The following is a 72089-nucleotide window of genomic DNA, read 5'->3' on the forward strand; positions in this document are numbered from 1 at the left end:
TTTTTAGAGTGTATAAGCTATATGGATAAAACGTCAATTAGGAGGGCAGTCTATCTCGACTGCTATAGGTGAGGAAGAGCACAGTCTCATGTGTATCACAACGGAGGAATGGAACGAATGCATAGGGACTCACCTGACTGTCATCAACACGGATGAAACCACATACTAAGGCCCCCTTATAGAGACAGAATATTAGCAGAATGTTTCATGATGGTGAGAAAGTTAACATATGATGTTTTATTCAAGTTTTGAAGGAGCACATACAAATACAAGCACATACAAAGATCTATTCAATCAACACAAGAGAAAGCTTATATACAGTATATTCATAGCTGACACACCTCGACAGTGACACACCCCACCTGTTCCTTGACAATTTTATGAATCCCTCCGCCACCCCGACTCCTCACTATTGGCTGGTTCCTATCCCAGCCAGGGATACAGGGGGAGTACTCTGGGTTCAAGCCAAATTCTGAGCTTGGAACCCTACACTCGGACAGCATGCCAAATATACATACTCTTTTACTCTGATTATTTGTAAGCATTAACACGTGAAATATAAAAAAGGATGTTTTATAAAAAGAAAGTTGTGTGTGTTCAGTGGGCGGTATGTGAGAGGATGTGACATCACCTGTTGTCACTTCTAGAGCTGCACAGCCTCCTGCATGTGCATGTGTGAGGCATATGTGTGTCAGAGCAGGTGTGCACCTATGTGAGTTGTGTGGCTCCTGCCGCTGGAAATGTCAGACAGACTTCAGGCTGAGAGGAGAGCCCAGCAGAGAGATCTCCCTGCCCACTGTCAATGAGGTTACCACACCACACACATACACGGCCAGACAGAAAGTGAGCTTTTGGTTCCTGTGCTGTCATCCACACCGCTGCAGGAAAGAAGAGTGCATGTTAGGACACACACGCACACACAGACGTAATAATATTATCCTCTAGTGTTAAGCTGTGAAAACAAAGTGGATTTTAATTACAGATCATGTATTATCTAACATGGCAAGGTCTGAAAAAGCACAATACGTGGTGATGTGCCTGGTGGTGGTGGGGGGGGGGCTTAGTTACTGATGAATTATTTTGTGTGTGTGTGTGTGTGTGTGTTGAGAGAGGGGGCATTATTTCTAGTAAAGCTACAAGGAGCATTAGCCATCAATCCTGGCCATCAAATCAGGCCATAGTGTGCTGTTGTGCCTATTACTTCTGAATTTATTTCCCTAAATTAAATCGGACTCTGAGATCTCAGCTGCTTCATGTGCGTGTTTTTTTATTTATTTATTTTTTTATCCATTTTCCTACCTATTTGTCAAAATGTAGTGTGTGACAGTGAAGTAATACACATTTATTATGCCAATGTGAAACAACGGGGTGTATATCATTAATTAACGCAATATATGTGAGAGAGAGAGTTGCGCTTGTGTATGTGTAGCATTCTCACATCCATCTATGCATAGGCAAATACTGTATGTATAACTCAATCTAATAAATCCTTTACTTTTTCTCCTCACACCCCTTATTAGAAAATCAGTATCAATTTATTTTAGGGCAAACTTGATGGAGTGATTTTGAATATATTGCCCTTCAGGAGGAATAATGCATAAAGGCCTGTCTCCGACAGTCATATAGGAAGGTTGTTATTTAGTTTTCACAACTAATGTGGTTGTGAAATAAGTTCTGAATGTAGCAGGGTTTTTTTTTTTTTTTTTTTTTTGTTAAACATAATAGGTCATTTGTCAGGTCACATCCTTGTGTTTGGTTTACACTTACACAATGACAGTAAGACACTGCCTATGATGTCATGACGACTGCACTGTGTTAATTCACTTATATCCATAACTGGAGAGCCAAAGTCTCTCTTATCATTAATAATAGAATGAAAATGATCGCTTTTAAAATGATAAGTGGATGAGGGACTACTTAAAATGCAGTGTTTAAATTAATTAACTGTAAACATGATTAAATTGAAGGATATTATCTGAAAGTATAATTGCCCACTGGGAATAAAATGAACTCTGCTGGTCTCTGCATCTCCCCACTGCGTCTCCACGCAGCAAAACCTCACCACTTTTATTCAAGTAAAAAGATTAATATGCATTTAAGAGATGCAGGTCTTAATCTCAATCTAAGGGACATTTAAAGCGCGCTGGGAGTCGCAACTGTGAGCGTGTGCTGATGCCGGCGGTCATGCTCTCTAATGCGGCTCATTTGAAGCTGCGCGCCCGCTGTGCGCATCAAGCGCTCCGGATCACCATCCAGAACCTCAAAAAATATCAAGAAATACCAATTTCACCGCCGGACCTGAACATTCTCTGCTCTGAAATTTCACCACAGGATTAAAGTAGAGCAATTAGAGTGTTATATTAATACGGAGTGGATAAACACCGGAACGGATCGGAAAGTTGGTGTGTTCTGCATCAAATAATGGCATGTTAATATCTCTCCCTCCCGTTGACGTTTATTAGACTATAGCATTGTCAGAAAGGGGATCTTTATAGGCAATTAGGAACGTATACATTTAAAATTTAGGTAAATTAGATGGTCAAGTATGGTCATAGACAAGGTAATTCATTCAGCAGAAATGCCAGAGGTGTGTGTGTGTGTATGTGTGTGTGTGTGTGTGTGTGTGTGTGTGTGTGTGTGTGTGTGTGTGTGTGTGTGAGTGTGAATATTCTAGGTTAAATCTGACAAAACTTTCCTTTGGGAACATTTGGGTATGTCTGCATTTGGAAGAACAATTTATAAAACAGAGACAGAGGGAGAGAGAAAGAGAGAGAGAGAGAGAGAGAGAGAGAGAGATGATGATGATGATGAGTAAGTGAGCAGTATTCACCTCTCTGCTTGTATAAATCAGGCTCTGACTCACAATGATGAAGTGTTTCATGAGAGTTTCAGGGCATAATACGCACACGTCAATAGTCAAGATTAAATGTTTAGTGACAGTGTTGACAGACAGAAAAAAGAAATGACCATTTAGGACAGAATTAAACTGGTATTAAGCTTCAGAGAGAACTTCTGGAGAGATGTCATGTTATGTTAAAAAAGGAAAACCCTAACTTAAGTTTCATTTTCACAACTATAAATGGGATGGATGCATAAATAAATAAATAAATAAATCAGATGCAGTGTAAAGAGTCCTTCAAAATGATGAATACTAAACTTTAATTATTAAACAATTAAAATAAAACTGGCTATTTTGTGTGTGCTCACTTAATCATACTGTGTTGTTAGCATAGCAATATGCTAATATCAAGATTTATTGAAATTGATTGAGTTGACTGATACTGAGTTGATCTCATACTAAGTGCTATCACAATTGCTACCTACAGCGTCCCAAATAATTCATATCAGTTAAAATGCCACCTTAGAAGACAGCTGCCTAAAGCAGGTAGTACGAAGTGAGATTAGGTTTTGGAAGACAGCCATACTAATTCAAACTACACTGCAGAACAGAACTGTTTTGTAGCCATGCAATATTTTACAGTCACAATTATACTGTATACAAGCTGATAAAAGATTAAGTTATTTCTGGTATGATAGATGGTCATTATACCTGTGCTAAAAATCACTATGTTCATGTAATTGTAGCTCTGTGGGTTCAGATCTGACTGCCATTTTTTATTCATTTCTTTATTTATCCTCATTGTTACAGGTCCTATATACCACACAAATGTAAAAATAAGATGAAATGTATTCAACTTGAGCAGTTTCAACCTAAGTGTGACTGTGTGTCCTTTACAGAGCCATCTAACTAGTATCTATCTGAGTGTTGGCTCAGCAGAAAGAAGTGTGATGAATGGAGGAGAGTAGATTTTAATGAACACACCTTCTGAGGGTCACCTTCTGTTCTACATATATGCTGATGGACTAAAACAAACAAATATGATTCTGTAGAATGAGTTCATATCGTCATGTTGCATTCTCTCTTTGTCCTCCATTGATTTCCCACGGCATACTTAAAAAGGGTAAAAGTGGGCATGTATTTGAAAACCCACCAATTAGCTGTAAAATGCAAATTGAGCTGACAGACAGATATCCTCCCCAGTTGAGTTCAGATGTATTCTTGACATCCGGAGGGGTAGAGTCCATATACATTTATATTAAATGTATATTGTTGTGTTCTTCTGGTATTTGATTTTCGATTTAAGGATGATATATTTCAGTGAATTGATTACTTTAATCACAGAAGCGGCTTTAAAAATCTATAATCAAAATATTTTTTTGTTTTATTGTGTATATAAAATATTTTATTGTTTTATTGTGTATATAACCCCGTAATCTATAGATTATATATATATATATATATATATATATATATATATATATATATATATATATATATATATATATATATATATAGATTATGGGGTTATCCAACATATTTTCTTTAATCATATAATCATTTACGCATAAATGATTTATGCATAGGCATTCTAGGCACATGCCTATGCTCGCATCATTTTAATTATTTTTAATTAAAATTATAGATTTTTAATAATTATTATTATTATTTCACTCTGATGATAAAACAATTTAATACAGGTACTATTTAAATTAACAAAATATAAAATATTGTTTAGAAAACTCATATCTCCATATTTTATTCACCTATTGGCCAACCTTTATGTCTGTCTGTGGGTTTTACAAATATTTATCCAATGAAACATATTAAAAAGAGCTTGTGACTAAACCCATAACTGCATTGGATCCTCAAACCTCATAACTCCGCCCCAACACTATCGTGTATGAAGTGCCGCACACAGTCCAAATTTGGACTACCTCAGCTTGTTAGCAACGCAAAGGTAAATAAATAACTATTTGTTTGAATAAGTACAGTTTTCTTTACTGAAGAATAACAATCTATAAAGGCTAATTTTTATGTATGCAAGGAGTGGAGAAGAGTGTCTTAAGGTGATGATACATGGGGCAACTTTTTGAGCAATGTTGCTTGGGCACTTTCCCATTGAGAATGAGCAATCTGGATCTGGATACTCAGTGCCACAGTTTCCTCAAAATTATAATCACGATTATTAATCAAATTCAAAAAATTAATTTATTCTATCAAAAGAGTAATGTAACTATGGCTATTTTGCAAGTTCTTTACCAACCTACACTTCACCCAAAAGGCCTGTAGGTGGCACAAAGACTTAAATTTAACCAACTATGATAACTTCGTTAGATGGTAAATCAATACAAAACATGGTTTTGGTGAGCGCTTTGTAATATGTATTCACATTAGATTTTAAAGCAACACAATTCGTTTGCAATAAGACAAACCAGATTCAAATTGCCCGGCAAATTCGTAAAGCAAAGAAAAATCATTTCTAGCTGATCAACATTATGAAAACTGGTAAAACCTTTAGGAACTTCAAAAGATAAAACAGCGAAATTCATAATATTACTTCCAATATTTCTAAATTATGTTCATTTTCATAGAGCGGGCCAATATCGTGACAATTATTTAAAATCAATCGAGAGAAGCAGATATCGTTATCGTGATAAAATATGATTAATCGTATTTTATTTTAATTTGACTTGACATTTGATATTCAACAGTATCCTTGACATTTATTCAACAGTGCTTTTGATCTGCCTGCATTGACACTATTCTTTAAAAGGAAAAATTATATACCAATTATCAATGTAAAGCTGCTTTGACACAATCTGCATTGTAAAAAGCGCTATATAAATGAAGGTGACTTGACTTGACTTGACTATATAGGTAGTGGGCAATTTTTTGAGATCTTCCAATCAGAATGCTAGCAGCCGATCACATGACCGTCTTGGAGAGTTCAGAAAAAAATACAAACAAGATGGTGGCCTCTCAGCGGCAGTGAAGTGAAGAACAGGAGCGTGAACTTACTTACTTTTTTACTCTGGTAAGTTGTGATGTGTCAACCCAAAACAGCCAATTTACCTAATTTAAAGGTGCCGAAGAACATGTTTTCAAAAGATGTAATATGAGTCTTAAGTGTCCCCTGAATGTGTCTGTGAAGTTTCAGCTCAAAATACCCCATAGTTTGTTTTTTTTTTATTATATTTTTTTTTTAACTGCCTATCATTATAAATGCGCCGATTCAGGGTACGCGGCCCCTTTAAATCTCGTGCTCCACGCCCCAAGAGTGCGCGCTTGCCTTAAACACCATAAACAAAGTTCACACAGCTAATATAACCCTCAAAATGGATCTTTACAAAATCTTTACAAATATCACTAAAAATATCATGATATCAATGATCATGTCAGTTTTTATTGCTCCATCTGCCATTTTTCGCTATTGTTCTTGCTTGCTTACCTAGTCTGTTGATTCAGCTGTGCTGCTCCAGACGTTAATACTGGCTGCCCTTGTGTAATGCCTCGATCATGGGCTGGCATATGCAAATATTGGGGGCGTACATATTAATGATCCCGACTGTTACGTAACAGTCGGTGTTATGTTGAGATTCGCCTGTTCCTCGGAGGTCGTTTAAACAAATGAGATTTATATAAGAAGGAAACAATGGTGTTTGAGACTCACTGTATGTCATTTCCATGTACTGAACTCTTGTTATTCAACTATGCCGAGGTAAATTAAATTTTTGAATCTGCCCTTTAATGCTTAAAATACCAACAGATGTCAAATTTAATGTACCTTTATCAGTGTAGGCCATTGGGAGTATGGCACGTGAAAGTAGCTTTCGACGCTCAACATGGATTCTAGCACATATTTAATAATAAAGTATTTATTGGGTTGGCAATAGATTTGCTTCTTTCTGATTGGTTCCTGCCAAATGTCCATTGCCCTAATTAGTTGCCCTGTGTCTCACCAGGTTGCCCATTGACAGCAACATTTCCCAGCAACATTGTTCAAAAAGTTGCCCCATGTATCATATATGAAAGCCGAGGCGGGAGATTGGGTTCAGCCCCATTCACCAATAACAGCGGATTATCAGTGGATCCCAGTTGTCTCTGATGAAAGTTTGTAAAAGTTTGTATCATCGTTTTTAGGAAATTTAAATAAGGAGCTGTTTTGTATATTATCTCATCCAGGTAATGTGATGTGCATGTGCATAGCTAGCTAGCAAAATAGAGGCCGTAGTAACTAACAGTAATGACAGTAACTCATGATTGAGCAGGCGAGCCACTGATGCTAATATGCTGTAGTTATACAGTGTTAGGGGTGAGGCCATGCTCGTTGGCTCCAGTTCGTCATCGAGCCACTGTTTTAGCCCCACCCAAAATCTCCTGAACACAGAATTGGTGAAAAACTGTTTAACTCCACTATTCAGTACTACATAGCTCATAGTCTTTGTAATGTGTTTCAGCAATACATTTGTAACATTTAAAATGTGTTTAAAAACAATTCTCAGAATTGACTTTACAGGGACTTTAAGCAAAACTGTAAGTGTTTTCTTTTCAACATTAGTGTATCATATTGTGTCTGTAGTGTTCTGGTATGTGTTCTAACCACAAATTACAAAAGACAGATTAAGTTAAAATTAGCAGTAGGCTACCTAAAGCAAACATGAATTGCAAAGTCCTTTATATTTTTATTAACAAGTCTTGTGATCTGTAGTTTAGTATTGTTCATAATCAAATTATTTCTTGTCTGAGTGATTATATATATATATATATATATATATATATATATATATATATATATATGAAGAAAACAAAAAACCAACAAACAAACAAACAAAAAAACAGATACTTTGGCTTGAGTTTGTTGTAAATGATTTTACTGATTTTGCTGATTTTATTTTCTGAGCTCTCTTGCTCTTGCAACTATGGTTGCTTTATGTTCAGGGAACATGCTGGATTTATGACTGATCTGAAATCAACATTTTGCATTGGCCTAGGAATTTTAAAATCACATTGTTTCAAATGTGTGCCTTTTTATATGTAATATAACTTTGAAATTTGCCAATTATCTTCATTTGAGTGGTACCAACCTCACTTACATTTGGATTCAGACTTTGTGAAGATTTTAGATGACCCCGAAACCTGGGAAGAAATGATGACAACCCCTGCAAGGACTTCAGTTGACACCAACTCTGAATCAACATGCAAAATTATCCGGTAACACTTTACAATAAGGTTCATTAGTTAAACATTAGTTAATGTATTAACTAACATGAACTAACCATGAGCAATACATTTGTTACTGTATTTACTAATCTTTGTCAATGAAAACACAGTTATTGTTCATTGTTTGTTCATGTTAGTTCACAGTGCATTATCTAATGTTAACAATATTTTAATAATGTATTAGTAAATGCTGAAATTAACATGAACAAAGATTAATAAATGCTGTAAAAGTGCAGTTCATTATTATTCTATGTTAACTAATGTATACTAATGTTAACTAATGAACCTTACTGTAAGGTGTTACCAGTTATCCTTATATTATAATCATAATGGTCACAATATGTACTAATTGTCTTAACATGTTTCTTCTTAACTTAATGTTAACTAACCGTACTTCTATTATCAAAGAGCCATACATTTCTGCCATATGGACATTTAGGGCTGTCACGATATTATATTTGTCACACCACGGTCATTGTGGCCAAAGAATTCATGATATCGATATATCGCAATATCTATAGAATCCTTTGGGGGAAAAAATGTATCAGTCAAATAAATTTTTACTTTTTTTATTTAATTTTTCTTTTTCAGGGATGCTGCACATTTTTTTTTTTTTTTTTTTTTTTATAAAATGTAAGGCTTTTTAAGATCTTTTTAAGACCTGAAGAAATAAAAATTAATAATAGCCGAGTAGCCTATACATTAGGGCTGTTACCAATCAAATGAAACCATTATCAACAAAATCCATCTTTGCAATACAGAGGTGACACAGAATGAGAAGTGGCATTGATATATTTAGACAGTATTTACAATTTGTCTACATAAATTTAATTCAGTATTTAAATATGGAATTATTTCTAATTTTAACTTTTTAATTAAAATGTACTTTAAAAATTAAATAAAACTGCCAGTAGGTGGCAGCAAGTCTGTTATGGCCTGTTATGGCCACCATGACAAACAAACAGTTGCTCTGACTTACGCCACTGGCTAGTGCGGTGGACATAAGTCTGAAAAGCACGGACTGGACACAGTCTGTGAAGTCTCTCCTGCTCCGGCGTAGTGAATGGTGGAGGGCAGAAGGAGTCAAGAGTGACCGGATGCAAGTTCGAGAAAGGAACCTTAGGCAGATAGTCAGGATGAGGATGCAAAATAGCTTTCACCATTCCTGGGGCAAAGTCTAAGCAGGATGGCACAATGGACAGAGCCTGCAAATCCCCAATTCTTTTGAGAGAAGTTATAGCCATAAGAAAAAACATTTTCAGAGTTAACAGCTTGTCAGAAACTGACTCTAACGGTTCAAAGGGGGTCTCAACCAGGCCCTCTAGGACTATTGCTAGGTCCCATGAAGGGATCCTGGTTCTAGAAGGGGGCTTAAGCCGCCTAGCTCCTCGAACGAAGCGAGAGAGCAGGACATGCTTGCCCAAAGGCACACCGTCGATCAGAGCGTGGCAAGCCGAGAGAGCGGCCACATAAACCCTGAGAGTGGCTGGGCATGTACCTGTCGATAACTTTTCCTGCAGGAAGTCCAGAACTGTAGCAATTTGGCAGTTTACTGGATCTGCATTGTGTGCAGTACACCATCCCACACCCAATTTGTTGGCATAACTTGCTCTAGTAGAGGGAGCTCTAGCATTTAAAATAGTCTCGATAACTTGAGGTGAAAGCCTTGTGTCCCTCAGTTGGTTCCCCTCAGGGGCCAAACATGAAGATTCCACATCTCTGGCCGGGGATGAAATATTGTCCCCTGCGCCTGAGACAGAAGGTCCCTCCTGCTCGGTATCGCCCAGGGCGAGCCGTCGAGGAGAGATATTATCTCCGAGAACCATATTCTGTTCGGCCAACGTGGCGCTATCAGTAAGAGGCGAATCCCTTGTTGGCGAACCCTGGCTAGAACTCCCGGGAGCAGAGCAACTGGAGGAAAGGCATACAGGCGCATCGAAAGCCATGTATGTGCCATCGCATCCAGACCTAGGGGGGCTGAGTGACTCAGAGAGAAGTAAAGGGGACATTGCGCTGTCTGATGGGAGGCGAAGAGGTCCACCTCCGCCTCGTAGAATCTCAGCCATATCTGTTTCACTATGTCAGGGTGAAGTTTCCACTCCCCGCTCAGTAGCTTCTGTCTGGACAGTAAATCTGCTCCCACATTCTGGTACCCAGGAATGTACACTGCCCTCAGTGACAGGAACTTGTTCTGGGCCCAGAGGAAAATCTGTCGTAAAATCTTGTTTAGATGGCGTGAACGCAGACCTCCCTGGCGATTTATATAAGAGACTGCTGTGGTGTTGTCCATCCGCACTAGGACATGGCAGCCTCTCAGCTGCTGGAGAAAGTATTTCAGGGCCAGAAATACAGCCATCAGCTCTAGGCAGTTGATGTGCCAGACGAGCTGATGGCCCTCCCATTCCCCTTGGGCTGGACGGCCATCTAAGACCGCTCCCCAGCCCATCAGGGAGGCATCTGTCGTTAGCAATCTGCGACGACATGATGCCCGTAGTGTGGGACCCAGGGTGAGGAACCGGGGTCTGAGCCACATAGATAGGGTATGAAGCCCGTGGCGCGTAACCCTTATTTGCCTCAGGGGTTTGGCCCTTGGATGAAACCCCCTGGCTTTGAGCCACAACTGAAATGGCCTCATATGCAGCAGGCCCATAGGGATTACCGAGGATGCTGATGCCATGAGACCTAACATTTTTTGATACTGAAGCACAGTGCAATCTTGGCCTAGCCTGACATTGTTCAGGGTGTTCAGAATAGTCTCGACTCGAGCGGGAGACAATTGTGCCCGCATCGTGGTCGAATCCCAAACGATCCCTAAATATGTCGTTCTCTGGGTTGGACAGAGAACGCTTTTCTTCTCATTGAGTCTCAACCCTAGAGAAACCAGATGAGCTAAAACGACATCTCTGTCTTTTAATGCCATCTCTCGCGACTGCGCTAATATTAGCCAGTCATCTATGTAGTTCAAAATGCGAATGCCCTGGAGTCGCAATGGAGCCAGTGCTGCATCCATGCATTTTGTGTATGTGCGGGGTGATAGGGCTAGGCCGAATGGAAGAACCTGATACTGGTAGGCTTCGCCCCCCGAAAGCGAACCTCAGGAACCTCCTGTGTTGTGGCAATATTTCGATGTGAAAATATGCGTCCTTGAGATCGATCGTGATGAACCAATCGCACTGTTGGATTTGCGACACGACCATCTTTACTGTTAACATTTTGAACTTGAGAGCTTTGACTGAACGGTTCAAGCCTCGAAGATCTAAAATTGGACGCAGCCCCCCCGTCCTTCTTGGGAACTAGGAAGTATCTGCTGTAATAACCTAACTCTCTCTCTAGAGGGGGAACACGTTCTATAGCCCCTTTCTCCAGCAGAGATTGCAGCTCTTGTGACAGTGATGCCGCTTGGCCCGGCTTCACGGTAGTGGAGACCACGCCGTTGAAACGCGGAGGACGACGAGCAAATTGGATTCTGTATCCTAATTCTACTGTCTTTAGAACCCACGCAGATACCCCTGGCAGTAGTTTCCACGCTGCCAGGTTTTCTGAAATGGGCACTAATTTTGATACTTCCCTTTGAGGGGATGTTAGGTGTTCCGCGTCCTGATGCGTTACAGGAAACAACCGAACACCTAACATTTCGCTGGAAACCGCTACCCCCCGAAGCACCAGAGGTGGCGGGGAAGGAGGGTTTACGTGGGGATGTCGAGAAGGGGTGGGTTTTAAGTGTAGTACGCGCCCCGTCCCGAGGGGGGCAATCCCCACAGGTGGCCGACGGCCCCTCCCCCTGAGTGCGGCGAGGAAGGAACTGCACGAATGCTTCCTCAGACTTCTTCACCTCCCGAAACCTGTTGACGACTGTGTTGACGGAGTCGCCAAACAGGCCGGAAGGTGTCACTGGCGCATCAAGCATAAAGACGCGGTCTTTGTCTTTAATGCCAGTGAGATTGAGCCACAGGTGCCTCTCCGTGCTGACTAGAGCAGCCATAGAATGGCTGATAGCACGGGCCGTCTGCTTGGTGGCACGGAGAGACAGATCTGTGGCACGACGAAGTTCTGAGAACGCTTCCTCGTCGATGGTGGTACCCGCACTCAAATCCTTTAGCAGGTCAGCCTGATATGCTTGCAACACCGCCATGATGTGCAAAGCAGCACCAGCCCCAGGCATCGTCGTATACCCCCGTTCCTCAGCGCCCACGATAGTCGAATAAATCGACGTCGAGGGCACAAAGATCCGGGAAGTATACAATTTTCTCCATGATTTAGTTAATTCATCATGGAGGTCCTCAAAGAAGGGGAGAGATTGACGTTGAGATCCCTCCCCCTGGCCACCGGACAGAAACCTATCCTCTAACTTTGAGCGTTTGGGGGTCTCTTTTTCCTGTGGCCAGTCTAGCTGTAATCTGGCCACAGCTCGAGTTACTACCTCGAGTAATTCCTTAACAGCTTTATCATCACGTGAGGAACGCTCAGAGGCAGCACACTCGAAAAGAGATTCGTCATCCCCCGCGCGAGCTGAAGAAGCACCGGAGCGCGCTTCAGGATCGCGCAAAGGGACGCGTGGATTAGGTGACAGAGCGGGCGAAAGGGGAGGACCCGTCTCCCGCTCGTCCGCCAAATCCATCTGCGAGCCCCACGAACGTACAGTGGGTGCTGACTCTTGGAAGTAAGCCAAATGAGCGCGAAGCATTTTAACTGTGAAGAGATCACAGTGCTCACACTCGCCGCCTTCTAACGCAAGAGCAGCGTGCTCTTCCCCCAAACAAACAAAGCAATACTGGTGTGTGTCCGCGTCGGACATAGGACGCGAGCACGGAGGCGCACACCGCTTGCTTTGCTCGTTCATACTTTTCTCTCAATAAGATATATATTTATAAATATGTGTTCAATTCACTTGCAGCAAGCAGAGATGAAGAGGAACAGAGAGAAAAGTTCTGCGCACTTTCTATCGAATCTACCTCCTAACAAAGTAGAGGAAAGAAAGATGACAGGGCTTGCTTTTTACAGACTGTAATAGCACTGTTTGAAACACACAGACTTTACACACAACTTCACAGAGTGGACTCTGAAGACAAAAGACCTGCTGATGCACAGGTGGCACATCTAATTATAGCCTCGCTACGATGCATTCCGATGACGTCAGGCAAGGCTATAAATATAGGTCAATTTCATTGACGTTTTACACATATATTCACAGATGGTCATGACTAAAGACATTCCCATAGCGCTGAATAAAGCGCAGCTTAGAGTGTAGCCTTTGAAAGGGAACACGGATTCAATCAGTATAACAAAAACATTTCTGTTTGTTGCACGGCACTCATGCTCGTGTGATATTTTTGGCTACATCTTATCATATAATAGAAGTTAATGACAAAAACTCATTGGGGCAAAAATGCCCGTGTATCTTGAATTTTGAGGGCATATAACTGCATGCATAGCTACATCACGCTGAGTAATACGAGTCAAGAGAACGCGGTACTTAAAAGAATAAAAGAATCACCCTTTATTTAAATACACGAACACTGAAAATCACTGTTAACATGTTAATATAACATTTCCCATTTCATGACTAGGAATAGCTGCGCGCGCTGCGTCTTCTTACTGTTTGACAGGTGTCAGCGTTAAGGTGCAATACTGCCACCTGTCCAACATCTGCTGGAAAGTCAGATGAAACTATTTTCGTGCACGTGCATTTCCCCAGTTAGCATGATCCCCAGTTGATCCGTAACACCTGTTCCAATCTTCATATTATTTGTAAAGATTTGAATATTCTAATATAGGGCTGCATGATATACATAAATTATTGAAATATCGCAAATGTGCATATTGCAACAGCTTGTGATAACTGCATGATTTTAATACTAGGAATATTGTACTCCAAGGCCTGGTTTCAAAGACAAGGCTTAGATTAAGCCATTGATTAGGCTTAAGCTTTGTCTGTGAAACCGAGGGCAAAAGATAACAAAAAGTCCAAGTTCTAAGTCGACCCAGAGAGTAGTTTGGACACATAACTGTTACATATGTATGACAAGCCTAATGTTATTAAACGCAATAAGCAATGTACTCACACGCACAGAAAGCCACCTCTCAGGCAGCACGTGACTCCGAGTTCAGTTCTCTTCCGCAGCTTATATGGCCAAATACACACAAAATTATGTCAAAATGCCCATCTTGCTGAGTATTCACATAAACACAGTCAGTTATGTATTAAGTTGACTAAACTGTTGAGAAAGGAAGCAAGCGATATTGACAATGGAAGGCAAGGAGACTTACACACTGTAAGCTGATGAGTTGATTTATCCACATTTTAATATGCTCCCATTCATAGAGATTTTTAGATGGATACTGAGGCTTTTTAGGTCAGGTAGCATCTGCAATCTCTAACCTAGTTTGTTTGCTGGCTTCCATGGCTGTATTACGCTGTGTTTTCCACCATCTGGAAACCCGGGATTTTAAAATGTTATTGGGTAAATTAGCAGTGGGCTGAACCACAGAGACCAAATTAAAAATGGACATTCCAACACGGAATGAACATTTCAAAGTAAAATAACTGGCTGTAGCATTGTTTTTCTGAGAAATTAGTATGTTAACTTAGCATGTAACTGCTAACATATTATAATAATTTTTATGCTTTAGTACAGTCAAAAACAAACAAAAAAATAAATAAACACAGCACCTTTAAATAAACCTATAAAGTAGGCCTACCTGAAACCTTAAATCCCTGGTATACACCAGCATTAAAATGACACTTAAAATACAGTAAAACACTGCTGTTCACTTTGAGAAGTTGTAGGCATGCTTTATTCTCATAAAGGATTGGAAACATGTTGGTTATATCATTTTCAGTTTTTAAATATCTTTCAATTATAATTTAACTTTATTTTACACTCTTAAAGCACTATCGTATCTCATATCGAATATTGCATTATTTAACAAGTTACCGCATATCACATTTTTCTTTAAAATCGTGCAGCCCTATTCCTGCTGCTAAATACACCATCACCTTTGCCTAATCTAATAATAGTCTGAATTCATCTTTCTGAACCTTAGAAAACTTCACTCAGCCATAACTAAATTGACAGTAACTCACTGGTGGTTTAGTCTTTCATGTTCATGTCAGGAGTGTTCTGAAGTCTTAAACAATACTTATTTTGATCCCTTCAGACCTGCAGTACAAAGCAGGGTAGAAAGGGCAGCCTCTGTGCCACACAAGTAGGCCGGAGTCTTGCTAAAGCATCTGCGTTCCACAAATGCCACTCCTTATTGGACGGAAGTTCCCAGGTTAGACTCATCAGCATTTCTAACATTTCCTGTCATCTCCTGTTCCCTCTTTTAAAGTAGATGTGTTAGTCACTGGGATGTGTGTGTGTGAATGTGCTCGCATTTTTGTGATTTATGAGGACACAAATTTGTATAATGACATGGGTATTACACTGGTATTATGACGTAAACATGAAATATGAGGACATGTCATGAGTCCTCATATTTAAAATAGCTTTAAAAACATACTAAACAATGTTTTATTAAAAATGTAAAAATGCAGACAGTTTTCTGTGATGAGTAGGTTTATGGGTAGGGGTAGTGTAGGGGGATAGAATGTACAGTTTGTACAGTAAAAAACATTACACCTATGGAATGTCCTCACTTTGAGAGCAAAACAAACCTGTGTGTGTGTGTGCGTGCGTGTGTGTGTGTGTGTGTGTGTGTGTGTGTGTGTGTGTGTGTGTGTGTGTGTGTGTGTGTGTGTGTGTTGTGACATATGAGGACACAAATTTGTATAATGACATGGGTATGACATAGGTATTACAAGGAGAGGGTGACTTATGAGGACATTACCCCATGTCCTCATTTTTCAAAAGGCTTATAAATCATACAGAATGATATGATACAAGCAAGCACAACCATATAAATTAAAACACAATGTCCAGAGCAGCACACTAAAAAAAAAAAAAAAAACATGTAATAACACTGAATAAATGAACAACAAAATAAAACAAAATTAGTCAGTTAAAAAAAAAAAATTTTGAAGTAAAAAGCATTTCTGATTTGTATCATTATTATGATTTGCATTTTTGAACATGTTTTGAACAGAATATAGAATTCAGATTTATGAATTATAGTAACTAAGGCTATGTTCAAATTTGTAAGTCCAAATCCGATTTTTGTGCATATCCAATTAAAATCCGATCAGATTTAGAAAGTGTGAGCGGCCAAATATCACATGAATTTTACAAATCCGTTTCGAGCTACATACATATGTAGTTTGAAATCCTATTCAAATCACATTTCTGGAAATCTGTTTCAGTATGACTGCTCTGATCAGATTTTGCATGGTTTTTGTGACTTTCTCACACCATGTAAAATGTAAACATCAGATGTTATAGGAAACGTGCTGAAAGTCCCTGCAGAATCAATGTTGTGTTGTTTCAAAGTGCAGGGCGAGCAGAAAATGACAATATAACTGAGAAATGTTTTGAAACTGGCAGAGACGATAAATAAAGCCGTTCATACCAGCTTCCTAAATTTCTGCTGCTGCCTAAGGCCTGGGACACACTAGACGATTTTCAAATCTTAACTGATTTTAAAACTGTGGGAAACCACAGACATAATGTCAGTTTCAACCGATTTTTAGCATTATAATCCTCTGAACACACACACACACAAAATGATTGGACCGGACTGTGAGACAACACTACGGAAGCCCTGAACCGCATGGTGAAAAAAAAAAAAAAAACTTGGTAGGGAGGAAAAAAAAAAATCGAAAAGTTATCTCGTTATTTCAACATAATAAGTCGTTATAACGACATAATATCTCGTTATTTCAACATAATAAGTCGTTATAACGACATAATATCTCGTTATTTCAACATAATAAGTCGTTATAACGACATAATATCTCGTTATTTCAAGATATTAAGTCGTTATAACGACATAATATCTCGTTATTTCAACATAATAAGTCGTTATAACGACATAATATCTCGTTATTTCAACATAATAAGTCGTTATAACGACATAATATCTCGTTATTTCAAGATATTAAGTCGTTATAACGACATAATATCTCGTTATAACGACATAATATCTCGTTATTTCAAGATATTAAGTCGTTATAACGACATAATATCTCGTTATAACGACATAATATCTCGTTATTTCAACATAATAAGTCGTTATAACGACATAATAAGTCGTTATTTCAACATAATAACTCTTTATTATCTATCAAGTATGATAAAGGACATTCTTGTGATAATGTTCCCAGTGGCGCAATGTTAAAATATTGGACCGCCAGTCTAGCTTTTACTGCGATCGCCGCGGTTCGAATCCGCCTTTTGCCGAGTTCGTTCTTCTCTAGTTTCACTTCACATATCAAAAAAGGCATTTATTTTCAATAGAAATTAATGCAATGTTATAAAAGTGCAAATAACCTGCCTAACGAGTGTTTAATAAAATTCAAAGTATTTATTGGGCAGGATTAGCAGCATGTTCGATATTACCCACTAGAGGGCAGAATAAGACAGGGAATCAATTAAACAGCGCAATAGTTATGTTGAACTACTGTTACAATTTGGTGCTCCAAAATCCCAGAGGTTTATCATGGGAATTTGCGTTCATCCCAGGCTAACCTTTATTGAGGTTAAATTTATTAGACCATAAATTTATTAGACATCCTATTTATACTAAATGACAATAGCAGCATTTTCACGATATGCTATTTATACTAGGTGAAAATAGCGATATATTCTATTGACACCATGTAAAAGTAGCCTATCAGTTCTTTGCAAGAAGTGTAATTAGTATTTAGATGCTGTAGGCTGGTATTGGCAGATACTATTTGTACCTCAGTATTTTTGTACAGGATGCAATAATATCATATAGAGTGATTATATTTATTAAAATTATTAAATGGATGCTGCATTATTGGGAGAAAAAAAACCCTCCACTTTCCACCAACCCTACTCAATGAACACTTTTAATATTATTAAACACTTGTTCACATTTTATTTCCACTTTTTGAACATTATTTTCATTTTATTGAAAATGTATATGATGAGAAAATAGGAGTGAGCTCTATTATTGGGTGAGCTCTGCAAAATGCTGATTCGACCCTGCAGCGATCGCTGTAAAAGCCAAAATCTGAAACCCTACATGCTATTGTTACGCCACTGAATACATCGAATTACAACTGTCCCTTTTTAAACTTCAGTGGCCCAACCAGACATTGGAGCTATACTGTAAAGAGTGTTTGTCAACAAGGGACGCTATTTGCACTTACTGTAAATAGACACTCCGTGTCCTATTATTTCAATATATTAGCACCTATTTTGATTTTTATATCTTTAGAAAATATTACAAAGCAGTTTGTTTGCAAACCCAGAATAATAATTTAAAAAAACCCGCTTAAAAACGTTTTTGGCCCCTGGACTAGTGCATCTCTATGTTTTATTATAGTTCAAATCAGATTGGACACCGGGCTGTAAGTTTGACACCCCTGACATTTGCACTGTAAATTGTTTTATTTACTATGGTCTAATAAATTTAACCTCAATGAAGGTTAGCCTGGGATGAACGCAAATTCTCATGATAAACCTCTGGGATTTTGGAGCACCAAATTGTAACAGTAGTTCAACATAACTATTGCGCTGTTTAATTGATTCCCTGTCTTATTCTGCCCTCTAGTGGGTAATATCGAACATGCTGCTAACCCTGCCCAATAAATACTTTTAATGTTATTAAACACTCGTTAGGCAGATTATTTGCACTTTTATAACATTGTTTTAATTTTTATTGAAAATAAATGCCTTTTTTGATATGTGATGTGAAACTAGAGAAGAACGAACTCGGCAAAAAAAGGATTCGAAACCGCGGCGATCGCAGTAAAACCTAGACTGGCGGTTCAATACTTTAGCATTGCGCCACTGGGGACGTTGATAAGTGAATCTCCTTTATCATACTTGATAGATAATGAAGAGTTATTATGTTGAAATAACGACTTATTATGTCGTTATAACGACTTATTATGTTGAAATAACGAGATATTATGTCGTTATATCAAGATATTAAGTCGTTATTTCAACATAATATCTCGTTATTTCAACATAATAAGTCGTTATAACGACATAATATCTCGTTATTTCAAGATATTAAGTCGTTATAACGACATAATATCTCGTTATTTCAACATAATAAGTCGTTATAACGACATAATATCTCGTTATTTCAACATAATAAGTCGTTATAACGACATAATATCTCGTTATTTCAACATAATAAGTCGTTATAACGACATAATATCTCGTTATTTCAAGATATTAAGTCGTTATAACGACATAATATCTCGTTATTTCAAGATATTAAGTCGTTATAACGACATAATATCTCGTTATTTCAACATAATATCTCGTTATAACGACATAATATCTCGTTATTTCAACATAATAAGTCGTTATAACGACATAATATCTCGTTATTTCAAGATATTAAGTCGTTATAACGACATAATATCTCGTTATTTCAACATAATATCTCGTTATAACGACATAATATCTCGTTATTTCAACATAATAAGTCGTTATAACGACATAATATCTCGTTATTTCAAGATATTAAGTCGTTATAACGACATAATATCTCGTTATTTCAACATAATAAGTCGTTATAACGACATAATATCTCGTTATTTCAACATAATAAGTCGTTATTTCAACATAATAACTCTTCATTATCTATCAAGTATGATAAAGGACGTATACTTATCAACGTCACTAGTGGCGCAACGCTAAAGTATTGGACCGCCAGTCTAGCTTTTACTGCGATCGCCGCGGTTTCGAATCCGCCTTTTGCCGAGTTCGTTCTTCTCTAGTTTCACATCACATATCAAAAAAGGCATTTATTTTCAATAAAAATTAAAACTATGTTATAAAAGTGCAAGTAACCTGTATAACGAGTGTTTAATAACATTAAAAGTATTTATTGGGCAGGGTTAGCAGCATGTTCGATATTACCCACTAGAGGGCAGAATAAGAATCAATTAAAGAACGCAATAGTTATGTTGAACTACTGTTACAAGTTGGTGCTCCAAAATCCCAGAGGTTTATCATGAGAATTTGCGTTCATCCCAGGCTAACCTTTATTGAGGTTAAATTTATTAGACCATAGTAAATAAAACAATTTACAGTGCAAATGTCAGGGGTGTCAAACTTACAGGCCGGTGTCCAATCTGATTTGAACTTATAATAAAACATAGAGATGCACTAGTCCAGGGGCCAAAAAACGTTTTTTACGTTTTTTTTTAATTATTATTCTGGGCTTGCAAACAAACTGCTTTGTAATATTTTCTAAAGATATAAAAATCAAAATAGGTGCTAATATATTGAAATAATAGGACACGGAGTGTCTATTTACAGTAAGTGCAAATAGCGTCCCTTGTTGACATACACTCTTTACAGTATAGTTCCAATGTCTGGTTGGGCCACTGAAGTTTAAAAAGGGACAGTTGTAATTCGATGTATTCAGTGGCGTAACAATAGCATGTAGGGTTTCAGATTTTGGCTTTTACAGCGATCGCTGCAGGGTCGAATCAGCATTTTGCAGAGCTCACCCAATAATAGAGCTCACTCCTATTTTCTCATCATATACATTTTCAATAAAATGAAAATAATGTTCAAAAAGTGGAAATAAAATGTGAACAAGTGTTTAATAATATTAAAAGTGTTCATTGAGTAGGGTTGGTGGAAAGTGGAGGGATTTTATTCTCCCAATAATGCAGCATCCATTTAATAATTTTAATAAATATAATCACTCTATATGATATTATTGCATCCTGTACAAAAATACTGAGGTACAAATAGTATCTGCCAATACCAGCCTACAGCATCTAAATACTATTTACACTTCTTGCAAAGAACTGATAGGCTACTTTTACATGGTGTCAATAGAATATATCGCTATTTTCACCTAGTATAAATAGCATATCGTGAAAATGCTGCTATTGTCATTTAGTATAAATAGGATGTCTAATAAATTTATGGTCTAATAAATTTAACCTCAATAAAGGTTAGCCTGGGATGAACGCAAATTCCCATGATAAACCTCTGGGATTTTGGAGCACCAAATTGTAACAGTAGTTCAACATAACTATTGCGCTGTTTAATTGATTCCCTGTCTTATTCTGCCCTCTAGTGGGTAATATCGAACATGCTGCTAATCCTGCCCAATAAATACTTTGAATTTTATTAAACACTCGTTAGGCAGGTTATTTGCACTTTTATAACATTGCTTTAATTTCTATTGAAAATAAATGCCTTTTTTGATATGTGAAGTGAAACTAGAGAAGAACGAACTCGGCAAAAGGCGGATTCGAACCGCGGCGATCGCAGTAAAAGCTAGACTGGCAGTCCAATATTTTAGCATTGCGCCACTGGGGACGTTATCACAGGAACGTCCTTTATCATACTTGATAGATAATAAAGAGTTATTATGTTGAAATAACGACTTATTATGTCGTTATAACGACTTATTATGTTGAAATAACGAGATATTATGTCGTTATAACGAGATATTATGTCGTAATAACGACTTAATATCTTGAAATAACGAGATATTATGTCGTTATAACGACTTATTATGTTGAAATAACGAGATATTATGTCGTTATAACGACTTATTATGTTGAAATAACGAGATATTATGTCGTTATAACGACTTAATATCTTGAAATAACGAGATATTATGTCGTTATAACGACTTATTATGTTGAAATAACGAGATATTATGTCGTTATAACGACTTATTATGTTGAAATAACGAGATATTATGTCGTTATAACGACTTAATATCTTGAAATAACGCGATATTATGTCGTTATAACGACTTATTATGTTGAAATAACGAGATAACTTTTCGATTTTTTTTTCCTCCCTACCAAGTTTTTTTTTTTTTTTTTTTCACCATGCGGTTCAGGGCTTCCGTACTACGGACCTATCGATTGCAGGAACAATTTTACAGTGACACGAAATCTCACAGAGACTTGCGAGATCAAACGTGACTTGAGAAGAAAAACAAATGGAGGACAGTCAATGTTGTCAGCAGGCTCTCCTGCCACGTGTTCTGCTTTACAGTGAAAAACAAAATAGAAAAAAAAAAAAAGAATATGGGTGAACTTCTTTCTCAGTACTCCACTTGTTTGTGGCTGCCAAGTTTCAGCTAAAGAAGCACGCAACATCCGGTAGGTGACACTTGCTCACTCTCATTGGCTATTGTGGGTATCACGTCAGAATGCAAATCAGCATTCAAGTAAGAAATTGAATAATACAATGAAAAAATAAAACTGCATATTCCTCACTGTATGAATAAAACGTATACTGATTCTACTGGTTGTTTTATTAAGCTGTCACTTTAAGAACTACAGTAATGCATGAATCCAATATACTGATAAATATATACGATTTCTTTCCCAGATACATTCACTTATGACAAAGCAACCTAGAGTGTTGTGACACTATAAAATGCAATAAGATGCTACAGATAATTCAGTTTAGTGCACGTGCTGTGACAGCTGGTTTTCTGTGCACGTGCTAAAATAAAAAAAAAATAAAAAAAATTGGCAAGACATGTAGGCATGTCTCACTTACACAGTTTGGAAGCAGATAAAATCACAACAAACAAGTGTAAATTGTAAACTAATAATTTGTAGAGATCTGAGAGAAGACCCATGATGAACAGCTGATTTGTATGGAGGCATCTGATGAATAAACTACATTGGAATTCGCAAATGGAAAAATCAAGTGAGCCTAGAGCAGTTAGTGTTTTTAGCAAACCGTACCATAAAATGAAATCAAACCGTACTCATACCACCTCCCGAGATGGTCTCGGTTCAGTTCATCTTTAAGGGGTCTGAGATTGTTTGGTGTGTTCACATTGGCCAAAAATCATGCGAACTGTGCTCAGACCCCCGAAAAGGACCAAGTGTGAAAACACCCTAAGACAACATCTGTATTGCAAACCCCTCCATGTAGCGGTTGTTGTTGATTTTTGGTGTATACCTACCAACGGAATGTCATTGTCATAGAAACCAATGCAGATATTCCAGAAAACAAAAGAGCGGCATGGACACACAAATTGGATCTGAACAGTGTGGAATGTGGACAGAAAAAAAAAAATTAGATCAGATTTTCAATCGGTTAGACAAATAGTTGGATTTGGGCTGACTGTGTGAACTTGCCTAAGAAACTACAGTATGTATGCAATCTAGTGGTCACAATGCATGATGGGTAATCCCCACACATAATTCACTTTCAAAGTATATAATTGAAATGAATGAATAAAAATATAAAATAAAATAAAATAAAAATGTTACTTCATTTATGCGATAGCTTGCTTACTATAATCATAGTGCCAAATGAAAAATGAGTGTCTGCCTGAGCACTGATATACTAAATATTCAGATGTACAACCATACATTCTGGAATTACAACTACACTATTTCTTTTCCCGTTAAAAGTTCACATACATGTCTTATAGAAGAATAATGCAAATAACCTTTGTATGGCAGTGCATGTACTATGTAGGCATCACAAACAACCACAAAGGGACCAAATACTGTTTGCCTTCATTTTGCACTAAATGCATTTGTTTTATTGTATTCAAACCTAGCAAACTTATTTTTGTGAAATGTTTTGCTTGAAACACTGTGTGCTATATTCATTACAACATTGTATAAAAATACTACTTGATTGATATTGTAATGTGATGATGTTCATTTGTAAGTATGACTTAAAAGTATACAGTGCATTGTCAGAGTTCAGAAATTATTACAGTACATGCATATTCAATTTGCCACTCTCAAGAAGACTTTATGAAGACTCTTTGACACAATTTACATATTCAGAGAAGACAGGGGACAGGATTTTCACAAACATGTCATGTTTGTGTGATGTTGTGATGTGTGTGTATGTTTCTCTCTTCTCAAGGTGATGAAGCATTTGCCAGCAGTGTTAACGACACATTAGCAGTTAGCATCAGCTTCAACAATTAATGAATGTTAATCTTTAATTATGCTAATTGCATTTGAAATGAGCTTAAACTGTGCGAAAGGACAGCTGGGTGAGACAGAAGAGTTGAAAACATGTTAAGTAGCATGTAAATAAAAGAGTATCTCCTTCAAGTGGAAAAAAATAAAAACTGGAGTTAGCTGTCAAAAGGACTTTATCTCAGTAACTACTGGTTATATGTATTTAGTGAATTATGTCTTCCTAAGTCAAATGCCAATGTCATAATATTTTTGTAAAAGCTGCTGGGTAAAAAAGTGAAGACCTATGTGTTTCATTTATATTGAAGCAAGCTGGCATGTTTTATCCAAATAATTAACAAAAGTATTTATTTATTTATTCAATTAATTAAGATCGGTGTTGTATTTTTGTAACCTTACTGTATATATACACTCTGTGTGAGAAATTACATAACAGATATTGCTTTTTAAAAATAACCCTACACAGAGAAATATATATTATATACATATATTTCCCTTGTACCCTGACCAATTCCTATTTACTGAAACCACAACTAATCAACACCTTCATTTCTTCCCTCAGGCCATAACTCTCATGAACACTAACACTTCTCTCACATCCTCTGAGCAATCACTCAGACCTCTTCATTTATTAACACATGCACTGACAGTTTACTTATATGACTTCTATGAGCAGCTTTTACAGGCAATTGCATTATTTCGATATTGTACTATATGTATATTGTTAAATACTGAGTTACTTTCTATGCAAATATACAGCTAGAGTAAAGCCATGGAGGTTTTGCACGTGTAACTTTTCATAAAGCAGGTCAAAATGTAATATATTTCACATTCTCAGGCTGTTAAAAGGAAATAATTACAACTAACACTGATTTAAATTTGCAGTGTGCTCTGTTATTAAAATCATGCTAAAAGAACTACTTTGGGCAATGTCTGTTTTTATTAAAGGTTTCATTTCAGATCAAAGAGCATCCTTGATAATGTCACACCAGCCAACACGAGTCAAGTCAAGACTGTATTTTCCACTCCTGAAAGTACACACAAAAAACAGAGAGCATTTTACACTTTCTGGAGAACAATAGCAAATCCCAAATAAGCGTGTTCATACTCATCGAAATGAATAAGAGGGGAGAGTTCACCTGACATGCTGTATGCACACCGTCAGACACAAGCAGCCACGAATAAGCCATTAAATATATGTAAATGAAGAGCGTTGGCAGAGAGCTAGCACATAATGGCGCGCACAAGGGACAAATGGAGAAATGGATCCTGGGTAGTGATTAATTTATCTGATGATGCCTCTAGTGAGGAATTTTAGGTCACAAATGAAGTGACAAGATGACAAATTACCATTTTAAGGAATTTACTGGGAATCGTTAAGGAACAATTGTCAGGTAGTTTGTGGCAGGCAGAGAGAATGGTAGAAATATATTTTTTTTTCTATCTGAGATCTGTATTATTAATTATCTTACATTAAGATTCTTCTCCACAGTCCTTGTTTGATTGGCTGTAATGCATGGATTACTTCAGTCTAAATTGTAAATTCATTTAGCAAAGATTCAGCACAATTAAATTGGTAGACAACGGGGGGTAAAGACAGAGAGAGAGAAACAAAGTGTCTGTTGTTGCACTGAATCATTGGTCCATGTCCAACCTGCTGTGCTTTTATTTGAATGTTTGCCATTTTTTTAAATTCACAAATTAAGTAGGAATTGAGGAAAGGAGGTCATCTTGTCGTCTCTTTTTAAGCACTATAAAATTATTAGTTGTCCCTAAAACCTACCATTTTTGAAAACTATTTATAAAAGACAAGTCGTTAAGTGGACTAATTTTCTCCATTTATAGTGCTATTTTCTATATGCTGTTTTCTGTATTAGAAATAATGTTAAATGATCACAACATGGCAGATGGGTCTGAATCCTGAAGCATAAATTGGAGGGTTTTTTTTTTTTTTTTTTTTTTCCTAGCATTAATATAAATTTAATTTTAATTATCTGATCATCATTATCTGATATATAAACAATATATATATATATATATATATATATATATATATATATATATATATATATATATATATATATATATATATATATATATATATATATATATATATTTTTTTTTTTTTTTTTTTTTTTTTGTACACAGTTTTTATGAGAAGTGGATTCACAGGTTTAATCAGTTATTTAATTCATTATTTAATGCTAAAATAGGAACTGGTATAGCTGAAAATGTTTAGAAAGTCTGGTGCCTCAGCACTAGACATGATTTATATCATGTACTGCTTAAACTCAGCTCAAAAAACTGTGTAAATCTGGGTCATTTTGCTTTTAGTATATGGACAATGAATTCAGCACAACACTGCACTAAAGATTGGGCTGGAAACCACATGCAGTCAGATTTACAGTGCCCATTACTAACTAGAAGGACACACAGTGCCTATACAAATGCCTTCCAGAGGGACCCACACCAAAATTGGATTTCCCCTCCAAAAGTTGACAAATTCTCACAATGATCCATTTCTCTGTCTGCCTGCGCTCTCCTCCCAGACTCAGAAACTAAACTGATTTATTGATTATTTAATGAGGTTTTTAATCACATGTCAAGAAGTCAGAGGCAGCACTCTCTAGAAATACATCAAAGCTTCCTCTCTGAGCATGATTTAAAGAGTTTCATTTTAAAAAGCTGCACTCTACTAATCTATGAGCTGAATATTAAATATAGAAGCATGGCAGGATAATACAGAAAGTTCTCACAGGAAAGAAACAATACAAATGAGATCTCCTTAATATCTCAGACAACAATGAGATGGAGAGCAAATTGAGACTTGCTAAATAGTAAAATGTGTAATTTTCCTATTAAATATTAATAAACAGAGACAACTACAATTAACCATTATATTTATTATTACAATAGGAAATATGACAAATAATATAAAAACAATATTAAGAGTAGTGCTGTCAATCGATTAAAAACAATTAATCGCACATTTTTTTTCTTTGATTAATCACGATTAATCTATTTTTTCTCAATTACAGCCATTCAACATTATAAATAGAATATTATTTCTAACGTTTAAAAGGTTTAAAAACATAATGACTTTTAATTTATGTGAACTTTGTGTTTTATGTGAACAATCTTCACATAAAACCATTCTAATAAATGTCACATTTAGCTGTGTCTTTAATATAACTTTTTTTTTTAAATAAATAAAACGACCAAACATGCACTTTTCAAATTAGAAAAAAAAAAAAAAAAAAAAAAAAATCACAATAGAACAAAGATGCAAATTAAATAAATAGTGTTTTAAGATGTTCAGGTAGGTCTAACAGCACTAGAAGTAGTGGCTCCTGGCCATAAATTTAAATGGGGCAGATTATGGGTCATATCATAGGCTATTTGACTAACTTATGGTTAAAGGATAGTAAGGATAGTAAGTTTTACATTCAAATGACTGAACACATGCATAATAATTTTGGCAGAGGTCTAGTGTCCTTGCGTAATCAGCCTGAGGGTGGGCAGGCTGAGTAATTTTCTTTTGCTTTAGTTCTTTGATTAACATTAATGACACAGAGCAGGTACAGTATATTAGGCTACTGTCACTTTAAGACCTGACACACATGACGTAGACCTGACACACATTTTTCTCCCAACTCACTATTATCACAAAAAAAAAAGAACAAATCATTCAAGCTCGATGATACATAAAAGACAAAACCGGTACTGGCGTGCTATATGATGCCAGAAGCAGCTTTCTTTGTACGCGTTTCAGGTGTGTTTCAGGTGAAGTGCTTCACAGACAGCACTTCACAGACACCTTGAAAGGGAACAAAAAAAGACGCTGTGAGAATGCTCTGCGTGATTGCGTCATGAAGCATGTGTTAAAAAGAGGTGATTGACAAGAGGTCAGAGGCGCATGACATCACAACCAAGAAACTATAAAGCATGCCCAAACAGTGCAGCACTAGCTGTGTCTTCAGTAAGCGTTCTCTGTGAAATCGTTTGTCTTATTTGGTGTTGTCTGTCTCAGTACAAGCTCATTATGGCGAGCAAGCAGAAGTTTAGATTGTGTGTTCATCTCTGCCCATGCTATATCACGGGTGGGAATACATATGATTTGAGATGAGACAGGCCTGGCCTTATTTCTGCTCTCACCTGCTAGATCCAGTGCCTTCTCTTAAGGTTCAGAAGCATGCGCTGCTGTTTCTTCTGCCCTGAGTGAGGCACCAGTGCTACAATTATCTAGCTCTGAGGAGTTAAATATATTGTAAGAATCGATGCAGGAGATGTTGAGGACTCACCACCTCACTCTCCTGCATACGAGAAGCTGGTGGAGGTTTCTGACTCACGCTGTTGCTAGATTAAACACTGATTGGCCAGCTAAGACTTTCGTCCAAAGAGTAAACTGAATGAATGCTTCCTGCCCTCACGATCACAGCCTCCTCATTGGGGCCTGCCATTTTTTCCCGATCTCCACACTGAAGTGTCGAGATTGTGGAAGAAACCAGTTTCCTATTGTGTGTATAGTGCACAAACATCACACTATTCATTGATAGTTGGCTATAAAGAGCATGGTTATGGGGCGATGCCTAAGGTCAAGATCAAGGTACTGTTTATTGTCTCCCTTAGGAGAAATTTGTCTTGGATGAGAGATGCTAGCCAGCTATCTCTCCCCTCAGTCTGCATCGTCCCTAAAGGCCCTGACATTGCCTACCAAGCTGGTCAGAACAACTTCGGCTTTGGTGGGTAAAGCATCAGTGTCTGTTCAGGCTTGCAGCCTGTTTACATACCATATTACTGCTATTGCAGCAAGCCTACCAGGTGGATTTGCTAGGACAGTGTTTCTTAAACTGGGGTACCCCTGAGGATACGTGAGGTGAAAAGAGGGGGTACGTGAACAAAATGCTGAGTTTTGCCATTCATTAAATACTACCCCACCTTAAAATAATCTTTAAAATTGAGCATGTATTTCTAACGGGCAAAATGTTGTGACATCCATACAAGCAGCATGCAAATATGTTGCATGCAGATGCCGTCCTAGCAAATCGCACTACATTATTGCCATTCTTGATATTGTACCTTTGTAAAAGTGGGGATTTATCACTTACTAGCATGAAGAACAAATAGCCTATAAACACAGGCTGTGCACAATGATCGATTTAAGACAAAAAAAAAAAAAAAAAAAACTCTCTTTGATACAAAAACAGTTCTTGTTTTAATGTTGATAATATATTAAACGAGCAAGAAATCTTTTTTTTTCTCCAAATATCCTTATGATTGCAGAATGTGACAATGATTTTATATAAGTTTAACAACAAAAAAGGGTGATATTAAGTGATAAACATTTTAAATGGATTATTGTCAGTGTTGTTTACTCAATTTTGCAATGAAATAATAGTTCCAACGAAAGCCACAGAATATTTACAACAAGCAGTGGTGTTTTGTGAATGAATCTGTGGCTCTGGATGAATCATAAGAGTAAATGATTCAATGACCCATTTATAAATGCAGCCACTTGCTTCGTTACTGAATGAATGAATAAATGACTCGATGACCCGCTCACTAAGACTAAGTGACTAAGTGACTTACCGCCACCTACTGGTGATTTTAATTTAATATTTAGATCACTTCGTTTTTACCATCATTGCATATTTCTCTATTGAAACTTTTGTTATTTAAAACATTATTTATTTTAAAAAGGTACTTATAAAGGTAAAAAAAAAAAAAAAAAATACACTGGAAAATCAATTTGGGGGGCAACTATTGTCCCTTAATGGAAAAGATGTGACTGCAGTATAAGTGGAAGAGAGGGGGTACACAGAAAGATGGATACTCCACTCTAAAAAGTTTGAGGACCACTGTGCTAGGAGATCTTGATGAGGGCAGGGGTATTGGCCCTGAGCAAGTTACAGAGTTGCATCAGGCCACAGATCTTTCTCTCCGGGCCACCAAGGAGACAGCCAAGTCCATCAACAGTGGCCATGGAGAGGCACTTATGGTTACATTTGAATGCCATTAAGGAGAAAGATAAGAGTTTTCTTATGGACGCCCCGCTATCGCCTCCTGGCCTCTTCAGTGACGCTGTCAACACAGTCGTCGAGAGGTTTCAGGAGGCCGATAAGCAGGCGGTGGTGTTCCAGAAACAAATTTAAAATGTTAACCCTGAGACAGATTATGTCACAGATCAGATCTGAGGACTGGTTTGTCACGATATATCTCAAGGACAGTGTAACAATATCGGGTTCTTCCATTCTGTCTAGCTTTATCGCCCTGCACTTTCACCAAATGCATGTATGCAGCACTGGCAATGTTACTTTTTCAGGGCCTCCGCATTCTGAACTACATCGGCAATTGGTTGATATGAGCTCAGTCGCATCAGTTAACGGTTCGTCATCGAGATGTTGTTCTTGCTCACATGAAAATGTTGGGGTTAAGTTTAAACGCCAAGAAGAGTGTGCTTTCTGCAGCACAGAGGACCATCTTGGCATGGTGTGGGATTCAGTTACAGTGCAATCATGTCTTTCCCCTGCACACATCAAATCAATCCTCTTAGCCGTAAACCGAGTAAAGTTAGGCCAGTCACTCACTGTGAAACAGATGGGAGACTGTTGGGTTTGATGGCAGCAGCATCTAATGTGATACATTTTAGCCTGTTGTACATGAGACCCCTACAGTGGTGGCTCAGGACCAGGGGGTTTTCCCAGAGGGGCAACCTATTTTGCATGATCAAGGTCACGTGGCAATGCTTACATACCTTGGTTATGAGGAAGAAACCCTAGTTCCTATCCAAAGGTCCTGTGCTGGGAGCTTTTTGTCTTCACAAGATGCTAACAACGGATGTCCCTTAACCCTCTGGAGTCTGAGGCTGATTTGGGGCCTGGAGAAGTTTTGACATGCCCTGACATTTGTGCTTTTTTCAGTTGTTCATAAACATATTAATGGAAAAAGTGTCATTACACTGTATTCAGCACAAACTAGGCTACAATAATATGTGAGGAACATGTATGTACATGTTTGTGTTTTTGAAGGAATAACATTTATGCGTGGTTATTGAAAAAACAAAAAACTTAAGTCACTGAAATAAGGCCAAAAAAAGTATAGTAAATCTGTGTTTACAATACTTTAGGGTATTGGAGGTTGTAAACTAGAGTTTTTGCTTCAAAATTATGTAAAAATGATGCTGCCTACTCCTTCATATAAAACAATATATTGATTTAGTTTTTGTAAGACACTTTTTGCCAAGAAACACAGTATGCGTGGAGGCGTGAATCACCACTGAATAATGGGCCATTCTCACCTGAGAAGACAAAAGAATTGGATAGTAATGAGCTGAAATGACTTGCATATTATGAGGCATTTCAGTCAGGTAGGCTGTGAAAAAAACCTTCTGTGATGTCTCAAGCTCATCATGATATATGAAACATACAAAAAAATATTATTACAATATAAAGTAATGGTTTTATATTATACTTTAAAATATAATGTATTTCTGTTATGCAAAGAGTCTGAATATAGGCTTTTAGTTTAAAAGCATGCACATTTGGAGAAATATTGGATTCTCATATGCTTATGTCAATTTTCTATACAGAGGAGTTATATTTATTTAATATTCATAGTCATTACTATGAGCGCTGGTGTTTTCAATTCATCCTTGAAGTCGGAGGGCGCTCTCTGTGCATTTTTAGTCCACAAATTCATCTAAAAGAAGAAGAGGCTATTCCATGAATGGAGTTTCCAATTCATACTGCAGCCGGAGGGCGCTAAAGAAACAAAAACTCATCTAAAATTCATCTATAGAAGAAAAGAAAACAGGAACTAAATGCATGTCTTCTAGAGATCGCTAACCATGACTTTTACATCCAGATAAACACTTTTCAAGACAATAAATACACGATTGAGACAATGTATGCATGTATTGCCTCTGAATTTGCGTCTGAATAGCGCTCCCTCCGTGGGCGTGGCCGCATTAGCGGATAATGAGCTGAATCACGGACTTCTGACATGGCTCTCTTTTCATACAGATTACATAAACACAGAAGGTTTGTTTTTGATTTGACTTACATGATTTAAAACCTGACATCTTAACGTTTTTTTAGACATAAGTTTAATTTTTCTGTGATTAGTATTCACTAAGTTACAGTTCATTTTCTGAGAACTATCAGATTGGACTTCGTTCAGAGGGAGAGGAGAAATCACGCATCATGTTAGTTTTCTTTATTTTACAAAAAGCACAACATTGTGTTTTTACTCTGAGTGTATACAAATAAAAGAAGATATTCTATAGTTTCAATTGATATATTACTTATGTCTCTATGACAAAAAAATTACGTAGTATTTTAAGTCTGTTTTGCTGCAATGTGAAAAAAACCTGCAAAACGCGCCGGCGCGTTTTCAGACCTCAGAGTGTTAAGGGTTGGGGAGCAATTCTAGATGGTCGCTCAAGTCAAGGTCTGTGGAGGGAAAGCTACTTTTACTCAGGGCATTGTACATCCCTGGGTGCCAAAACCAGGGAACAGACATCCTGTCGAGGCATGGGCTTAGGCCCGGGGAATGGAGGCTCCAGCCCGAGGTGGTGGAGCAGATATGGAGGAAGTTTGGCCAGGCAAAAGTGGATCTGTTTGCATCTCGAAAAATGTCTCAGTGTCCTCTCTAGTACTCCTCATGCATGCAACTCCTTTGGGACTGGATACTATGATTCAGATGTGGCTGAGGCTACGTCTGTACACTTTTCCCCCAATCGCTCTGCTCCCAGGAGTTCTGGAGAGAGTTTGCCAGGACAAGGTTCATCTCATCTTAATTGCTCCGCTTAATCTTGTGTCTCTCCTCGATGGCTCTCCTTGGCGGATTCCAGTCAGGAGGGACCTTCTGTCCCAAACAGGGGGCTCAATATTACACCCCCATCCAGAGCTATAGAAACTGTGGGCTTGGCCTCTGAGGAGGCCCAGCTCATAGATTCCGGGCTCTCACCTGAGGTTGTCGAGACCATTCTCCACTCCAGAGCTCCATCCACGAGGAAACTGTATGCTCTGAAGTGGAGAGTATTCACTTCTTGGTGCAGTGGTTGTCAGCTGGGCCCAGTTAACTGCCCTGTTGGTGCATTGCTGGAGTTCCTGCAAGAGCGATTCACTGCAGGGTTATTCCCATCCACTTTAAAGTTTTATGTGGTGGCCATAGCTCGTTGGAAACTCATTTCCTACATGGTACATGGTATAGGCCTGCGGTACACACTTAGGTGCCAGCTTGGGATCTGGCTGTGGTTCCCCTGTCCCTGGCTCTCTTTGAGCCTATTGAGGAGGTTCCAGTCAAGTTTATGACTCAAAATGCTGTTCCTCCTGGCTGTCACATCTCTTAAAAGAGAAATAGATCCGCAAGCTCTGTCAGGTTCCCCTTTGTGCTTGGAATTTGCACCTGGCATGGTGAAGGCATTTGTTCACCTGAAACAGGGTTATATTCCTAAGGTCCCCACTAATGTGGCTAGATCTATTGTGCTGCAAGCCTTCTTTCCTCCTCCCTTCTGGGACTCTGACCAGAAAAGAAATATTCTGCTTTGTCCAGTTTGAGCTTTAGATGCTTACATCCACAGAGCTGCCCTGTGGCACAAGTCAAAGCAACTTTTTGTCTGTTTTGGGTCACCCAAAAAGGGGTCCCCAGCCTCAAAGCAGAGAATAGGCAAGTGGATAGTTGAGGCTATCTCTCTTGCTTATGAGTTGGCCCGACAACCTTCGCCTATATTAGTCCCAGCCCACTCTACTAGTACAGTAGTAACCGAGGTGTTCTCTTTTGCATTTTATTTCGCTTGGAGTAAATGCTAATAGCCTGCCTTGTTGCCAGATGCTATTTACACTGGTTAAGTTTTGGTATTTTTGTATGTGGCTTAGTTCCTGCTTCCTCGTGTAATTTTGTAGTCCCCTTGTAGTTTTTATTTTGATTAGTCTATTATTGTTCCCACGTGTGTCTTGTTTGCTTAGGCTTTATTTATGTAAAGGAACCTTGTGTTATTTTTGTACTTTGTACTGTGTTTTGTTTGTAATTTGCACATATGCTTCCTTTGAAGACCCTGATTTCTTGTTTAGCTCTTTTTATTAATTAAAAACCCCTTTTGCATTTAGAGCCACAGCCTTCTGCCTGCCTTCATTTGTTCTAGCTTGCTCGTGTCACAAAATGACTGACCACTATGGCTCTATGTGTTCCAAGCTCTAGCGGCCACGGACCTGGTTCCACCACAAATTGTATGGACCATGCCCGTCCCGGACTCAGCACTCCCCAGTCCGGTGTTCTCAGTGCTTGCTAGTCCAGTGGTCTCAGCTCTCCCAAGTCCAGTGGTCTTGGAGGTTCTTACTCTGTCAACTGTGCTTCCGGTGATGGCCACTGCCATTTTGTGTCTCTAGGCAACACACACTCCTCCTATGTTGGTGGCGTCTGCTACAGCCAAAGAGATAGTTCTTGAATCCTCTGATTTTACTGTTGACTTACAACCACAGAGGTTGCTCCTGAACTACAGTATCTGAGCTCTCTGTCTCTGTCATGGCCACAGAGGCCGTCTTGGAACTCAGAACTGCTTCTGCCTTTCCAGATCCTCTTCCACTTCACGGGACTGGCCCTCCATCCCACCCCCTGTTCCTCATCTGCTCCAGAACTCCTATACTCTTGGGTTACATTGGGGTTTCTTTGAGATCATCTACAAGCCACTCTTATACTTTGCCTTTTTTTATGGTATATGGTCTTTTAGTTTGTATTTGGTTCTGTGTCTGTTTTGTAGTGTCCTTGTAGTTTTACAACAATAGTGACGACATGCACTTTCTGCAAATTCTAAGGTTATGTTTATATGACAACTATGTACTAAAAATGGATAATTACTAAAAACGCTGTATATTCATGTCAGGCCAGTAGTTGCTGATGTCACTTCATAAAGAAATGCTATGTGCCTATAGACTAAACACATAATACACATGCAAATGACGTCATCATATTCACAAATTCACATTTTTATAGTTTACACAGAGACAGTAATGGTATTGTTTTTCAAAAACTGTAAACCTGTGCATTTTCACCCCCCCCCTCCCCTCCCCCCCCAAAGCTGTTGTTGTGTAAATGAACAGCCAAAAGCTTGCTGTAAGACATCTTCAGAACAGATATTTTTGATGAAATCCGAGAGGTATATGACTCTTCCATAGACAGCAATATATCCACCACTTTCAAGGTCCAGAAAGGTACATAAAGACATTTCTGTCAGGACCACTATCGTCAAATATGATAGATAATGCATAGAGTTTGTATTGGCGGTATGGTTCTGTTCTGGGCAAGAACTCCCTGCGCATCCATGCAGCCTAGCATGGATAAGAGCAGGGAGAGCAGCAATAAACCCCCCAGGGTAAACAGAACAGGACCAACATGCAGATATCATTAAATGTCATGATTTAACATACACATTTTTCGAGAATTAGTCTGATTCAGGGGAAATAATAAGGCCAATCCTGACTGAAGAGAGGAGGAGCTGGGGATGGAGGAGGGTAATTTGCTCCTGAGAAATGCAATAGCTGCTGATAATACGGAGGAGCTTATATATAGATGCCGTAATAGGTGTCGTATTCCTATAGGTAGACGCAAGTCACCTGGGAGTCAGCTGATGCAAGCTTGACTGACGTGACCTTCCAGAACTGACGCTACGCTAGAATGTTAAAACAGTCGACGTGACTGCAGTGGTTCAATCTTAATTTTATGAAGTTCATCACTTCATAAAATTAAGATTGAACCACTGCAGAATACTTTTTGTGCGCAAAAACAAAAATAAAATAATCCTTCCATGTTTACGTCCGAAAGCCAGCTCAGTATTGGCCAAAGCAGCATGACACATGTGTGTGATGCTTACGCAGGAGCCGGCCAATAATGAGTCGCCGTTCTGATATACTGTAGAACCTGGAAGGTTCCAGCGCTTCCAGGTTACTTAGCTGGTAATTGGCCTTAACCCCAAAGGATAATGACAAGGAAGAGAAGAGATTGTTGAATAAAGTCGTTATTTTGCTTTGTTTTTGCGCACTATTCTCATTGCTTCATAAAATTAAGGTTGAACCACTGCAGTCATGTGGACTGTTTTAACAATGTCTTTAGTACTTTTCTGGACCTTGAAAGTGGAGGTTATATTGCTGTCTATGGACAGGTCATATACCTCTCGGATTTCATCAAACATATCTTAATTTGTAATTCCGAAGATGAACAAAGGACTTATGGGTGTGGAACAACATGAGAGTGAGTAATTAATGACAGAATTTTCATTTTTGGGTGAACTAACGCTTTAAGTATATAACGTTGTTTCCCTGATTAGTGAATGAGACACTGTGTCAGTTGTTCACGCTATGAGAACACCCTCCAGGTTTGACAATGCCTGTAGCCAATTTATGGGCTGATGGTGCCAGCACTATCTTCCGAGGCATTGTGTCACTGATGCCTCACTGATGCCTGCAGTGTTTCACAAAAACCTAGGTTTGTGGCATAAATCCCTTTGGTCATACAAAAACAACATCCCTTTGTAAAGGAACCATAAAACCATATTACATCTAAACAAAATGCGTACAAAAATCCTTGTTTATCAAGCTGATAATATCAACACACTTGACAAAATACTGTGACAGGCAGTCTAAACCCACCAGCCAGACATTGTCCAATCACACAGAAGAGCTACTGTAGCTCAAATTGCTGAAAAATGTAATGTTTCCCATTATAGAAATGTGTCAGAACATACAGTGCAACACAGTTTACTGGGTATGGAGATGCATAGCCACAGATTGGTCAGAGTGCCCATGATGACCCCTGTCCTCTGCCGAAAGCACCTACAATAGACATGTGCATGTCAGAATTGGGCCACAGAGCAATGAAAGAAGATTGACTGGTCTGATGAATCACATTTTCTTTTAGATCAGGTGGTTGGCCAGTGGTCTGTGCATCGTTTATCTGATGAAGAGATGGCAGCAGGATGTACTATGGGAATGTTTTGCTGGGAAACATCTCGGTTATGTATGTAACCCTCATTCTCTGAAGGAGGGAATAGAGACGTCTCGTCGGACCGACCAACTGAAAGGAAACCTTAGGTGCTGGCATTACTGTGGATATTACTTTGACATGTACCAACTACCTAAAGATTGTTGTTACATGATTGCAGCGGCCTCTTTCATCAGGATAATGCACCCTTCCACATTGCCACATTCCTCAAACCATTCCTGAGCAATTGTTGCAAAGAGTTCAAGGTGATGCTTTGGCTTCCAAATTCCACAGATTTCAATCTGATTGAGCATCTTTGAGATATGCTGGACCAACAAATCCGATCCATGGAGGTCCCACCCCGCTTCTTGCAGGACTTAAAGGATTTGCTACTAATGTCTTGGTGTTAGATAACACAAGACACATTCAGAGGTTTTATGGAATCCATTCCTCAATACATCAAAGCTGTTTTAGCAGCACGATGGTATTAGGTAGGTGGTTTTAATGTTGTGGCTGAACAGTGTATACCTTAAGTGTAGCTGCCTCGCCTAAATGAAGGAACGGTAGCACTGAGCCTACAGGGCAGTGAATTGGATCAAAAACGCATTCTCTACACCAAGATCTAAATAACGTCCACTTGAAAGCATACAAATTTCTTGTGGAGGGGTCTGTATTATTCAAAATAGTCTCCATAATATCAGACGAGAGACCTGAATCAAAGTGCTCCATTCAGAGACCAAACCCAGAGTTTCCTTGATGAGGATGCCACACACTGCCCACAACCAGTGTGACTCAAAATGTTTCTATACTTAAAACGCATGTTTTTTGCCCCGTTTGCGTTTGTATTGTTTTACTACTTGCACAGTTATTTTAAGTATATATCATATTATTTACAATACACAGCATGGTTTTAAATTAAATTTTTTTGGGGGGACAACCCTCAGATGGGGTAGGTCCTGACCACAACCCCCACCCCCCCACCTCACGTTTTCCACCTATAGTCATGCCCTATACAGAATATCACTCTAAAACTTGTTACATTACGTAATAAGATTGCTTGCAAGCATCGTTTCATGATAACTTGCAAGATTTGTTTGTATGAAAAAGATTTGTTTGGTAACTTACCAAACCTCCTCATAATCATTCTGGTCCAAATTCTAGCATTGTATTTTACTTGAGCTAAGCACTAAACTCTAAAGAATTAACTCAAAATGTGAATGTAGTACGCTGTGTAAATGTAACTTGATTAACTGATGTTAAACAGTGGAGCTTCTGTGCGTATCATTGCCTATTGAACTTCTGGGACTTTTGGCTGTGGCTGTTCCAAAGGTCTGTGCAGCTGACGGATGCCGACTTGATCCACGCGGGTCTAATTGTCTGTTCTCTGCAAGCTGAAGTTATCGGCAGCTGCCACAAGCTCAAACGCTGAGGCGCCACCCCAGCACAGCTAACCAGAGCAGACTAATTGCAATGGCCTTTTCATCATCTCGAATCAACCACTCCTCTGCACGCACAGGGGAAGAGGTGCCTATAAACACACACACAGGCACACAATCTCTCTGCTTCTCACAGATGGACACATGCAGACTGTAACGTGGCCTGTATCACTCTCAAGTCAGCCTCATTCAGCAGTCTGAGGAGTATTTAACAGAGAAACATGCTGACCTCCAGTGTACACCACTACCTGCCAGCCTTAACCCGTTTTCAGCAGCCGTTTAAGAGGGCAGGGAGGAATGGGTAGAGGGGGGCTGAAGGTTTATTGGTACTGGAGGGTCCTGGCAGCTGGCCGCTCTGTCTGACATTAGATCAATAGTGTCCGTACTTGGGGTGCAGTCGGGTTGACAGCAATCCACGTACCATAATTGGACCAAAGATGCAGCTAGGCCCATCCCACCACCCCCATCGGCCTAATATCACCCCCCACCCCTTCCCAAACCAGACTAGCCCCATGCATCCACCGCCCCTCCCCCTCCAGCACTGTCACATCTGTCATATGTCATCCCAAACCTCTAGTGTCTCCACAGGAGACTGGTCACTCCTTACGCTCATTTCCTTGGGTCTTTCTTTCATTTTCCTTTTCTCGCTTTCTTTCCAGGAGTCATGCAAATGTCCACTTAAGGAGATGAATGCCAACCATATTAGGGCCGTTCTTCATGCTTTATGCAAAAGAAAGATCTGTGTCATCTGAGGATTTCACGGGAATAAAGTCACCGTTTATTTGCAAAGATGAAACTGCCTGTAGAAAAAAAAGAGATGATTTGGTTCAGCTTATTAAAACTGAGGGGAAGGAATACACAACAAGCCTCTTGTGAAGAGTAACAAACAATAGACGAGCCATGGATGAGGTGACTATACATAAGCCAAAAGAAATGAATAATACCAAAATGTAAAATATGGCAGCTGAGAGGTCCCTCACCCTGTTTCCAATCTCAGAGATTTTTGTATCGCAGTCTCACGCAGGGACTTGCATATTTCTAGAGCAAATATTGACTGAAACCTTCGGTTGAATTTCAAATGAATGACTGCAAGATTTCATTCAAAGCCATGACTGAAATGTTTGTGCAGAGCAGCAGCACTCGCCAAAGAGTGTGATAATTCCTCCTCTGCAGTATGGGAGGCCAAGCGTTGTGTTCTTTCGTATGATTTCTGTATCTCCTCTCAGTTTAATCTAAAAAGGTAGACGGCATCTTCGATTTCAGTGGATAGCCCTTTTGAAGCTTAAACAGTGAAAGTATGCAGCCTGATTTACTTTATCTGAAGAATGAAGGGCTTAGGCACAATCCCATAAAGAGGGGAATTTTACTTTTTGAACAGATGAGCGAGATATTTAGCCCAGCGAGACTAAAAGGTTTTCCTTCACTAACAGCTGGGAAGCTGTATGACTGTCATTTCTTTATCTGGGGAGCCAAAAAGCTTTGGGATTTTCATGCATCAAGTGACAGCATGAGAGATTTTAAAATATAATCACAATCAGATTAACAAACGTTTTCACATTAAAAACGTATCATCAATATGCACCTATTAGGAGAGGCTTGTTTGTGATGCAAATTCATTTGACTTTCTTCTGCGACTCAAAAAAAGTCATGTTCATGCAGTGCCATATAATGAAAGAATACCGTTTTGGCTGCCATCATGCTCCATAGACAAATCCCTCTCAAATCTCGTTTGCACTCCCACATATTCAAACTTGCCATGCCACGATCGGCTACAAACACTCCTGATGCGACGCCTAAACCTTCGTTCAACACATAAAAGTGCCTGTTTTTTGTCTTTTTTAAATAAACTAGATCAGTGTAAACATTCCTCAAAACTTTTATTTTGTTTTTCAAAGAAACGTGTAAATTATGACAGACACAATAGCTCACAGTTCTGTACAGTTCTTCTATAGCGAGTTAATTTTCTTAAACCTATCATTTAAAAGACTAAGATCTACACAACAACCCATGAGATAAAAGTTCACAGATACATATGCTGCCTATTAGAGACAAGAGGTGGCTAATGCTGACAATGCTGTCATTGTAAAATGGAACTAATCACACACAAGCAGGAGCACATGCACTTGCATCTAAGGCACTAATGTCACTTTTCTTGGTTCTATGTCAGGCCCCTTTTCCCCACAGACATTGTGCTTACTTCTACATGTACTCTGGTTCACTGGCCTAAAATATGTGCTTAACAAACAAGGAGATGGGGGGAGGGGTCAAAAAAGAGAGTCGGTGCGTCGTGGCAGGTCTGTGTTAAGTGATCTGTATTCCATGTGAGTCCACAGTTCCCTAACCCTGTGAAATTAACAACACATCCCTCCTCTGCGACCTCCGACCTCTCACATAATACCACATCCAACCAGCGCCATGCATGAGTGTGTCTGTGTAATGTAAAAGGGACCCAAAATGTCCATGTCAATGTTTTCATTAAACACTGCCTGGAGAGGCAAGGTTCTGCTGCTAAACCAGAGACCACGACGTCCTTTATCCTCTAACTGAAAATAATAACATTATTCTTTGTGAGAGAAATGACATCTTTTATTTTTTATTCTTTAATACAAGGGCAACAGCAGTGATTATATTCTGGTCAGATGCAGTGGAATTATAGGAAACCTGTCAAGAACATATTCATATTTCAGCCAGATATTGTCTAAAACATACATAAATACATACAAATTATTTCTTGCAAAAATATAAAAATGTACAGTAAATGTAAAAATGTAATATTTGAGAAAAAAAATTAAAAAAGGTCTGACATCACAGCAATAAGAATTTAGGGGAGAAATGTACATTTATTGTCATGAAATAAATAATATAAATAAAATGATCCTAAAAATGAAACATGAAAAAACATTGATCCTAAACTAGGCATCATTTTCTTTTTGGGAAAAAAAAAAAAAAGCATTTATTTTTTTTTCCCCTTATGATTTTTGGGTAATACCTCATTCACTGAGAAAGCTTGAGACACACACACATACACACACATACCTGCACAACTAACATTGGTCTTAGACAAAGTGTGGGAGTTTCAAATCCAGGATGATGCATTAAATTGAGGATAAGAGGTTCTGAATGAGTGTTTAGTGAACATAATTTCCCATAGACCACCTGGAGGATGACAGCTTACAAGATAAGGAGTGAGACTCAACTACTCCGGCACTAAAGCAGAGATTGGCAGCTGAGAGTAGAACCTGCAAACTGACCTACACGTGAGACCTCCTCACCTCTGCCTCATAATCACCAGTCTGAGGGAGGCAGCGGCTCGCTAAAAGGCAGCAGTAGCCATTAGAGAGCTGCTTAAAACTCCACTTAAATATCTCTTTATGGACGATTACTTAAACTGGGGTTTGGTATTTAAATGACACTTTCAGGGGCTTTCATCTGTGGTAATTCAATTGCTTGCTGGCATCGACTGAGGCTCCATTGTTACAAAAGATGAGCAAACATCAGCTAGAGGTGGTGAGAGGTTTCTACAGACAGCTATACCCACAACCCAACTTCCCTGATAAATACAAGAAGGAAGCTATTCCTATTCATTTCAGAATAGCGTTTCATATTTCTCAATGACATGCCTTTCTGTCGGAAAACAGCTCTTCGTGGAACAAAGGCACAGTCATATTTAAAATAAAAAATAGACATGGACATGCTGTAGCGCTTTTCAGATTTGTTTGTATTTTTCTAGTGGTGGCATGAAAAGACGTGTGTGTGTAGCAGGTCCAGGGCCCTGGTCCCCCAGCAGGAGGAGGCTTGGATCAGTGGAGACAGCCGTTAGCCTGGGGTTAGCTGGGCTGGCACGCCAATGCTGTGACAGGGGACAGGGGCGATGGAGTGGAAAGCAGACAGCAGCATTTGTGAATGTTGTACTGGCCGTTCAGAACAGCTGAAGCATTTAAAGATGGACGCCGCTAACCTGCCTGGGAGCAGAGTGGGGCCGAGTGGTGGCAGGACACTACTGCGCGCATCACTTCTAATGCTACCAGAAAGGATGCGGCTTATGGTTATGTGTGAGAGGTAGAATAACAGCTTTTAGGTAAAGGGATTTTTGAAAGATCAGTGTCAGGTATAGTTTACTCAGTAACACTTTACAATGAGGTTTCAGTTAACATTAGTTAATTTATTAACTAACATGCAATAACAATGAAAAAAAAAAAAAAAACATTTGTTAAAGTATTTATTAATCTTTGTTAATGTTAGTTAATAAAAATACAGTAGTTCATTGTTTGTTCATGTTAGTTCACAATGCATTAATTAGGGGTATAGCAGTACACATATTCATCCCGAACTGAACTGTACAGACGTCACGGTTTAGTGCATGCAGTCACACGTCGGTCGCAGGCGATCCACACTCCAATCCAGAAGGGGGTGCGCTGTAATGCAGCACCGTTTGATAAAAGTAAAAAGCGCAGAATAAGACAAAGAGACGATAGATTGGTATGTTTACATGTAATCTCTCAACCAGTGTTTCAGCTGCGGAAAGATATCAATAAAACAGCTTGAGAATAATATCTCACGTAGCATTACATTTACCTCAGGCATTTAGTGTAAACAGTATGTTAGTTCACTAGAGAAATGAACTCTTGAGAGAAGCATTTCGTATATGCACTATATTAGCCTATTTTATTTACTTAACCTGTTAGTAATGTCTTGATTATTTAATGTATGTTTAAATAAATCTGTCATGAAAGTTATGACAGTAACTGTGGTAAAAGTTATTATATTTCAAAAATGAATATTAGATTTAGAGGTTAATGCAAAACCTTCCCTTTTTTAATTTGAGTGTAATGTGTAAGTAAGTGTATAAAAGATGTATTTTTTTTTTTTATCCTTAAGAAAATTTTAATTATAATTGAATTTATTTAAACAGTCACACATTTGTTAAAATGAAAATGTTTGTGTACCGTTACACCCCTAGCATTAATGTAAACAAACATATATTCATTTTGATAATGTACAGTTGTAAGAAAAATTATGTGAACCACTTGCAGAATCTGTGAAAATGTGAATAATTTTAACAAAATAAAGGAGATAATACAAAATGCATGTTATTTTTTATTTAGTACTCTCCTGAGTAATATATTTTACATAAAAGATGTTTACATATAATCCACAAGACAAAAAAATAGCTGAATTTATTAAAATAATCCCATTCATAAGTATATGAACCACTGATTCTTAATACTGTGTGTGGTACTGGATGATCTACGACTGTTTGTTTGTTTTTTGATGGTTCTTCATGAGTCTCTTGTTTGTCCTGAGCAGTTAAACTGAGCTCTGTTCTTCAGAAAAATTCTCCAGGTCCTGCAGATTCTTCAGTTTTCCACCATCTTTTGCATATTTGAACCCTTTACAGCAGTGACTGAATGATTTTGAGATGCGTATTTTCACCCTGAGGACAATTGAGGGACTCAAACACAACTATTAAAAAAGGTTCAAACATTCACTGATGCTCCAGAAGAAATTATGCATTTGGGGGGGGGGGGTGAAAACTTTTGAACAGGATGATGTCGTCCAAATTTTTCTTATTTTGTTTAAATATATATATATTTTTTTTTTTCATTTAGTACTGCCCTTCGGAAGAAACAGAAGATACTTTCATGTTTCCCGGAAGACAAATTAAATACAATTTACCTTGATCTTCAAATTCCAAATGTTTTCACCCCCATCTATTAATGCATCATGTTTCCTTCTGGAGCATCAGTGAATGTTTGACCCTTTTTTAATAGGTGTGTTTGAGTGCCTCAGTTGTCCTCAGTGTGAAAAGACGGATCTCAAAATCATTCAGTCATTGCTTTAAAGGGTTCAAATATGCAAAAAAATGCTTGAAAACTGAATAATCTACAAGCCCTGGAGGATTTTTCTGAAGAACAGAGCTCAGTTTAACTGCTCAGAACAAACAAGGGACTCATGAACAACCATCACAAAACAAAACAAAAAACAGTCATAGAACCAATGGTTCACATACTTTTGAATAAATTCAGCTTTTTTTTTTTTTTTCTTGTGGACTATATGTAAACATCTATGTAAAATATCTTACTCAGGACAGTACTAAACAAAAAATAATATGCATTTTGTATGATCTCTCTTATTTTGTTAAAATTTTTCACACTTTCACAGATTCTGCAAGTGGTTCGCATACTTTTTCTTACAACTGTATTAGTAAATTTTGAAATTAACATTAATTTATATTAATAATTGCTGTAGAAGTATTGTTTTTTTCTTAATCCATGTTAACTAAAGTAGTTAACTTGTGTAAACTAGTGAATCCTTATTGTAAAGTGTTACCATTTACTCAAAAATGAAAATTCAGCCATCATTCACTCACATGATGTTCTTAACCTATGATTTGAAACTTATTCGTAATGTACAAGCAGCAATGATTCCCATGATTCCCAAGCTCAAAAAAGTCATGTAAAAGAGGTCCATGGGACGCTCTATTCCAAGTCTTATGAAATCATACGATAACTTTGTAAGAATCAGACCAAAATCCTTGTTTACTGAAAATCCTCAACTTCACCATGGCTTTCAAATCACATTTTTCCTAGTACATATTCATACATGCGTGATGTGCATTCTAATGTTTCCTAGCTAATTTATAGCAATGCAATAATTCAATGAAATGTTTCTTATAATATAATTGAGTGTGGTTGTCAATAGCACTCTTGTGAAAATATTCAGATCTGAAAATGGACACTCCACTAAGATTCCCCTCCTTTCTTTGACATTTCCCACCAGCTCTACATTAAGACTTTTGACGTTCCAGACACACGCAGAGACATTTGAGAAACCATAACATAAGAAAGAGAGAGTGGTGAGGTAGTAAGAGAGAGAGAGAGCAAGAGAGACTGCATCTGTGGGTCAACAGAAATACCAGCTCATGACTGAGCAGCCAGACAGCGGAGTGAGAAGTCTGTCACATCTGCCATAACTGACAAAGCATCTGTGATCCAGCCAATCACAGCTGTAGTAATTAGCCTGCAACATTCCGTTCTCAGATAATGGAAGAACAATATCTGTGTGATCTGAACACTCATACAGCTCTAAAAGCACATGAAGAGCTCTTAATGGAAATCATTAATATACTATAAGCCAGAGCTCTACCCCTTAGAGAAAGATAGCAGAGATCGTTCCATCTGAATTAAAACATGCTGCGTGCCCACGTGGGCTCTTATCATGACCCCACCAAGAACAGAATCAGATAATCTTTGAGTGTCATTCCCTTGACGGTACTCTGTCATCCCTAGACACATCAGCCTGACTGCGTTATAGCGAGAACTGTAGATATTCTCCATGAGTAGGGTACACTTTGGTCTCTCTCTCTCCTTTTTTTTTTTTTTTGCAATGGTAAAGCTTAACGGTACCTTACAATTTAAATATAATAATAACAAAATATACTATTCACCTGAATTGATGGAAGGATATGTAAATAATATAATGCCATTATTGCAATTTGTTTACAAATTGCTGTGTTAACTGCATTCATCTCAACCCTCTTATAAAAAAAAATATTATAAAAAAAGAAAAGATCAAAGAAATATTTTCATTAATTTATTAGAAATTTAACCTAGACCCTAAAAGTAGTTTAATTTAATTTAATTGGTTTCCCATTCTGGGATATAGTATATTTATTTTTATTTATTTTGTTTTATAGTATATTTTTTATTTTTATTTTTATTTTCCTTTTTTTTTTTTTATTTATTAAATTGTATTCAATTTTGCTAATTGGAATGCAAAAATTGCAGATATCATATGAAATAATTAATAATAATAATAACATTTATTAAAACATTAAAATTAAACACTTACGTTGAACTCCTGAGGTGGACACTCTCATCTGAAGCATTCTCTTTCACTTTCATTTGTTCTGTTGAAAAAAAAGGTAAGTGTCTCTATATTTCTATACATTGCCATAAAATTATTTTCCCCCTCTTCCCCTTACTCTTTTTATATTCAAACTGAATCATATCTTCTGTTTATCATTCATATCTGTGTTTATGCATAATCACACCTCAGAATATTTGAGTCAGTTTAATGAACATCTCCCTCTTTCTCTTTCTCTCTCTCTCTCTCTCCCTCTCTCTCTATAGCAAATGCTGGTTTCTGTTAGAGTTTGTCTAATATGAAACAGGGCCATGGGGAAGGATTGCCAATGTTTGCCTGTGAGTTTACTCAGAGATGAACCAGAGACGAATTTTCCTCCTCTATATATATGCCAGAGACTTGATTTTAATTCACTGTAAAGGTACACCACACACACACACACATATACACACACACGCCTCTCAAGGCTTTGAAAATTAAGCATTTTTAAAGGTTGAATTAAAGATTGAAAAAGCATAAAGTTGAACAAAGCCTCAATTTCTCCATTGTGCATCTGCCTTTATTAACCTTTACTGTCCCCTATATGTGTCATCTCAAATCTTTTAAAGAAAAAAACAAAAATTAATCTGGTATGTTTCTCTTTTTCTTTTTGTATCCTCATTCACAGATGAATTAGCCGAGAGATAAAAGCTTAAAATGTTGTTTGCTTTTGTTTATAGCTAGTTTGTATGCTGAGAAAAGGTCCGTAAAATTCACGGTGGAATTCCACCAAAAAGGAGAAAACAATCATTTGGATGAAGTGCATGGTTCATTCCACCCTAATTCCGGATTCAGCCAGCATATCATGGAAATTTTAACAGTCATAGAGGATTAACCCGTGTGGGTTGCAGGGGGTCTCGCTTGCCGCTAGATTTAGAGGCATCAGAATCGCTGCTGTTCAGAGAGAAAGAGAGAGAGATTTCATTTTCACCCATTGTTCTCCCGTCCTGACCTCCTCTCTTTTTGCATAATCATGACAGTTATGCAGGAATATTTAGGCATTAATAATGAATTGCGTGAGGTTCACACTCTCTATTCAGAAATGGAACCTAGTGACCTTCACACTGGGCGAGAGTCACTCAAAACAAGTGGCCATCCTTCAACCCCACAGGTCTTTCTCTGCAAACCATTATTGAATTGAAAAATTTTAAGTTTCTACTTCATGGCACTTTCCACCAACAGGGTGCAAAAATAGGGCTTGGAACCTTTTTTTCTTTTTCTTTAGTGAAAGGGGGTGCTTAACATTTATAATGTTCAGGAGGTCAGACTAAATATTATATGAACTGTTATTTTTTATTCATTTTCTATTAGGTTTGCTATTTTTGAAACCCTGCTATAATTTAAAATTCACACAAAATGTATTTGTGTGATTTCATTATTTTCAACTAAATATCATTAAATAATCATCAAAATTAAATCAAGACAAAGTTGAATAATAATATTAATAATGATTATATATAAAAAAACATGATGTGTAACATAATGTATATAATTTCAGTTGTTGCTGTTCTTGGACCTCTCAGGTCCAAGATAATTTTAAAATGGAAAGGGTAGAGTTATGTATAAATCGAATATAAATGTAGGCTTTGTACCTATAATGGAAAAAAAAAAAAAAAAAAAGAATACTAAAGTCTATTTGTATTTAATGTCTCAACTGATGATTTACTATTTTGTTTTTTTGTTTTTTTTTGAGAATTGGACATATTTGAGATCTGCAGTAGAATATATTGTCAATATGAAGACAAATATCTGAAAGGGCATTTTTGAAGAAACTGGTTTGGACACAGTTGACACTCATCCCTGTGACACGGCAGTGAAAAACCACAATGGCCTTTCTTCATAACCACAGGCATAACCACAGAATATCTCAACAGCCACAGAAATCCTGTCCGAACATATCACTGACACCTCCTCTGTGCTACATGCATTTAGGAGATTATGAGCATTCAGCTCTTGTCTGGGACACCAGAGGGCTGCCTGAGACTGTCAGAATGTGTCATGTGTCAGTAACATCAGGACCCAAGAGACTGGCCTTCATGACTGGAACAGTGTCCACCCTCAAAAGAAACACTTTATGACATCAGTCGTGCTAACACAGATTTTGTTCAAATATGCTATATATTATTATATGTATTAGTTTATATATTTTTAATGATTACTTGGTAACACTTTATTTTACAGTGCGGTATGTTACTACATGTACTTACTATAGTAATAAGAGTAAATTATGCATAATTACAAGTAACTAACCCTAAACTAAACCTTAACCCTAAATGTAACTCTATAATAAGTAGTAGTTAATTAATTAATAGTTGAAGTTAATTAATAGTCAGTACTTATTTGAGTAATTGCAATGTAACTACAGCACTATAACATAAAGTGTAACCGATTACTTCAAGGGGAGACAGTTATAATGAGCAGACCCAGACAGAATCCATACACTTTAATATTTACTGTGCTGATTTTGTAGGGAAAACCACAGAAGTCTGCAGAATGACCGTAAACATGGTAAAATGTTAAACTCTTATTTCACAGGAATATTTTAAAAACCCTTAATTTCTGTCCACCTCAAATTAACCGCACACAAAAATAAGAGCGTCCTGGCTGCACTCTGTTCAGTGCACATACACTAGGACTCTTCTTGGCCAGTTTAGAAGTTTATCCAAATGTTTGGACAAAGAGCACAAACCCGATTTCACAATATTTATTTTATAAGGTGGTGATTTTCGAATGAATTAAATATCATTTTTTGATAAAAAAAAAAAAAAAAAAAAAAAAAAAAAAAAAAGCATAAAGGTCCACCCTTAACCCCATCCCTAAACATAACCACCACATGGGGTGTAAGGAGACTGCGCAAAAAATGTATGAATGAGATGTGTATAAATTCATGGAGTTAACTAGTTAACTGAGGTTTGGGAGCAGGGCCTCAACCAATAACCTTACTTCTCTAAACCTTCTTATATCGGGCCGCCCCCTACAGTACTGTTTGTCTCATTCTCTCAAACCCTCCCTTCCCCTCCCTCTCTCATCAGTTCAAACATCCTTACCATCCCCTGTTCTCTTCCCTTCCAGGTTGTATTGGGGGGGGGGCTAATCACTCAGCCTACATTTAACTGAGATGATGCCCCTACTCTGGGTCTCCCAGCCGCCAACACCAGATGCCCAGATCAACCTGATTACGATCTCTTTCCCCCTTCCTCTTCATCCTCTCCCTATTCATCCCTAACTTTCTTTAATAAATAAATTCTCCAACATGTAAGGTTGTGGTATGGTCCTTGCTTGTGAAATATGAATTAACCAATTTGCCAAAACATAAAATAGTTACAAATTGCCATGCAATTGTGTTGAGAGCACTTAACTACAAATGTAGTACAATAGAATAAACAAACAAAAATTAAAATGCCAAAAAAAAAAAAAAAAAAAAAAAAGCATTGCACTTCTACACAATTACATATTTATATTATATAAATTATATATTTTTCTATATATAGCTTTTACAGGTTATTTTACAAAACCAATGCATTCATTATCATTTCTCCTGATTCAAAATGTCCTTTACCTAAATATGACTTTGTAAAATATTGAAGGAGTTTACTCTCTGCTCATCTGGAGTCTTACACCTTATTCTGATTTGTAATGGTTACTCAAGAATGGTCAGACAATATTCATTGAAGAGCTTATTCAATGTCACATATGCAGCAGGCAGTCGATATGTAGGTAGAGTCCTTCACACAGTACGAAAGTCACCGCTGTCGCTTATTTAATACATAATCGTTTCTCAGTGGGTGTGAAGATAGGATGTCAGCTCTCCATTTGCAGATAGGAAAAGCAGGCAGGTTAGAGACAGCAGTGTGAATATGGAAAGGAAGATAACTACGCACTTAGGCTGTCTATGAGGAAGATTACATCCTAAACAGGAGGTGGTGGGGAAGGGATGTAAATTGACCAGTAATCATTTTGTGTTAGTGGGCTGGTCCAGGGGTTTGTGGAAGGACTGGTGGATGAAGGGTTATAGACTGCAATCTAAGTCTGTCCAATTCTACTCTAGCACTTAATTTGGGGGAGACTCTGGATATTATCTCTCATCATGACCTTCTTCATACACATCATGTCAAGGGTTAGTCCAGAGGAAAAGCTGGAGCCGGATCATCCCGGCAGGGGTTTAAGCTGAAAACATGGTGCTTGAGGAGATCTCATACAGGGAGCTGCTACAGAGAGGTCCACTCTCACTCTCCAGCTGTCGCTCAAAGCACGCTATGGCCAATCACAGTAGGCAGGCAGGCAAAGGCAAAGGCATGTGACTTTAGTTAGAACACTACTGATGACATTTTCAAGTTTGAAACAGTGTTCAGATATTGTTGGAATCATTTCATTGCTGTTTTTTTTCCATGTTTCTTCAAATGATGATTTGGTGGTTCAAATTCAAAAAGATGCACAAAAATGATACCTTTAGGGGTAAAACAGCTTGGAGCAGTAACTTTAAAGGACATCTTTGTACCTTATTTACCTGTAAAAGTTCATAGTAGAACCTCAAGGGTACATTTCATTGCTAAATGCACCTAGGGGTAGATAAAGCATAGAGTTTTCCTTAGGGTAAAGCCCCAGTGACAAGCTTTTGTATACCTAAAGGTACAAATTTTGCACACTTTTTTTCTGACAGTGTGCTGTATCTATCTCAGGTGTTTTGTTTGTTTGTTTGTTTTTCTAGTGAAAAACAAGAATTACTGACCAAATAACAGGATCATTTTTCTTCTTGTGAGAAACACAGCTGGCATGTCCTCTGCTGTCCCTGTAGGTCTAGGTTGGATGTGAAATGGTTAGAGCCGCTGGAAGCCATCAGACTGAGTTAGTGTGGACAGTCCTGCTCTCTACCCACTGCCCAAGACCGGTCATAGCCACCAACACAACACACTATGATCTGCCGGGATGGGACACAGGGGGCTGACAGGAAGCATTAGACAGGAGGAAAGTCTAATATTACCACACCTCTGCATGCAGTCATCGCTCCTACATGATCACAGTTCACAACACAACAACAAAAGACAAAACACAAAGACAAAAGCTTATTTCCTTTAGAAATGCCAACATTTTCAGACTTTCACTTTTAGACAACACATCAGTTTATAAGTTGTTAGATATTTCGGTAACACTTTAGTTGAAGTCCTTATATATAATGCATTATAAAAATATTTTTAATGCATTGATTATACCTTGTAATACACCTTATAATACATTGTATGTTCTCATGAATAATTGTAACCAAATTTATAATACATTATAATACTTATCTATTAATTGTTACACTTTTAGAAAGTATAATGCATTATGACAACCAACCATATTTAGATGTAACAAGGAATCTGCAAATATTACTGTATAATGCATTTTCACTTTGGTTACAATTATTTATTAACAGATATAATGCATTATAATGTTTATTATATATAATGCATTATACGTAAAGGCCTTAAGTAAAGTGTTACTGATATTTCTTGTATAATGTTTAATATTCTATTTATGCATTTGTTTTTATCGAAACTACATCGAAAAATGTGCCTGTGGTGATATTTTTGCAAAATAATACTATGCTTCTTGCAGGGGTTGCATTTACCAGTTTGCATGCTTGTTGAATTTTTAACCTTGGTGTTGCTAGAGCCATGTTTCTTCGTTGGATTCCAATACTTGCCTTTCATGTTTAGATATCATGATGCATGTTTCCACAGCTAAACAGTCAAACAATTCAAATGACTACAGTATGTGCTTCAATCAGTTCAGGCAACATTGAAAAAGTGATATTACCTAAATGTTAATTTGAAAATTTTGCAGTTACTGATCAATGAGGTCTATAATACATCTCATTCACCCTCATGTCATCCCAAACCCATAAGACCTTCGTTCATCTTTGGAACACAAATTAAGATATTTTTGATGAAGTCCGAGGGTTTCTGAACGTAGGCAGCAACATCATTGCACCTTTCAAGGTCCAAAAAGGTAGGCTCAGTATAGGACGGCGATGTTCATGTGAGCACCGTGAGCATGTGAGCATGCAGGAGCCGGCAATGAACAAATGTCTAACAGGTTTGGAATGACATGAAGGTGAGTAATTAATGACAGAAATTTCATTTTTGGGTGAACTAACGCTTGAATGTTAATATTTGCCCAGGGAATAATACTTATCTACTAATATTATCACCACTAAGTCATTGGTGAAACCTTTGAATAAAATAACACAATCCTTTAAACCTAGCTAAACCCAACAAAACTGGAGGTGCCTCTCCTACAGGAAGTACCACCCAGAGGAGTCTCTTCTTTATCCCATTGTGGGGGGAACCATGATGTTCTTTAGCAGCTCTTGATGAGCAGACAGTCAGTACACTCCCACCTCTCCAACTGCACACATCTCAGAGAGCATTTAAAACAACAAAGTAACGATGGGCTGCTGCTTCATCCACGGGAGAGAGACGCCTCTTCCCTTCCTGCCTTTGAAGCTCCAAGGAGCCATTTAATCAATTATTAATCAAAGTGGCGTGCAGAACTCAAAGACACTCACTTATGCTGTAGATGCTGTAAGGGGCTTCAGAGAGAAGATTTCAATGTGCCATCATTGAGGTGCCTCTGGTTTTAATAAGGTAGTTTAAGGTACATGTGCACTCAGTGAAAGGTTTCTTTTAAGGTTGAGTTCTACAGTGGGAACACGACATGCCTGACTAGCACAGATTAATGGGGTGTAAATGAGAATCTAGGTGTTGGAGCGCTGCAGAGTGAGAAGTCAAGAGTGGATACAAAGCCTCGGGGAAGAGGATGTCTTACATGCTGAGGAGGATGCTTTTGTCAATTAACGCAATGCTCAATGCACATACTAAGCTTGATAGCCACGAGGAATTCAATTATGAATGCTTAAACGGCAGCAATTAATGCTGTGTATGTTTGGAACTGCTTTATTTCAGTTTAATTTTCCAAGTACAGCATCACTCAATAGCAGTAGCAATTCCAGATGAAACCTTTGTTGCTCAGGCACTGTTCTTTCAGAGCTGTTGAGAGCTGTGGAGTTTTCACATGTAGCACTGAAATGTAATATAACTCAAAAAAGAAGCCATACAATGAGAGTGTCTAAACAATTACTGTAGAATAGTTCGGATTGTTTGGTCTTGGAATTGTGAAGTTTGATTGCAGACAAACTGCACAGTTTGAGACACTGTTGAGATTGCTTCTGAAATTTTAGAGGAGACACAGGTGAGATGACTGGGATCTTTTTTCTCAGTAGAAACATCAGAAAAGCAGGGGACATGTAACGGAAAGTCATGCCTCAAACTCAAGCCAATAATGCTTTGTTTCAGAATACAAGAAAGTATTGTGAGTTCAGAAAAATAAGTCTTCTGCTGTCTAGGAAGAACAATTGATGCATTAAGGAGATTTTAAATCCTTTTAAATAATGAATCTCCTAAACAATCTTGAAGTGTGATAGTGCTTGACAGTATGACTTTGCTAAAATCCTGTTATGGAGTGCTGTAAACTACATTGCAAACAGCACAGTAGACCACAACACTGCGGAGCACAGGGGCGATGAAATGAAAAGCACTGAAAATGTGTTTATCAATGCATTGGCATTACTCCCCAGGCCCACAGGAACACAACGGGAGTTAGTTCATTTGATAGAATTGATTCCAGGGGTCACTTTATGGGGCATGAATCCCTCAATTCCATTTATGAATAAAAATGGTGCCTCTTGCAACTCAATCCAAACATTCTATAAAAAATTCATCCGTTTTCTTTCAGATTTTTTCCCGCCATTCTGTCAGTCTTTTAGTGTTAGACAAATTGAAGTGCGCGCTCAGAGGGAGGCCAGCAGTAAGTGGAGAATCCGTTTGCCCAGTCTATCTATCGGAAGAGAGCAGAGAGCCGACGTTCAAAGGCGGCAGCCACAATACAGGTGACACCAGGTCAGTCTCTCTTCCTGTCCATCACCTGCATGATGGGATTGTTCTCAGTGGAGGAGAAGCTCTGTGAAGCTCAGGCTCTTTTTGTGACGGTCATATCTTCTGATTGATGGCTTCATGGCCAGGGCCAATGTGGCCTTTTTAAATAATTTATGTTGCAATTGCTGTGGACAACTGCTTTATAACAGGAGTTGTTATTTTTACATTGACTCAATGATCAATAGTTTAAAAGACATCAGACCTGGACTAATGAAGTTCTTAACAAGGTCTCTGGGGGGTGAAAATAATTACTGCTCAGCCACTGACCACCATGAGGACAAATCTATTCTCATCTTCTAACAAAACCTGTGAGTAGTGGAACATATGGGAGCTTGATTGATTTGCTTTTAAACTTCATTTTACTTCATGTACTCCTATACTCTTGTCAGATACTCATACTGATGGGACAAGAAAATTTGTAATCTTTATATGGCACATTGGAAGTATTATTTATTCATTTATTTATTTACCAAATCACCATATTGTAATTTACGTATTGTCAAACTGTGAATGGAGGCAGTGTTAACTCAACACATATCTAGAGGTCATGCATGTAAGATCACACAAGTCCTGATGTTCTTCATAACAGAAATGTACAGTGTCATGCTTGGGCTTTCGTCCGTCCATATGTTTTTCGATAAGACTTGTGTCACAGAGAGGCAAATTTTTCTCTGCGTAGCAGTACAGTAGTCGTGAACCTCGTAAATCAAACCCTGTATTCACCCTGCTTTTAACCAAGTGACAAATTGGCCAAACAATACTGCTTGAATTCTTATTAAGCTTGATTAATTCATATCATTAGTTAATCACACAACAGCTCATAAAATATAGTAAATTAATTTCTATAATGTGATTAATTTGTGAAACACTTGAATTAACATCAATAAATCAATTGGTGAATCAATTACATTACCATTTTTAAATACAAAGTTAATAGTGTGCTTTAACTAGTGCTGTAGAAGTGATCATCTATCATTTGATGTTAGGAGGCCAGTGGGAGCGGCTCGGGTGTTCAATGATCTGAAGGCTTTTCTGCAGTCTCTCAATGGGTCAGAGCATACAGGGGTCTGGAAATGCTGTGCTCCTCTTAGAGCGGTGAACAAGCACTTTTACTCACTTTTAGTTCCATGAAAAACGTGGTGATGGATTGCAGTTATAGTTTCAAACTTCATGTGTATTTTCACATCATAAGTTCTGAATTAGTCTAGTTTAATTGTAAAGGACAAAACTGTAAACCATTTCAATTTCGTGATAGTATATTCCAAGTCTTCTAAAGCCATACAATATAGCTTTGTGTGAGGAAGATACATAAATTGTAGTCATCATTCACTGAAATTCTTCCCCTCCACTATAGCTGTCAAATATAATTTGCACTTGGGCACATTCAAACATTGTACATTTTATTATTATTGCATTTTCATTTTTGGATGAACACTGTTTCAGTGCAATAAGATTCCAGTGACAAGCAATGTGTTTGTCTACACTGGTTGGATAAATGTGATTTATATTTGAGTTTTGTGGTGTGATTTTTTTTTTTAAGATTTCACTTGTGAGGCTACCCAGGGCGATGCTGTGCAAACAGAAATGGAGCTAACAACAAAGTGTTGTGCCACTTTTTATTTGGCACAGTTGTGGCTTGTTTGGACAAAAAGAAAAAAGAAAAATCATGGAAGAAGTTATGTTTATCATACACAATTGTATCATGTCATGGTTAGGACACCATGGCACGACATGATCCCTGAGCTTTAGCCTACACCACACCACTCTCTCAAGTCAGGTCTGTACCTGTAGACTATGTGGCACTAAATATATGATTATTTATGACTGACAGTGGTAACAGTGGACTAACTGCTGTTGGAATAATCAAACCACATAGGAAGTAGAGAGCGATAGACTGTGAACAAGTCTCTTCACCACTGTAGGAGAAGATAACACAGCTCTTAGCGTACATAGCAATCTCAGCACTAGCTTGGCTTACACAGTCACTACATGCAGTTTACGGCCCATGTCTCGTTAATAGCCCTGCTCTCCACCGCAGCTGTCCAATCTCTGATGTTCCGAGCAGGCAGGGGAGAGAAGACGCTGGCAGGAGGAAATGTCACCTGATGAAAGGAGAGAATGTTCTTCTAACTTTGGTTAAGGTCCAGGTGAGTTAAGCTTGATTGGACTTTGTGTTTGTGCCACTGGTCCATATGAAAGTACGGCGGTGAGTTTGACAGGTCCCTCTTTCTACGCCGTCGATGTATACAGGGGATTTTGTCGCTCAGAAGTGAGAGGAAAAGGTTAGAGGGACTTGTTCTCAGCTTTGAGACGGGAGTGAGTGTGCTGCTCTAATTGCTGCCTTTCAGATGGGGGCAGGGCTACATGATACTTCTCAACACGCGTCGTTCCGCTCAAAGCTCTCTCGGGATGTTTTCACATGAAATTCAACACTTTAGTCCAACATCATGTGGAAATACTTTAATTCAGGTTAAATGCAAAATTACGAAGAAAGCGGCAAGATACATGCGACAGTTCTGAGGCTGTAGAAATGGTTCAAAACTTGCAACTATTTATCATAGAAAATAAATTTTAATATTCTGTCAATTTTGTAAATACTATATGTGTTAGCATGGCACGCTGCAACTTTCAAATTATATGCCAGTATGGAACTCTTTACATAGAGAAAAATCCACTTACAGGAAATATATAGAAATTACCCACTAAAAAGGTGATTTAAACAACATAGAAAATTCAAATAACATACATATTAAAATAAATAATAATTTATATTAAGTGCTTTAGCAAAGCATACAAGCTGCACATTTCACAATTTTAAAACCTTCTGGAATGCTTTGCTCCACAAATTCAATATTGCACACACATATGCATTCATTTTGTACGAACTATCAAAATAATTTTTAGCATGACACATAAGCTGTCGATAGAGCTTTAGTTGTTTTGAACTGAGAACACTCTTTTAAGCATCTTTATCAAACCATATTCTTTGTATTAATGCTTTAAAGAAGACCTTGCATGAGACAAAGCAACCTTTAAACTAATCTAAAGAACCTGCACTGTAAATAATGCAACAATTATACCTGTATTAACTCAAGAGCCCTTGTTCAGAACCAAAAATGTTTCAGAAGACGGAACTGAACGAAACCAAAGGAAAGTTCAAAGAATCCTTATTACACAATCCATTCAGCTTCATCAACACATCATATATTCAGCACATGTAACACCTCTAAATGAATTTTATAGAACTGCACTGATGTCTTAAATTACATTCTCCAAAAGAAAACAGAAATGCTTCACAGGAATCAAAACGCTTACCAACTTGAAACAATCTGTAATTATTGAGGTATTAAATCAATTCATTCCTTTGCACCAACAGTTACGCAATGCTTCAGAAAATAATTTGCCATGTAAATCTATTCTGTCTCACAGACGACGGAGCGTAGTGCCTGAACCCTAATGACAGCAGCCTGGAACTCGCACCCAGTAAACAAAATGTTTAGCAGAGGGAGGAATATTAATTATCACGTCCATAAGTGTGTTATCTTGGAATACTCTGTTAGGAGAGGGGACGGGAAGGGAAAGGGGTAATTGTTGGTGGTGGTGGGGGGGGGGGGGGTGCCTTTTATGAATTGCAATAGGTGCAATGAGTCTCTCTCTAACCCCTCCTCAAGGGAGGAGAGAGAAAAAGAGAGGGGCAGCTGAATTTATGCTGTTAAACCCCCGCTGATTGCCAGGAAGGTAAAAGAACCAATGGCGGCATCAGTGGTTTAATTTAAAGTGTGTTTTTCACTAGACTGCCCACAACACTTAATTAAACTCTCCTGTTTTGGCAATGACAAATGCTGCCGAGCAAGAGGACGGCAGGCAAGCTGACGGAGGCCGCTGTAATTTCTTTCATGTGCAGCGACAGCCAGATTCAGGTCAGAAAGTGGAGAATTAAAGAACTAAACAAGATTTCTGCTCACTGAGGGCCTCGCGACAGGCTTTTCTTTCACATGAATACTCTCTCTTTATTTGCCCTCATTTAACGGGAGTTTTGTCATAGATTTATGGGGCTTGCGGAAACGCACCATGTTTGCATAGATCTTGCTTTGCTCTGCTGTACTTCCCATTTTCGCCTCACTTTTGAGGAGAATTTTCAGCCTGTCAAAGCAGCAAAAGTCAGTGCCGTTTCGTACCTTACAATGCTTCGACACGTTGCGAGATTGCACTTTATATTGTAGATTTAGAAAAAAAAAAGAGAACATTTTGGTGAGAACATGCAACTTTTGTTCTTCTGTGGGGACATTTGTCATTCGGTCCCCGAAGAGTGAATTGTGGGCTGCGGTAATCACGCGCGGCCTGTGTATTGCCTGAACATCAGCATGACGACCCTTTAATACAGTCTGGACTTACATACTGTACAATGTCATCTACTTTACGGAAAACAGAAACCCATTTACTACAGCTCAACAGCTTATTTGGTTGTGACACAGCCCCAAATCCATCATTCGTGCATTTCCAAAGAGTGCTTGAAAGTCGGCTCTGAAAGAACTCAAAGGCAGGAACCAGACGTGTGAAATAGACTCACCGTGAAACACAAAAGCTGCCACGCTACTGAAATACTGAAACACATTTATGCCTGTGAGGCATTCTGTAATGCAACATGCACTTTCCTCTCTCTTATAAAGTTGTATGACTCAATGATATTAGGGCAAAAACATCATTTTGTTTTAGATGTGGCAGTGTTACCTTTTACAAATTCATTCAGCTGTATGAGTGAATTTGTTGGGAAGTAAAGTCACACCGCTACACTTTTACAAATGCAGTAAATATCCATTGCTGTGAGCAGGGATGGGCAGTATTTATGATACATGTATTTCAAATACGTATTTCAAATACAAAATAGTATTTTGGAATTTGTATTTGATAGGGTTGATGAAAATGGCTTTGTAGAGGTCGCTTATCCTTGATTTTGTGGAATCATGGGATGTGTTGTCTTCACGTCTACAGCCAGTGGAAAAGAATCGGGATGGGACTCGGGCAGAAATCATGTTCAAGGATGAGATTATTACCGTTACTGTGGTATGAAGCAGAGCAGGGCCGGGTGATGTTGGAACGAGACCGATGGAGCGATTGCTAATGAGAGACGAGCGCGACATGTCTTGAGTGCAGCGGAACTTTTATTATGCCGCAGTCGCCACTTCTGCTTTTTTCAGTCTAGTGTATGTGGGGTAATGCAATGCTGTTTATCATATTAGATACATCTGTGTGTTGAAAGTTGTTATAATGCTATTCTGCATTCACAGCAGCTGCTATGAGACACTTGTTGCACACTGCAGTAAGATCGATATTTGACATGGTAAAACATGGTACTTGCGGTAACAAGAAGCTATATAACATGATTAGTTTTCTGTCAGTGAATGGATCCAAACAGTTCCCCATCTGTCTAATAAAACATGTAAAAAATATGTTTTATTAGACAGATGAGGAATATAATGTGTCTTTGGTGTTTCCATGGTTTCTGCTAAATAAAACCAGAACCTGAGGGTAACACGGGTATGATGTCATTGATAGGCGACACACTGTGCCTGTGCATCGCCTATCAATTGTGTCCTGGTTAAAAATTGCTTATTTCTCTGGATTTAAACATTCTTGGAAACATTTGGGATAATGTAAACACACAAGTCAACAAAATATATAACATTGTTCTAGTGTGTGTGTTTTTTTGTGTTATATATATATATATATATATATATATATATATATATATATATATATATATATATTTTAATCCAAATCCTACTGTACATATTGTGCCGTTAACTAGTTGCATATGTCAGATTTATTGCATGACTCAGGCAGTTGCTATCAAATACTGTTTACTTAATCAGCTGAGTCAGTGTAATGGTGAAGGGATCGATCAAATAGGCCAATCGATGGAAGGTTTGCGAAGAAATTTCATGCTCCCTTGTAAAAGTATTTTTCAGTATTTTTAAAATACAAAAATGCAGTAGTTTATTTTGATACATGGTGTGGCTGCCGTATTTTGTAGTTTATTTTGATACACTTAAAATTAAGGTATTTGGTATTTTATTTTAAAATACATTTTGATGTATTTTTGCCCAACCCTGGCTATGAGAACTGATTTACTGGTTATTAAAGGTAACAGAGCATGATTATTTTAAAAAGACTTTTTTGTACATTATATTTTTGTAGGACAATGCATGAATGTCTTTGGTCAAGTACTTAATCTGCCTAACAGTGCATGATATTGTTCACTAGTGCCAAGCTATCAACAAGTCTAATTTTGGAATAAAGATCATTAGATGTCTGATGTCTGTTGCACTGATGAGCCCATTGGATGGTCCTCTGAGCCATATAATTAGACTAATGATGGGGTGACTGAGTTTCACAGGCTGTATTAGATAACTGATTAACAGTTCTTGATCTGTGTTATCGTGTCAAGAGCAATCTTCCACAATTGACTATTCAAAGACTATTGAAACAAGACTTTTGGATTTGCCTTTATTGCTTTTTTACCGGCATAACATATGATAGTACGATACTTGTCACTTTCCTGGTTAAAAAAACATGGTCTTAAAAATCTGCTTTTTTCTATCTCTTGTCCCCCCTCCCACCCCACCTCAACCCAAACCAACCCAAACCAACCCAACCCAACCCAACACAACCTTCATCAAATGATCAATAAAATATTCAGAAATTCAGAAAATGTTGCTTGCCAAACATTGTCATGAGGTCAAACTAAATATTACATGAGCTGTTCTGTTTTCTATTTATTTGCAATTTTTTCAACACTATTACTGCTATTTAAAAAAAATCACTCAAAAAATATGCCAGAATGGGTAACAGGGTTGCAGACATTAAGCTAATGTCTATCTAGTTTGGGTCCAAACATTGATTTGTAATTAATGATTTTTATTCCTAATAGTTTAAATTTCTCATATTTTTTCTTTACTTTGGTAACAGAGTTAAATGGCTGAGCTTGATGAATGCATTCAATACTACAATGTGTATAGCAACTGACAAATATAAAATTGAATGAGATTATTCATACTTTATGCTAATTCTTGGGTGTCACAAGTTTAAAGAATTTTACAACTTTTATACTTTTCAAAAAAGTAGCAGGACACTAATGTGTACATTATTCATGTAAAGTACAACATGGAGGAATTGATATAGTACAGAAACAAATGACACTCAATAGCTAAAATACTCAATAACTAAATATCTCTGATTCTGGTTTCTTAAAGATAGATTATATATAAACTGAAAAGAAGAGATTAAAATGAAGAGACTAATGCATGGGTGAACTAATGTTTTGGTAAATGACTGTATGGGTGTATGTGTGTATGTGTGTATGTGTGTGTGTGTGTGTGTGTGTGTGTGTGTGTGTGTGTGTGTGTGTGTGTGTGTGTGTGTGTGTGTATAAGAGAGAGAGAGAGAGAGAGAAAGAGAGGTATCTGGTGGAGCTAAGCGTGCAGCACTTTTTTGTGTTCTCCAGCACAATCCATTAATCATAGCACAGTGCGGCAGCCATATTCTTCTGTGTAGTGGCTGTACTTTCATTACAGGAGCCTAATTAAATAGCTCTGTGAACTGGAATCTGAGATTCCTCTGTTACAGATTATCATTAATTATGGTGAAAGAGCTGGGAGATGTTGGACTCAATTATACCCGGCTCAAGGCTGGCATGCTGTGATTCATGGCCCTCGCCTGCACACCGACGCTTCTCCGCCGCTTATCACACCATCCCACTTCTGTAAATTGGGCACTGCCAGCCGACACACAGAGAGCCATGGGCAGCGTACTTCATTACAAGCATGTTGGAGAAGCACAGACCAATTAAGGGTCGCAGATTTTCTGGGAAGGAAAGAGAAAAGGATTATTACTGTGTTTGTGTGTGTGTCTTACTATTAAGAAAATATTCAGAAAGAAGTACAGTGTGTGCCTGCATTTGTTTTCTTTTTCTTTAATTAGTCTGTTGCACGGAATAATGTCATAACATGACATTAAATACCTTGAGCTTAGCATCAAATACACATAAAAAGATGTTTGTTGTCCATTTCAGAGGGTACATTCATTTGCCGTCTGTTTTCCAGGCAGTATCTGTTAGGAGTAGGTTACCCTAAAATTTAAATTGTGTTATTATTTACTCTCACATCATTCCAACCCTTCATGACTTTATTTCTGCTGTGGAACACATTTACTAAATGTTAACATTTAATATTCTGGTCTATATAATGAAAGCATGAAGTGACCAAAAACTGTTAAAGGGATAATTCACACAAAAATTAAAATTTTGTCACCATTTACTCAGCCTCAAGTTGTTCCAAACCAAACAATTGATGGCCCTCTTTGACTTCCAAAGTATTGTTTGGTTACCAACATTCTTCAAAATATATTCATTTGTGTTCAATAGAAGAAAGAAATACAGGTTTGGAACAACTTGAGGGTGAGTAAATGATGACAAATTTTATTTTATTTTTTTCTTCTAGTTTTCACCTTTGCAGTATACACAAGGGCTTTAAGTAAAGTTTTATAGCTTTCATATTTGATTTGAGTGGCACAGTGTAGGCAACAACCTTATTTTTTTTATTTTTTTTTTCTCACACAGAACTATCACGTGACTCCTGAGGACTTCCAAAGACACTTTGGCGTTTTTGTGCTTTTTGCGCTTAATGGTACAATTTTACCTTGTAACCGATTTCACTATGTAACTTTATTTTGTTCAAAGTTAAACAAATTTACATAAGCCAATGCATCAATCCTTCTGATTCACTATTGTAAGCCTATTATCATTGAGTGTTTATATTTAGGGAAATTGCATTCATATGTCACTCGCCCATGTGTGTCTTGTCATATCCGTAAATAAAGAAAAGTTGCTCTGGCTATACTTTAACTGTGTCCCAATTCTGATGCTGCATCCTTCGAAGGAAACAGACTTTAAAGGCCACGCCTTTAAGGCTGCAAAGGTCTGACCGAGCATTGTTAAATGGGAGAGTCTAGCCTACGGAGGATTGTTCTTGTCACCTAGCAACTGTGACAGCTGCTATTGTACTGGACTTTGTTGTCACGTATTAAACAAAAGAAATCAATAAAAATGCATATTTCAACTAAGAAAAAAGTTAGGAAACCCTATGCCCTAATAGCTAGTGTTTCCCCCTTTGGCTGAAATAACCTCAATGAGACGTTTCTTGTAGCCATCTGCCAGTCTCTTACATCAACTGGAAGACAGTTCCACCAACTCCTCAAAGCAGAATTCTTTCAGCTGTGTGATGTTTGAGGGGTTTCTTGCATGCACAGTCTGTTTCAAATCACCCCACAGCATCTCAATAGGATTTAGATCTGGGCTTTGACTTGGTCATTCCAGAACTCTCCATTTTCTTTACTTTTCAGCCAGTCCTTGGTGGATTTACTGGTATGTTTTGGATCATTGACACGTTGCATGGTCCAGTTTTGCCTCAGCGTCAGTTTTTTGACAGATGGTCTCAAATGTTCCTCAAGCACCTTCTGATACAATGTAGAATTTATAGTGGATTATGTGATAATGACCTGGCCAGGTCCTGCTGCAGCAAAGCATCCCCAAACCATGACACTTCCACCTCCATGCTTCACAGTTGGTATGAGGTTCTTTTGCTGAAATGCTGTATTTTGGTTTACGCCAAACATGCCCTCTGTTATGGTGTCCAAATAATTCAGTTTTAGACTCATTTGTCCAAAGCACATTATTCCATAAGTCCTGGCCTTTGTCTATGTGTTCTTTGGCCAACTTCAGTCTTGCCCTCGTGTTTTTCTTAGACAGCAAAGGTTTCCTCCTTGCACACCTCCCATGATAAAGTTGTGCAATTTCTTTCTGATTGTAGATGTATGTACTTTGACATCAACTGTAGCAAAAGCTTGCTGTAGGTCCCGTGATGACATTTTAGTGTTTTTGCAGATTTCTTTAAGCATCTTGTAGTCTGCTCTCGGGGTGAATATGCTTGGGCTCTTTGGATCTCACATTGGTGATATCTTTCACTTCAAAAAATTAAGAGCAAACCAAACTAAATGTCTGAGGTTTAAATAAGGTAAGCCTCCTTCAAAATGCTTTGTCACAATGTTCTAATCATATGCACCTGATGTAATACACCTGTAGGTAATTTTAGCCATTTTAAATATGAATAAATGTGGGGGTGCCCGAACTTTTTCTTCACAAGAAATTACCTTTTTTTATTATTACATTTTGCAGATCTTAAAAGGAATTTTCTTTGGTTTTATTTATTACTTGAATCTCTCAATATTGTTAAAATGACAACATGGTCTCATAGGAAAGACGTACCTGTGGGAGTGTTTTCGCAAGTCGCCAAAATACGTACCAATATACGTACATATCACTGCAGTTTCCAACAGAAAGGAACGCTAGAGGCAGTAAAACGGCAAGCGCTTTTAATCGTTTTCATACACACGATTACGGGGTCAGATTATGGATCAATAAAGACTCGTTTTCACGTCTCCTATTATGTATAATATGTCCTATTATAATAACAATATTATGTTATGACTTCAAAACGCTTTTTACTAAAGTGCACGATTTGTAAACGGATATATTTTGGACTTTGTATCGCTTACCATATGTTTCGCTTTCATAACATAATATTGCTCGGTAGCTCACGTGATACGGAATTGTATTTAAGATGAGAAAGCCTTGGGTAGCTACGAATCTCGTGAGAGGCGAGTCTCGGTAAAAGAGCTCAGAGAGAGATCTAAACAAGCTAAAACGGAATGATTACAGATGCTTTTTATGTCACATTTGCTATTGTTAACACTATCGGGTAGGTTTATGTGTAATGTTGTGGTACATTATTTTAAAACCATATTCACGTTTGTCTGTACAGGCAAACAAAAATGAACACGCTTTTAGTGCCACTCAGTAGACATTTCACTTTGAAACTGCAGTGATATAGCCTACATATTACGACTCGCTGAAACATTCCCACGGGAATGTTTTTCTAATGAGACTGGGTTGTAAAATGCAGATAAAAAAAAACAACAAACAAAAAAACAGGCTTTTATGTGGTGTCCTAATTTTTTCACATGACTCTGTGTCTGTGTGTGCGTGTGTGTGTGTGTGTATATAGCCTATATATATTACTGCTCAAAAAATTAAATAAACACTGAAAACACACATTTCAATGGGGAAATAATCATGTTGGATATCTATACTGATATGGATGGGGTAATGTGTTAGGAATGAAAGGATGCCACATCGTTTGATGGAAATTAAAATTATAAACCATAATAGGACTGAATTCAAAGACACCCCGGAAATCAAAGTGAAAAAAATGATGCAGCAGGCTTGTCCATTTTACTGAAATTTCATTGCAGCAACTCAAAATGGCCCCTACATGCTTGTGTTCATGCCTAACAACATAGGGGCATGCTCCTAATGAGACAACGGATGGTGTCCTGGGGTATTTACTCCCAGATCTGGACCAGGGCATCACTGAGCTCCTGGACAGTCTGAGGTGCAACCTGGCGGTGTCAGATGGACCAAAACATAATGTCCCAGAGGTGTTCTATTGGATTTAGGTCAGATTCTGATTGTTTGGTCAGAGACATTCACACCAGTGGCCTGCTGGAGGTCATTTTGTAGGGCTCTGGCAGTGCTCATCCTGTTCCTCCTTGCACAAAGGAGCAGATACCGGTCCTGCTGATGGGTTAAGGACCTTCTATGGCCCTGTTCAGCTCTCTTAGAGTAACTGCCTGTCTCCTGGAATCTCCTCCATACACTTAAGACTGTGCTGGGAGACACAGCAAACCTTCTGGCAATGGCACGTATTGATGTGCCATCCTGGAGGAGTTGGACCTCAACCTGCTCTTAATCATTATCTATGGGCACAGCTGATTGGTTCCTGCTGTATCAGTAGCCAATGAGCTTGCATGCTCAACCTTCAAGATACTTTGGTAGCATTGCCTTTGCAGTGCAGCGCACTTCAGAAGCCCTCCACTTTCTCCAGCTCCACCTGTATAGATCTGCTAAGTGTAATTCATGTATGCTATATTGTATAGCAGCAGCATGTCTTACTTGCTTACAGCAGCGTGTCATGTTGGCAGTAGCAAGTCCCGTACTTGCTTTGCAGCAGCAGCAATAAAAGCAGATCTATTCCATCAAGACCAAACAGAACAACATTGTCATACCCATTATTTGTGTGTTTTTTTTTTTTTTATTTGAAAAGTTTGAAAACCCAGTGGAGCAATAAGACGTAAGAGAAACATAAGTTCTGGTAAAGCCAAGGTCTTAGCCGTTTGCTCAACTCCACATGCCACAGAGGGCAGCCATTTTAATATATATGAAAATCACCTATTGAGTATGCACTATAGGGAACTGAACAGAGCAGATTTTCCTAGAAACCAGAAGGCTCTGATTGTGGGACATGTTTATCTTAAGAGTACTCACATTTCTATGATAATTGTATAGAAATGTGAGTGTGGAGAAGTCTTCAAAGACTGTTATAAATCTATGGAAAATAAAACTATAGAATTCAGTATCTTATTTAAATAACTTGATTATAAAATCAATTATTTATTATTACAAATAGAAAGGATAGAAGAGAGAGAGACAGAAAGAGAGAGAGAGAGAGAGGGGGAGAGAGAGAGAGAGAATGCATGCCTGCTGGAGGGGATCGTGCAGCTCTGCAAATGTAATACACTGCTGTCAAGACAGAGGTCAGCTGGCAATCTGAATTTTAAAAGGAATATGAATAATATTCTGTTTTATTTTCAAAAATGAACTTTCTGCCCTCTATCATAGATCCAATATATGTCTTAATCTAAGGGGCTCTGCCTGCCAGGGGGTCTTGGATGCCGGCTTTGACTTTACACCTAATAAGGAAATGTGTGTGTTTCCCCATCCTGTCTCCTGCCTTTAAAGTCCCACCACATATGCGCTTTTACACATGCACATAAACACAGGCAAACATATAAATGTGTCTTTATTCTGCATGTGACTGTCAACCAACAGAATTTTTTTTTTTTTTTTTTTTTTTTTGAAAACAAACTTTGTAAACATGAATTAAAAAATTAAATATGGTCAGTTTTGCAAAACAATTATATTCAGTATTATGAGATTTTTAAGTTTATTTGTTGAGATTAGTTGTTGTAGGTTTATGAAACCAAGTACTTTAAAAAATTATGAGCTAGCTTGTCAAACTACTCTTCCAAATTAGCATTCCCAAAACACTGTGTAGTTTCTGCAAATGTAATTCTGAGTTATGAACACATGATTGTATGACCAATGAACCAACCAGGGTAGTGTTTCCCAAAAGCATCGTAAGCCTAAGTTGATCGTAGCTCCATTGGTTTCAATGGAGCTACGATCAACTTAAGCTTACGATGCTTTTGGGAAACGCTGCCCAGGCCTAGAGCCAGTAGCGTCGTTCCCTATATACACATGGAGTTATGTCTGTTTGAGAAAGTTGTCCTGTAATATTATACATGAGTGGCACTTTTGTCATTAGCTGGACAAAAAAAAAAAAAAAAAAGCCATTTCCACTAATAAATGTGCCTTTACAATTTAACTTATGCTATTTGACTATACAACACCCCTCACTGCGATTTAAAAAAAAAAAAAAGAAAAGAAAAAAAAAAAAAAACAGCCACTTAGCTTTGACTGACATTAATTTTTAATTCATGAAACATCCAAAACCCTCTTATTTCCCAGTTTATATCTGTCAGACGATTACAAAAGACAGACTGGGCCACATCCGCAAGGTGCCAGAGCTGTAATCATGTCAGATCGCTGCATTTGATATGATGCAGCGTTAGCTGTGCGGGCTAACGTGCCAGCGAGAATAGAGAAGTACATGAGACCTGTCAAAGCCACAGCAACATCATTGCCGTGACTGATCTGAAGCCTGTGAGACTGTCAACTCTCTGGCTGGACCAGTCAACACAAATAAATGCAGACATTCCAGAGCAATAATGGCATGGGGGATCTGGGCTGGCGGCCGCCATTACTTGTAATCCAACCTTACGTATGACACAATGTGAAAAATGAGCCTGTGTGCTGTTGGGTGCCCATTAGTGAGCTCTCATATTATCTCTCACTGGCTGATAGTTCTTTTGAGACATTCACTGGGCTTTTGACTGCCATTCTGCTTTAAATGCAGGGTTAGCACCTTGCATAGAGGAAAGAAAGAAAGAAAGAAAGAAAGAAAGAAAGAAAGAAAGAAAGAAAGAAAGAAAGAAAGAAAGAAAGAAAGAAAGAAAGAAAGAAAGAAAGAAAGAAAGAAAGAAAGAAAGAAAGAAAGAAATGTTGGGGAGTAACTAACTAAAAACAGTAAAAACATTTCTGACTGAAAAGTTACTGTTTGTAGCTTTTAAAGAATAATGATGTAATGAATCTTTTTTTTTTTTTTTTTTATCTCACAATACATTTACCCTAACAGCAAGCAGAGGAACCAAAAGTGTTCACATAATATTTACATTCTTTCTATGATTTTCACATTCTTTCATGTAGTCATATACAAAACAATATTATAATATTCATTATAATAACTATTGTAATGTAGTTTGTTGATACGGGAAGAAGAAGGCGGGAACCGGCAAACATTCAACATAACTTTAATATAAAATAAACAAAGAACAAAACGAAAGTAAGACCCTCACGGACGTCTGCCGACCACACAAACATAATAAAACATAAAATAAAGTCCAGGCCTGGTCCTCTCTCATCCTTCACTGTCGTCTCTCCTCCTTTTATGCTTCCTGAGCTCCTCCGTGAGAGACTCGAGGCCGGTGCGACTCGCAGCTGATGCTCTTTATAACTCGCGTCACTGGCCTCGCGACGTTCCCTCACGGCTCTCGCCCGCCCTGCTCGTCACAACTATAAAAAAGCTTATACAACAGTTAGTTCTGGTCCTCGAATGAGATTAGCTGAGAAGCCTTCTAGGAGTGCTGATCCCCAGTATTAGCATTGGGGCGGTTCACCCTTTGCATCACTCTGTGTGTATCTGCGCGTTATAGACAGGCAGCATTTCTCCCAATGAGCGGCAATGGGGGAAGAGAAAACCCACTATAATTTTCAGAATACTACTGTTGTTCTGTCAAAGAATGTAGTTTTACAAGCAAAAATGTAGTTGTTTAAACCTCAAATCTGCATTTTATTTATAAATATAGTGTCTATTTGAAAATTTTTGGTTTTATTACTGTTTTATTGGTGTTATTTACTGTAAATTCATCTGTTCAAACTGCTGAGGTTTTAATTGATATAGGTATAGTACTATATCTCAGATTATATAAAGTATTATAGTTTATATTTATATATTATATTATGAAACAAAGAAAGAAAGAAAGAAAGAAAGAAAGAAAGAAAGAAAGAAAGAAAGAAAGAAAGAAAACGACATGCAGGCAGTTCAGTTATACAGTACTTCCTTTAAACCAACTTTGTCACTCGGGGGGCCTTCTGTTCTTTTAAACACTGAACTGACATACACTGTGCTTGGATCAGACACCATGAAAAGAAAAAACATAGGCATGTGTGACAGATGTCTAAAAACTGACTCCTTTAATATCTACTAATATCTTAATAAAATAAAGTAGGTTGCTAATTATTAAGGAAAATAAGTTTTGACCACACTGAAAAGAGCTCTGTGGCAAGATTATTAATCGTGTTTTCTCACAGGGGTTTGATTTGAACAAAGGAGTTACAATGACACATTTTAGGTTTCACATTAACATGTCAAAGCATTGCTGCGATACAGCCTTAAAACCTTTTTGGCGTCCTGCCACTATTCACACAACAGTTTGGAATATGACAAATGTTTTAATCAGTTGTTTTGCCAACATGTCATGAAGATGATTTGAGCCAAATTTAGCAAATCTCAAATTAATGCTGTACAAGAAATTAGAAAAACTATGTTTTCAATGAGAAATGACAAATGGCTGACCATGGCAAACAGGGTGTTATTGTAACCTGCATGACTATGTGAAAAAAAAAGGAGACTGGGCTAATCCACAACAAGTTATAATGTTTTTATATTTATTACTAATATTCTCATTATCTTAGGTCAGTGGTTCCCAGTACTGGTCTGGGAGTACCTCCAACACTACATGTTTTTAATGTCTCTTTTATCTGACACACTCATATGAAATCTTGGAGGCTTTAATAATGAGCTGATGAGTTGGATCAGTTGTGTTTGATTAGACATCTAAAATGTGCAGTGCTGGGGTTACTCCAGGTCCAGGGTTGGGAAACACTGCTTTAGGTGAAACTGTACATTTTTTTCATGACCAGTAGGTGGCGCTATCCACAAACTGTTCAAGTACCCTCAAGTCCTGGTTGTAAAAATACTCAAAATGTTCTGAAGAATCAGGCTCATGCCATGTTTGGTGTGCTCAAAAACTATATTTTGTTCAGAAATCTAGTCATCACCAGACAAATGTTTTAGCACATCTGACCAAGGCCTCTTCAACTGCTTTGAACAAATGGCATTACACACACACTTCACACACAAGCCCATGTGCACACACACACTGCATGATGATGAAGGAAAATCAATTCATCTATGTGTTAGTGCCACATTAGAGTGACTGGGATTGACACAATAAGTGGGTTAGTGTTTCCCCTCAGCAGTTTAACTAGTGATTGGACCTGACAGTCCCAGCACAGGTTTACAGCAGCACAAGGAATCTCAAGGGAAGATCTTTCAGGTGTTTTCACTCTGTTCAACCCCCTGACACTGTCAAACCAGAGGCAAGTGATCAAACTCACTGCGTACTACCAACACTTGTACATTCCCTGTGTCCCTGTGGTACAGTCACACAGCACAGTGACTTTTGTTTCTTATATAACAGCAGCAGCAACAACAATATGATAAAAGACACAAGTGTTCAATAAATAGTTATAATGATCAGAATAAACAATCCTTCTGGTAAGTAATAGCTACAGAGTTAGATTTTTTTCAAAATTCATTAATACCACTTACAAAAGTTTAAGATTATATTTCTCTAGTCTATTATCAAATGTATTATGTATTATAATACAAAATAATGAAATTAAGAATTGTGATTTATATACATAATATATGTTTTCTTTTCAGTCTAAATCTTTTCATTGTAAACTATAAGAAGAAGAAAAAAATGCAGATTCCAAAGATGCACACTGTTTTCAGGATTTATTCAAAACTTTAAGAGTTCAAAAAGATTGAATAGCGCTCTTGTGGAATGAGTGTGTGCTTGAGTGTCAGTGAATAGACTGTGTGATATATTTAGTCTCTTAGGGCCTGCTGCTCGGAGCAGATAACTATATGCCAAGAATGCAGATGTCTGTGCAGTCGGACCACCAAACTGCTGAGGCAGTTTAATGCAGCCAAAGACAAGAAGTTTCATCCTATTAGGGCTGGGAAGTCTGATCCATTTTACCAAATTAATTCTTCCCAACACTGAATTGGGTAAAGAAAAAAAAAAAAAAAAAAGTAATTTGCATGCATCATCACTCAAATGTGTTTCCAGACAACGTATGTGAGTACTGTATTACATGTTCTGTATTTTGGTTAACAATTATTTTATGAAGCATGTTATTTTTATTATTATTAATATTATCAATTATTATCATGTATCCAGTACCACTGGATATTAAAAGAAAAGCAATTTACAGCCTAAATATGATTAATATAAATACTGTACAAAGCATAATTTTTCCCAAGAAAAAAAAACACCAAAGCTAA

The sequence above is a fragment of the Megalobrama amblycephala genome, linkage group LG6 (genome assembly GCF_018812025.1).
Source record: "Megalobrama amblycephala isolate DHTTF-2021 linkage group LG6, ASM1881202v1, whole genome shotgun sequence".
NCBI classification, from domain to species: Eukaryota; Metazoa; Chordata; class Actinopteri; order Cypriniformes; family Xenocyprididae; genus Megalobrama; species Megalobrama amblycephala.